The 71,236-nt window shown below is 36.3% G+C and overlaps 1 protein-coding gene across 1 annotated transcript; it reads left to right on the plus strand.

Annotated features, from left to right (window-relative positions):
* The first annotated feature begins 13,691 nt into the window (after window positions 1-13,691).
* Window positions 13,692-41,447, plus strand: LOC131162991 (uncharacterized). The gene is made up of 7 exons (XM_058119651.1): window positions 13,692-14,024; window positions 14,131-14,191; window positions 14,294-14,388; window positions 14,478-14,511; window positions 40,046-40,100; window positions 40,220-40,262; window positions 41,152-41,447. Exons 1-7 carry the CDS (start codon window positions 13,719-13,721, stop codon window positions 41,221-41,223), a joined length of 666 nt encoding a protein of 221 aa, XP_057975634.1. The 5' UTR covers window positions 13,692-13,718; the 3' UTR covers window positions 41,224-41,447.
* Window positions 41,448-71,236: the final 29,789 nt, after the last annotated feature.

Raw genomic sequence — 71,236 nt, forward strand, 5'->3', positions numbered from 1 at the left:
TGTTAGAATATAGCTATATATTGTTTTTATTTCTACAAATGTAAGTTAATTTTTTTAAAAATAGCACTTAGTTTAATTATTTATTATTTATTCTTTAATAATTCAACAAATATTTATTAAAAATGAAAAAGAAATACAAATATCTTTAGAAAAAATAGAGAAAAGATTAGCAAACTGAAATGGAAAGGATTTACCAAAATAGGATCCAAAAGAAATTTGGAAGATGTCTAGAACAGAAGGTCAAGTCATTAAGCAAAAAGGTGCCCTAAAAGTAGAAGAAGAATACTTAGTCAAAATTGTTAACAAGTCAGTATCATTAGTTACGAATGAAGCCAGACAGCAAAAGATACTTTTAAGTTTAGAAGACCTAGAAACCTTTAGAACTAAGTACGATAGAATTCATATTGGAATGGTCTAGATAGGATTATTTCCATTAACTAGAGCAGGACTTAACAAACCAGTCTGTGTCTTACTTAGAGACGTCAAACATCATGAGTTTAATGATTCCTTATTAGGAATGTTGGAATCAAACATAACAGAAGGTCCGATTTATTTTAAATGTTATCCAAACATTAGGGCAAATCTTCATGATGAATCAATATATAAATTATTAACATTAGATGTCCAAACAAAGAATTATAACATGGATTCAAGATCTTCAAATTTAGAAATGGTTTATAGAGTCTATTATAAAGTAACAACTTCAACAGTTTTCCCAAATGCAATTAAACAAAGTCCAAAAGGTGAAACACTCTTATTACAAGCTAATAATGAAAGAACGTCGTTAGTATCTCAACCAAAGAAACTTCTTTGGCATGAGATTCAAACTGGGGGAGAACGGGAGTTTGATAATCTTAATGAAAATATAGATGAAAAAACTCAAAGTATTAAAAGGACAATTTCTACATGTATTAGCCAAGATCAATATGGAAATGTTAAGACAAATTTTCAAACACCTCTATTAACAAGAAGTAGGAGTATAGGACAATCTTCAAAGTCAAGTATACTAGAAGACTTAGGAAGAAAAAGTATTTCAAGTGTTTATACAAGACCAAATAATTATTATAGATTAAAAGGGGTTGATTTTGAACTAGAAGTTCCTCAAGGATATCATGAAGAAGTTACTTCAAGGATTTAATGGATCATTAAGATCATGGTGGGATAATTATCTTACTCAAAATGAAAAAGTAGAAATTTATACAGCAACTAAAATTATAGAAGACAATGGACAACAAATTCAAACCAGTGATGTTGTTGCAGCATTACTTTGGACAATATTAAAAGCTTACGTAGGAGAACCAAACGAAATAATTGAAAAAAATAGTGTCATACTTGTCAATCTTACTTGTCCAAAATTATTAGACTTTTCTTGGTACAATGATATCTTTTTAGCAAAAGTTTTAAGTAGACCAGATGGAAGAAGTGGATTTTGGAAAGAAAAATTTATAGGAGGATTACCAAAATTGTTTACTTAGAGAGTTCGAGAAAGAATTAAAGATACGTTAGGAATGGATTATGAAAGAATTACTTATGCTCAACTTACAAGTGTTATTAATCATGAAGGTCTTAGACTATGTAATGAATTAAAAATACAATCTCAAATGAAGAATGAATTCAAGAGAAATAAGGGAGAATTAGGAGATTTTTGTACTCAATATGGGTATGAGAAAATCCAAGCCCCTTCAAAAGGACATAAGCATCATAAAAAATATTATAGAAAATTAGCCAAAAGAAACCATAAGAATTATGATAACGAGTACTACAAGAAAAAGAAAAGAAATTATTCAAAACCTACAAAACATTATAAAGGAATTTTACTCATTCTTGGTTTATCCATTTTGATCAAAAAATTATCAAAAATTCTCCTCGTTGGTTTTTTACCTGGTTCAACTTCTTTGGACCAGACCCTGAAATCTTCCCAGAAGCCATTCAAAAGGATTTTGAATTATTTCAAAAGAATTTTAAGTTCTCATCCGGTTATTCAAAAGATTCTTCAAGTCTATTGTTTTTCTACTCAATCTTCATGATTATGTGGATTTCTTGTTGGGACTATATTGTAGTTCCTCCAGAAGAAAGTTCATATCTTTATTTCAAAACTTTACGAAGAATTTTCAAGGTCAGATGGTGGGACAAATTCACCATGCTAGAAGGAAAAGTTTACCGCCTGGTTAGCTCAGTCTCTTACTCCTGAAGCCCTATTATCAAAAGACAAGCAGAAGAAGGCTTACGAATAAGATGATACTATGTCAATAGTATCATCATCATCAAGAAAGTCAAAGTCTTTTGCAAAAAAGAAATTACTCAAGATAATTGCTCAAATGGAATCAGACGACTTTGATTCATCTGATGACCAGGTATCTCCCAAGGCCGTTGATTTCAATTGCCTCGGATCAGACATTGATGCTTGGTATAGGTTTATTGAAAAGGATCAAGAGGAAGTTTCCTCGAAGAAGACTATTAGAAAATGACTTCTCGCTAGAATTATCAAAAGCAGACAAGACTACTTTATTCATTTGTCAAAAGAAGCGGCCACTTTATCAAAATTTTACTCCATCCATCCCTTTATTCAAAAGAGTTTGAAGACTTTTGCGCCTGCACACTATTTGGTGCCAGGATTGTATTTTTTTGAGTCTCTTAAGTAAAGGTGGTGGGTCTCCACACAAATGCAACCATCCATGTACTGTCACCTTTTCTTAAAGTCTTTTGTTTTTTTTGTGTCGGCTCGTCCGTTTGGAAAGATTTCCGTGTTGATTTAGTAGACAATGGGGCCCAAAGAGTACCCGCACTATCTCACCTCGGATTTCAAAGTGTTTGAAGTTCGAGCCCTTGAGTCTATAAATAAGGAGTTCAGTTTCATTTGGAACTCGCACCAATTTGGGAATTCTTTAGTAAGAATCTAAGACGTCTTAAGCTCCACCCAAATATCTCTTCTCCCTTTCCTCTTCTATCCTTCGTCCTTAGGAATTTATGTCATGTAAATAAAGGTTATCTAGAAGTTTTATCAAGTAAGCTTTTAGTTTCTCAAGAATTCAATTATTATTTATTTCAAGTACTTTATAAGTATGTTCTGCAGTTGCGTCCCAATGACGATCCTCTGCATCAGAAATCTTTGTTTATGAATTATACAAATTGTTCTAGATCAATATTGGGTTGTCTAAGCCTTGGCCCGGCCAGTTCTTCAGACATAATAGCGCTTTCCCATCCTACGGAAATATTAGTCATCCCAAAGATCAGAACAATATTATTTAATTAATGATTTATTTGCTTGAATGATTTATAAATTGCTTTATATTATCTTCTGAATTAAACGATAATTAAACGATCAGGGGACAACAAATTTGAGTTCATTTTTGTTAGAATATAGCTATTTATTGTTTTTATTTTTACAAATGTAAGTTAATTTTTTTAAAAATAGCACTTAGTTTAATTATTTATTATTTTCTTCTTTAATAATTCAACAAGTATTTATTAAAAATGAAAAAAAAACATTACCTGTAATTTAAATGGAAAAAACATTACCTATAGTGAAAAAACATTATCTATATCAAATTTGATAAAAATATTAATTGAAAGTTTATTTAGTTATAGTATTTTTAACCCTAGTCACATTGCACTGAACGAATGTTTCTTTTGTAAATAAGATTTGTAGTTTGGAATAAATAAGAGTTACCTTTTTGTTCTTTTCATTATTAGCCTGAACTTTACAAAGGATAACTAGCAGTAGCATGTTCTTTATTCCATAATCCTGGATCGCGAAAGTTTCAACCTGTAATTAAAATGGAAAAAACATTACCTATTGTGAAAAAACATTATCTATATCAAATTTAATAAAAATATTAATTGAAAGTTTATTTAGTTATAGTATTTTTAACCCTAGTCACATTGCACTGAATTAATGTTTCTTTTATAAATAAGATTTGTGGTTTGGAATAAATAAGAGTTACTTTTTTTTTTCTTTTCATTATTAGCTTGAACTTCACAAAGGATAACTAGCAGTAGCATGTTCTTTATTCCATAATCCTTCTTTCCTCCTTCACAAGATTTGGATTGCGAAAGTTTCAACCTGTAATCATTATAATGTTCCTCAAAGATCACTATGAATTCAACTTAAAAATATTGTTAGTTTAATTTGTTTAATGACACCAAAATCCAAATTGTTGGTTAAATTATGATTTTTTATAAGATAAATTTTTCTTAAATGAATTAAAATCATCCTTATTTGAAAGTATAATTTGTTGTTTAGAAAATGGCTATAAACAAAGGTTGTGACAGTGTTTATAACAATATAAATGGTAAAAAATCATATGATAGTATTCTAAAAGGTGAAAGGAAACTACAAATAAATATTGAAAAAATGGTCAACATAATAAAGGAGAAAATTATAGGTCAAGGTGTAAATCTTTTAGACAATTTTATTTTTCAAATAGCAGTACTAAACTTGACTTGATTAAATTTATCTCGTTAGTAAAATGTATCAGAGCCAGTTTTATTCATTGATCTTTTCAAAAGTTTTCTTTACTTGTATGTTTTGATTCTCGCTAAGCGTTGGTAAGGCAGTGAAAATCCGTTGGTCAGCCCGCTGTTGCCAGGAGTGCGTTTAGGGTGGTCCCGGTGCCGTTCCCGATTAGGAAAACTTAAAACATTCAAACTTTTGAAAACTTAGAAAAGAAGATGGATAAACTAGTTCAAAGTATCATGAACAAAGGAAAATTCTTGAAAGAATATAAGAATGAACGAATTGAGACAAGCAAAAGAACTGATAAAAAAGAATTACAAATATCACTTGGCAAAATTGAAAGACGGTTATCAAATTGGAATGGTAAAAGCCTGCCAAGTCAAGATTCAAATAAAATTTGGAAAATGACTAAACATGAAAGCCAAATTATCAAACATAAAGGATCCCTTGAGAAAAAAGAAGAATATTTTGTTAAAATAATTAACAAATCCATTTCATTAACAACCTGTGAAGCAAGACAACAAAAGAGACTTTTTAGTCTTGAAGATTTAGAATCTCTTAGGTCAAAATATGATAGACTTCATATTGGAATGGTCCAAGTAGGACTATTTCCATTAACCAGAGCAGGACTTAACAAACCAGTTTGTGTTATCCTTCGAGATGCCAGGCATCATGAATTCAATGACTCCCTTTTAGGGATGTTAGAATCAAATATTGCTGAAGGTCCAATTTATTTTGAATGTTATCAAAATATTAGGGCAAATCTTAATGATGAATCATTATACAAATTATTAACATTAGACATTCAAACTAAAGGATATAATATGGATTCAAGAAGTTCAAATCTTGAACTTATTTATCAAATTTATTACAAAGCAACAACTTCAACAATATTACCAAACTCACTTCAAACAAGTGAAAAAGGAGAAACTCTTATGTTACAAGCCAATTATAATAGAAAATCCTTTGCCTCTCATCCCAAGAAACTTCTTTGGAATGAGATTCAGGCTGGGGGAGAATGGGAATTTACAAATTTAAACGAAACAGATTACCAAATTACTCCTTAAATACAAAAAACAGTTGCCACAAAAATTATTCAAGATAATGAAGGTAATGTAAAAATTAACTTTCAACCCTTACTCACAAGAAGTCAGAGTCTAGGACAAACTTCTAGACAACCAATTGATTTAGGAAGAAAAAGTATTTCAAGTCTTTATACTTACGTTGAACCAAGTCAAACAAACTTTAAACTTAAAGGAGTTGACTTTGGACCAGAAATACCTCAAGGTTATTATCAAGAAATTCCTGAGTTAAATTCTCCAACAGAATCACAAATTTTAACAGAAGAACAAAGAGAAAATCTTTACGAAGAAAGAAAAAATGTTATGGTTATTAATAAAAAAGAATTTATTCCAAATATGGGAAAAATTGAGAAAGATTACAATCATGAACTTAATGCAAAAAATAGAAAATTATTCCTTAAAAAATATAATAAAGAAGAAAGAGAACAAATTAGAGAAGAATGGTTTAAAAGGATGAATCAAATAAAAGTAGAAATCCCTTTCTTCAAATTTGTCAAAGAAAGACAGACAATTAATGTTATTCAAAATCCAATAAAAAATTGGAAAACTACTGATAATTACTTTGTCAAAGCTGTTCATCCACCAGAAAACTCAATCAAATTTAATTATAAAGGAAACGAAATCTTAGCCTCACCTTACAAAGAATCAAAAGGTAAAGGAGAAATTGATCAAATAATTAGTCAAAATAATTATACAAATCAGATGCTTAAATCAATAGCTTCTCAAACAACAAGAATTGAAGAACAGTTAGAAAACCTTACTGAGATAAAAACTTGCAGTACTTACGAAAAAGGAAAATCAAGTAAATCAAAAGAAAAAATAGAAGAACCAATTGAATTTAACATACTTGATCATAATCTTAAGAATTTTAACTTTGACAAACAAAACGAATTGCTTATTAAAAGAATTGACGAATTAGTTAGCCAAACTTCAAACCTAAAAATTAATACAATAACCAAAGAAGATGCTATTAATGCTTTAGAGTCAAATTTTACGGAAGAAACCTTTGACATAAATAAAATCAAAGATTGGAGAAGTCAAAGTCAAAGAACCTATTATAAAAGGCCTACACCACCAAGTCTTTTATCAGAAGAATCAAATGACTTACTTCCTCAAAGAAATTTTCAAGGAAATGAAATTCATGAATGGAGAATTGATGGTCTTACTGAACATCAACTTCATTCCTTTTTACATCAAATGGCCATGGCAGCAACTGCCTACAAACTACATTCACATAAAGTTTCAGAGGAACAGATTGTTTCTCTTCTTACTCATGGATTCACCGGAACACTTAAAGAATGGTGGGATCACTATCTTACTCCTTTTGAAAAAAGACAAATTTACGAATCAAAGAAAGTTAAAGAAGAAAACGGAATCGCTACACAAGAAAGTGATGCCGTTGCAGCTTTAATTTGGTCAATCTTTAGACAATTCATAGGAGAACAAAGTAGTCAACATGAGAAGAATAGTGTTATTCTTCTTAACCTTACTTGTCCAAAATTATCAGACTTTCAATGGTACAAAGATACATTTATTGCTAAAGTCATGGGGAGACCAGATGGGAGATCTGGTTTTTGGAAAGAAAAATTTATAAGTGGGTTACCAAAACTTTTTGCTCAAAGAGTTAGGGATCGTGTTAAAGAAACATTAGGTACAAATTATGAATCAATCACTTATGGCCAAATTGTTTGCACAATTAATCATGAAGGTCTTAAGTTATGCAATGAACTTAAAATACAATCTCAGATGAAATCTGAATTCAAAAGGAACAAAGGTGAACTAGGAGATTTTTGTGCCCAATACGGGTACGAAAAGATTCAAGCACCTTCAAGAAAACATTTAAAAAAGAATTATAAAAAATATAAACCTTCAAAAAAATATTACAAAAATTACGACAAAAAATATTATAAAAGGAAAAAGAAGAGAACTGAAGAAAATGCAAAAGTTCAAAAGAAGGATAAACCTAAAAAATTTAAGAATCAAAAAACATGCTTCAAATGTGGTAAAAAGGGACATTATGCAAGAGACTGCAGAGTTAAGCAAGAAATAAAAGAACTTAACATAGGAAAGAAATTAAAAAGACAAATGCTAAATCTAATTATCAATAGTAGTTCAGAAGATTCAGAAACCACTTATTCAAGTTCATCTGAAAAAGAATTTATTAATGAAATAAATTCAAGTTCTGAATTATCATCTAATACTTCTTCAGAAGAATCTTGTCAAGAAGATTTAGGATTTTGTTCATGTAATAGATGTTCAAAATCTGTTAATGTTATTTTAAAAACAAATGAAATTATTCTAGAAATGATTGAACATATTCAAGAACCAGAAATTAAGAATAAATACTTACAAAAATTAAAAAGAAATTTAGAAAAAGATAAACTTCCCAAAATTAGTGAAGGTTATAATTTAGAAGAAATAATTAACAAATTTAAAACTAAAGAATTACCAAAAGAAAATTTAACCATACAAGATTTACAAAGAGAGGTAAATCAAACTAAAGAAGAAATTAAAAAGTTAAAAGAACAAGGTGAAGAATTTAAACAAGAAATGTTTATTTTAAATTCAAAACTTGAAAAAATTAACAATAAAGGAAAAGAGAAGATCATTTTAGAAAATGAAGATGATTTTCAAATTAATCAAGGATTTCTTAATTATTTATCAAAGGTTAACATTCACAAATGGTATTCTAACGTTAAAATTGTAATTAACAAAGATTTTATTCTTAAAGGTTGTGCCCTACTTGACACAGGTGCAGATCTTAACTGCATTCAAGAAGGTCTTATTCCTACTTGTTATTTTGAAAAAACAAAAGTTCAATTATTCAGTGCAACAAACTCTACGCTCAAAATACAATACAAAATTTCTAATGCTCATATTTGTAAAGATAACATTTGTCTCAAAACTACCTTTGTACTTGTTAAAAATATGCAACAAGAAATTATTCTTGGAACCCCTTTCTTCACAATGATTTATCCTTTTACGGTTAATGAAAAGGGAATTCTTACTTCCATTTGTAATCAAGAAATTACGTTTGAATTTATTGATAAAATGCATGAAAAAGAAATCAATACTCTCAAAGAATTAGGAACAAGTAAAATTAATCTTATTCAAAATAAACAAAAACATATTAAATCATTATCTAGAGAAATTTATCATAAAAGGATTGAAGAACAAATTCAAGCTCCAGAGGTCAAAAGGCAAATAAGTTTATTACAAGAAAAACTTGAAAAAGAAGTTTGTTCAGATTTACCAAATGCCTTTTGGAATAGAAAAAATCATTCTGTCAAATTACCTTATGCAAAAGATTTTAATGACGATAAAATACCTACAAAAGCTAGACCAATTCAAATGAATAAAGAATTACTTGAGTATTGTAAGAAAGAAATACAAGAATTACTTAACAAAAAACTTATTAGAAGAAGTAAATCTCCTTGGAGTTGCGCAGCCTTCTATGTTCAGAATCAAGCTGAAATAGAGAGGGGTGCTCCAAGACTTGTTATCAATTACAAACCCTTAAACAAAGCCTTACAATGAATTAGGTATCCTATACCTAATAAAAGAGATTTACTCAACAGACTTAATACTGCTGTTATTTATTCAAAGTTTGACATGAAATCGGGATTTTGGCAAATACAAATTGCTGAAGAAGATAAGTATAAGACTGCATTCACAGTACCATTCGGACACTACGAATGGAATGTAATGCCATTCGGTCTTAAAAATGCTCCTTCAGAGTTCCAAAATATTATGAATGAAATTTTTAACAAATATACAAATTTTACTATTGTATACATTGACGACGTCCTTGTATACTCAGAGTCAATTAGTCAACACTTCAAACATCTTAACATATTTTATAATATTATTAAGAAAAATGGTTTAGTTGTCTCTAAACCAAAGATTAAATTATTCCAAACCAATATTAGGTTTCTTGGACATCAAATTTACCAAAATAAAATTACTCCTATTCAAAGATCATTGGAATTTGCTGAAAGATTTCCAAATGAAATTACTAATAAGAATCAATTAGAAAGATTTTTAGGATGTCTCAATTACATCTCAGACTTTATTCCAAATCTTAGAATTCTAATTAAACCTTTATTTAAAAGACTTAAGAAAAATCCCCCAAATTGGAATGAAGAATGTACTCAAATTGTTATTAAAGTCAAAACCCTTGTCAAAAATTTACCATGTCTTAGTCTTCCAGACCCAGAAGCATTTATGATCGTAGAGACAGATGCCTCTAACGAAGGATTTGGAGGTATACTTAAGCAAAGAATTAATTCAAAAGAAACTTTGGTGAGATTTCATTCAGGAGCCTGGTCAAGTCCTCAAGTAAATTACTCCACAATTAAAAAGGAAATGCTCTCAATTGTTTTATGTATTCAAAAGTTTCAAGATGATCTTATCAATAATGAATTTTTACTACGAATTGATTATGCCAGTGCAAAAAATATTATTGAAAAAGATGTTAAAAATCTTGTTTCAAAACAAATTTTTGCAAGATGGCAAGCCATCCTCTCAGTTTTTGACTTCAAAATTGATTTTATTAAAGGGAATGCAAATTCAATTCCAGATTTTTTAACAAGAGAATTTTTACAGGGTAATTATGGCAAGAAGGCAAGTTGCTAGTGACTTTTATTCAAAAGCCTCTTCTTCAAAAGCCTCAGACATTGCTTTAACAAATAGATTCTCCCCACTGGAGAGTCTCCCAAAACCTTCAAACCCAAGCTTCAAAGATGTTATTGAGGGAAAAGCTACTTCTCGATCATCCACTTCATCAAAAGGTCCTCCAAAAGGATATTTTACCAAAAATATTTATGAAGATTTATTTCCGGTTGAACCTGAGTGGGATGCCGTTCAACCTTTTGAAGTTATCAAAAAATGTTTCTTCAGAGGATGTCATTTTGACACTCCTGATATTATCAAAGATAGAAGATTTTACGAATTAATCCTTATTGAAACTAACTCTGTTATCATTGATCATACTTATGATCTTCAAGAACCTCAAAAAATAAATTTTTCAAAAATCAAAATTTTGAAGGTCATTACTCCAGGAGTTTGGGGACAATATCCTCGAGCGTCAAAAGAATTTAAAGGAGTCTTTATTCCTCAAACTTATGACTATCGAGATTATCAAAATGCCTGGTACTATGTTTTTTATATCAGAAATTTTACTCACTCTTGGTTTGTGCATTTTGACCAAAAAATTATCAAAACCTTCCCAAAATGGTTTTTAACCTGGTTCTCTTATTTTGGTGCCGAAGCTGGTATTTTCCCAAAAGAAATTAAAAATGATTTTGATTTATTCAGAAAAAATTTTAAGCTTCCTCTTCACTATTCAAAGGGTCGCTGTGAAGAAGCTGCCAGCCTTATGTTCTTCTGCTCATTATTCATGATCACTTGGATCTTTTGCTGGGACTATGTTATTGTCTCTCCAGAAGATAGTTCATTCGGGCATTCAAGAACTTTACGAAGAATTTTTAAAATTCGTTGGTGGGACAAATTTATTATGCCTAAAGGAAAGGTTCGCGCCTGGCTTTCAAAATCTTCAAGCCCAGAACCAGTTACTCAAAGTCAGAAAAAGAAGATTATCATTGATGAAGAAGATGATACTATGTCAACAGTATCACTTTCTTCAAGAAAGTCAAAGTCTTCAGCGAAAGCAAAGTTACTCAAGATTATTGCCCAGCTTGCATCTGACGAGTCCGGATCCGAACCCGACTCACCTCAGGCTCCGAACTTCAATTTGCTTGGATCCGACATTGAATCTTGGTACAAGTTCATGAACGATCCAGATGAAGACTGTTCCAAATAATTATCAAGATTTTTTGAAAGACAGGCCATCCTGTCACCCTTATTGAGATGCTTATCAAATCAGTTTTCGTCTTGGCATGCGTGGCAGAACAGTCAGTCTGCCATTTTACCATTGTAAATTATGAGTGAGGAGTGTTTTTACACATGTCCACCTTTCGGCCAGGGTTGTATTTATTTTACGATATTTTATTTAAAGGTGGTGGGCCTCCCACACAAATGCAGCCGTCCATGTGCTGTCACCTTTATTTAAAATTTTCGTCGTCTTGTGTCGGCTCGACAGTCTGTAAGGTTTCCGCGTGACTTTTGAGTGGTCGATGGGGCCCAATGAGCACCCGCACTCATTTCCCCGAATTCCAAATTGTGTGAAGTCCGAGCCTGTCTTTCTATAAATAAGCGGTTCAGCCTAGGTTGTTCCTCGCACCAAGTTGAGGGTTTAATTTCTCTTAGAGAAAGCCTGAGTCTTCGAGCTCCACTCAACTTCTCTCTTCTCCCATCCCTCTCTTTCTGTAAGTCCTTCTTAACAATAATTAATAAAGTCTGTGTTACTTAAAATTATTCAATTTTTTTTCAAATAAGTATGCTCTGCACTTGCGACTTTGACCGATCTTGTGCATCAGAAAAATTGTTGCTTTAAATTTACTTTTATTCTCAAGATTGCTCCAAGGTTTTTGGATCGGATATTCGTGTTTGATTCCAAAGTAATAGCAGGTTCGCAAGAACTCGTTAGTCATCCTTGAAATCTGAGAAGAACTGCTTTCAAATTTATCATACTATTTATGATGCTTATGTCCTTTTGCTTGTCAATCGTTTAAACTTTCCTTGTTTTAAGAGTGATCTGGGCGTACGTGGTATCAGAGCCAGTTTTATTCATTGATCTTTTCAAAAGTTTTCTTTACTTGTATGTTTTGATTTTCGCTAAGCGTTGGTAAGGCAGTGAAAATCCGTAGGTCAGCCCGTTGTTGCCAGGAGTGCGTTTAGGGTGGTCCTGGTGCCGTTCCCGATTAGGAAAACTTAAAACATTCAAACTTTTGAAAACTTAGAAAAGAAGATGGATAAACTAGTTCAAAGTATCATGAAATTATAGGTCAAGGTGTAAATCTTTTAGACAATTTTATTTTTCAAATAGCAGTACTAAACTTGACTTGATTAAATTTATCTGTTTGAAAACCTTGTGACTTAGATCGAAAAGTTACATTGGGTTCCTTAATAAACTAAATATATAGGATACTCAATATGACTATGACATATCCAGCCGGGGTTTCGTTGAACCTAATAAACTTGAATTTTTGTATTTGGCCTTTTTGGTAGCACTGATTATGGTTTGGTTTCTAGTTTATTGAACCAAGACCCTCGAACTACTAGTTGAATTGAAGTTTCAATTCTATCAGTTAACGAATGTAAATTCTGTCACCCCTTTTGAAGTATAAGGGGTGAAAGTGTCGTATTAAAAAGTTTAGAGAGCATATGTAATAGATGATATAATTTAGGGGGTGCAAGTATATATATATATATATATATATATATATATTTCAATATTTTTATAATGTTATAGACATGTAATTTTAAAAATTCAAACATCAAAATTCAAGCATTAATAAGAAGTCATATAAGTTTATAAATTTTATATTAACATATAACACAAGCTTAAAAGCATCCACCCATTAATTGAATATAAATGAAATGTATAATTCAATTTTTAACTATTGAAAAACAACATAGAAGTAGTGAATTCAACCTCTCAACTATCAAAAAATAAGATCCGATTTAGTTATTAAATATTGTGTAACATGTACTTTCATATATTTATAATATATTATTCTAAGTGATTAATTGATGGTATTAAATGGGTCATACGTTAACCAAAAGAATTGAAAATTCTAGCTCATAATCTGAATGAAACCCAACAAAAAAATTGATTAATCAATTTTCGAGTTTGGTTTAGTTTAATCTTTCAAATTTCATTTAATTTTCATATTTGTTTATTTATCTTAATTAGAAGGACACAACAACATAAACTAAGACAAGAAACTTGTCTTGAGAGCAACACATAGTTTGGCTATGAAAACAACTTTTTAAAAGGAGAAAAAAATTATCATATTGATATTGGAATTTGAGAGAAAAAATGTTTCATCTACATAATAAAATGAGGTTGGAAAAGAATTAAATAAAGTTTTAAGTTGAAAAAAAAAGGAAATGATGTGATAAATTCGATCATATAAGTAACATTTTATTTTATAAATATAATAAATAATAAATTACTGTCGTACATTAAAAATGTCTACTTTCTAAGTGATTTTTTTTTTTTATACTTACTAAAATTCACTTAAAATGATGTTTTCTTCTAAAGCATTTTTAAGAACATGGCACCCAAAAGAACAAAAAAAATCTTTATACAAGCAGGCGAACCGCGGACCGCGGCACTGATCCGCGCGACAGGGCGGTTCGTGCATTGGGAGCTCATATTGGACTGCAGCCATCCAATGCAGACTTCAGTAATATTCGCCGCAAAGCCGCTCTCGGCTCCGATTTGCATCAAATCGCTGCAAAATCCGGCGACCTTCTACAATCCCTCTTCCTCCTCCACTCCCATGGCTGCTCCTAAATGGGCTCAGAAGACTGTATCTCTCCCTCCCCATACCCGAGGCTGTCATCTCGTCACCCCTAAGGTACCCATCTTTCTTTCTCCTCGTTTCCTCTTCTCCTTCTTCCTCTTCTTCGTTCTAAAAATCATTAAAATATTTATTTTATGACCGTTCGATGTTTGCGAATCAGATATTGAAGGAAATCGGGCAAGATTTGTCGGGATTCAAATGCGGTCTTGCTCATTTTTTCCGTAAGCAATTTGAGCCCCTATTGTAATTTCTGGAAACTCCTCCGTGTTCCGCGTTGGATTGTATTTTATCTGACTTTTATTTTAATCTTCAAAACGTTCCAGTGCAGCACACGAGTGCTTCTCTGACCATAAATGAGAATTACGACTCGGATGTACGGGACGATACGGAGACGTTCCTCAACAGGGTAGTTCCAGAGGTAACTTTGTCCCCTTAATTAATTTTTATCTTTTGCAGCGATCCCACTACTTCAAAAAAAGGCTTCACTTGGTGCCCGTATGTTTGTAGGGAAGGTCTGCACCTTGGAAGCATACACTGGAAGGTTAGCATATATTTGTTTCAATTAAAGCGATGATTTAATCTCAGATCCAATGCCTCTGATTTTTTCTTTTAACACTTTAAAACCATCCTCTGGGAGAACTTATTAGCTTATGCTGCCTAACACGGTCACATTTAGATTGTGGGCGGTTTTTAGTTAATAGCCACCCACAACTTTAAAATATGATTGCCAGTCTAAAAAATGATGAGCTTATACAGTATAACCGAATACTATCTCCGTGTATGGTGAATATTGTTACGCTGCATTTGGGAGAATAAATTTTGGGTCTTGGATGGATTTGGGTGGATTTGGATAAAATTTAATATAATTTTGAATACATCTTGGCCAAATCCATGCTATCCAAATTCAAGGCTGTCCCAGACATTTTTTAGCATTATTTACTTTCTAGTTCTTGTATGTGGGTGTGTGGGAATGGGAATGAGTACTTAGTTATTCTTCCAACAAATAGTTTGGGTTCAAGTTTATTAGTGTACTTCACTCCAACATTTTGTCATTGAGTTTCATCTAATGAGATCTATATTTGGGATCTATTGCTGCCCTTTTATGCAATAATGTCCTAATTATGATGGTAATAGCAGACCAGTAGCCCCAGGCAAGGTTTACCTACAAATTTTTAAGTGTTACAATAGAAATAGTTGTTATTGGAGCTGTAAGTACTGTGACTGCTCACTGCTGGCACCAGGCTCATAAAGGCCAGTATTGTTATTATAGTCATTAACTCCCTGTGCCAGGATTGGGGAATTTGTGCACCTGCTGCTTTCCTTGGATCTGCTAGCTGTTTCTCACATTTGTCCTTTAGAACTGAACCCTAATTCTCCATTACGTATGACAAGTACAGTAGGCAACTATCATACTATTGTAAGTTAATAGAACTGAGATTGAAATGATGCGTTGGCGACACAAGGGCTGTATGATTCATTGAGTTATCATAAGTGGAAAAAGCTTGCTTCAACCTGTTATCTAATAAATGCATCCATTTATAAAGTCAGGGTTTGTAGCAAGTATAACTCTAGAGTTACATCGGTTATTTGAGTAGCAAATACCATGAAAAAAATTATAACTGATTGAAGAAGTCATTCATAGCTGCATAGTGTATACTTTTTATCTTTTAAATGCACAAACAAAATCCTTGAGATAATCATATGATTACTATTCTGATTGATTAGATACCACTCCTTGTTGACATTAGCACTGCATGAGCCCAAGGATAAGCTCTAATGCCATTGTTGTACACAGCAAGTGGCAAGCACTAATGTAAGGGCACATTAGAGTGTAAACACCATCCCCATATAAGGTTTTGCATCTGATAGATCATGCAAATCCCCACTTGCCATGAGTGTGGTACACATAAGTAAGGAATAGGTCGAACATATTACTTCAAGGCCCATCTCACCCCTCAAAAAGAGGCGTATGGCAAGGGGGGAGAAAAATTGCTAATAACCTCTTCAATTCGGGCAGGCAACACTGGTGCCAAGAGAATTGTATGAGCCACCAAATTTGCATACCTGCAAACCCCCAAACTTGCACAAATGAACAACCAATCACCCACCATCATGTACCAACTGCACTACAAACTCATGAAATGTACCACAACTTAAGAGGCAACAAAGGCAAACAAATAATATTTAAATGTTAAACAAAAAATTGTTAGAATAGCTTAAATAATTTATTGAATCACGCAATAAATTGAGAAATCCTTGTTAGAGATGATACATCTCTTGCATTGGGTCCTTTGACATTCCTCCCCCAAGATATATCTTCGGCACCACGAGTCACTTGTATGGAGAAGAGGTAGAAGATGAATGAATGTTTTGTTTGCATTATGCATTTGCGTTTAACAAGATATAAGTTTACAAGGGGTGTTGTTAGCTAATTCCTTCAGTGCAAGGGATTATTATGATTAGTTCGTCATGCAGTTAGTGAAACTCTCTAGCATCATCCCAATATCTAACAATTAAGACATGAATAATAGATAGGAAAATATTCCTAAAAATTGTAGTGTCAAAGTTTAATAGAAATTAACACTTACATCACTGTAGGTGTTGCTAGGGGAATTGAGAGGGTCATGAGAGATTTCCTTTGCTTTGGTGTTAGTGAGAAGAAGGATCATTTGGTTAGTTTGAAGGTTCTGTGTAGGACTAAGGAGGGGGGAGGGGTTGGATCTTGGTTATTTGGTGTCTAAAAATATCGCTTTTTTGGATAAATGATTATGGTGGTTTCCTTTAGAGGAAAATTTCCTTTGGCATGAAGTTATTGAAAGCAAATTTGGCAGGAATGGGTGGATTTAAAGATGGGGATAAGGGACTCCTTTGAGAGTTCTTGGAGTTGTATTTCACAACTTTACTTTCTTTTTATCTTGTTTACTAAATTTGCTATTGGCAATGGGTTCATATTTGTTTTTTGGGAAGATATTTGGGTGATTGACTAGGATTTGTTCACTTCTTTCCCTTGTTTTATTACATATCACTTTACAATGGGGTTATCTCCTTCTTCTTGATCATTAATGGGGAAAACTTTTCGTAAGATTCCAATTTCGTCAGTCTCTTAATGAGGTGGATGAACTCTCTGCCTTTGTTAGGTTTGCTCAAGGTTTATGTCTTTCCAATTGGAAGAATACTTGGTTGTGGTCTATTCATTCCTTGGTTGAGTTTCTTTTAAGTCTTTTTTTTTTTTTTTAAATCATTTGATTTGGATAAATGTGTGGTTTGGAGCTTTATGGTTGTATTTGGAAGGCCAAAGTTCCCTCGACAATTGAAGCTGTTATTTGGTTGGTTGTTTAATAGAATTAACACCAACAATATGCTGTAAAGCAAGAGGCCTTCAAAGGCTTTATCTCCGGATATGTGTTCTCTTTGTTTTAATAGTTCAAAATCTGTTTCTCATCTCCTTCTGCACTGCAATTTTTTGTGGACAGTTTGGAATAAGCTTTTGGCATGTTTGGAGAGATTTGGGCGTGTCCTCATTTGGTGGAGGATATGTTGGCTACTTCCTTTCGGGGGTTTGGTAGGAGTGGAGATTGTTTAGAGTTGTGGAAGTGTGGGGGGTTTTTGCCATTTTGTGGGGTATTTAGTTGGAGAGGAATTCTTGTGTATTTATGGGGAATAAGATGTCTGCATCTTTGCTTGGGATAGAATTCAGTATTTGTCTTCACTTTGGGCTCTTGCAGATGTGTGTTTTAAGGGGATGTGTGATGTAGGACAAATATTAGAATTTATATATATAGATAGAAGGAGAGGAGGAGGAGGAGGAGGAGGAAGCTGCAGGAGAGAGAGAGAGAGAGAGGGAGAGAGAAAGAGAGAGAGAGAGAGGGAAACTGCAATTTGATTCAGACAATAACTGTACATTCACTAACATGTCCAGCCCTTAAACCACTAATACAACTAACATATATTTTACAAATATGATCCAACTAAACACATAGCAAATACTAAATGAAGTCTCTAAAAAATACAAAGAGGTCCTCCATACACATCTTTCCTTCTAAATCTTCTTAAACCTACACCTAAGATATGTGCCTAATCAGCGGCCTAAGGGGTAGAGGTGGTCCTTCATCATTCCCCTCAACTGAAAGGAGCTTTGCTCCACAAAGTGGGAGTATAAATATGACTCTAGCAAGTTAGGAGCTCTGTCACGAACATCATCATTGGCAAGCCATGTAGCATCTTACTCCGGGTGACCTCTCCATTGAACCAAGTAGCGATGAAAACCACCATGGGGAGACATCAAGAACTCATTGTCCAAAATAGACTCCAATATTCCTTGTGGTCTAGAAATATAGGGAGGCTGAGAAGCTTTTGAACCTGTATGGGCATCAAATGGCAAACCAAGTGCCTCAGTAAGGTGTCAAAATTGGACTAATGGTCATATGAGTAGGTAAATCAGGTAAATATGCATTAGGTCCAAGTTTCTTAAGGATGATTGAAAGGGCCAATGGCACGACCATGTAACTTTTTAAATGAATTTCTAGGGTAGTTCTTAGGTCTTTTAGGAACCATGACACTATCACTTGTGAAAACTAAGTTGTAGTCCCAAGAGGGGGGGTGAATTGGGTTTATAAAATTCTTTTAAGTCTTTTTATAAATTCAGAATCTTTTGTATACTTAACAAACACACAAGAATGCTTTGATTTTAAATGCTCAATTAAATCAACCACAATCCACACTCAATCTCAACACAAACCAAATACCTTTAATATTAACAATCAATCAACCACACGATACTTAACCAATCGTGAGAGCTGCAACACTTCCTTGATTTAGCATTTGCAAAAACTCAGCTTAGAGTTTTAAATAAAGCCCTGAATGAATGAATATTGATGCCCTTCTTTTAACCAAGATTTCTGCAAACGATTAATCAACGTACTCCCTTTAAGGTTTTCGCAAAAGATTAATCAACGTACTCTCTTAAATTAAAAATTTTCCTAGTCTCAAATTTTCAGCTACTTGCACTTGGAAACACAATTTATATTTGCTGAAACATTAAATAGAAAGGGTAGAGAGTGAGACCGAGTTTTTTACGAGGTTTGACCTATACCCAGCCTACGCCTTCGCCTTAGGCAAGACCACCTAAGGATTCCACTAGAACGTTCCTTTGCAGGGGGAACAAACCGTTTACAATCCCTCCTTTAGGGTGGAGTCCCCTTTCCAAGCGATACCTCACGCTCGGTACAACGATCCAATAACCTGAATCGTCAAAGAAACAAGGAAACGAGAAAGATTTCTTTTGTACAAGAGATGCTCTCAGATAGAGCTGGTTAGTACAGATAAAACTCAGCTAATATACTTCAAAACAAATATCAAAGAAATTGAATTGAAGCTCAAGAATTATTTCACCGGAATTCTTCTCTTGATGTGAATCAGCAACTCAGAGGTTTGAGCTCAGAGAAGATTGATCAGAAACTCAGAATATTTCAGCAATTCTCAGTATGAATGTGTGAGCAAGAGAGCTTTGAGAGAGAAAGAGCAATATGGCTTGAAAGCAGATTTTCAATTTCTTGGTATTGATTTGATTTGATAAATCATGTATTTATAGGCTCAAAAAGTGTTTAATTTGTGTTGCCCAAGTTACTTAGAGTGTTTCCCAAGATTATACAAACTTAAAAAAAAAAAAAAACGTGACAAAAATGTAGAAACTGAGATTACTTTGAAAAAAATAAGGAGGCAAGAAAGATGCAAAAAGGGCCATTAGTGAAGCTAAATATAGATCATTTAATAGTTTGTATGATAGATTAGGTACAAAAGAAGGGGAAAGATGTATTTAAACTTGCTAAAGCTAGAGAAAGGAAGAGCAAGGACTTAGGAAATGTAAAATGTATAAAAAGTGAGGATGATATTGTCTTGGTTAAGGACAAAGATATTAAAGAAAGATGGCGAAGTTACTTTAATAAGTTGTTTAACGAAAACCAAATAGAAGACTTAAACTTAGAATTGTCAAATGAGGAAAAGACTAAAAATATAAGATTTATTCGCAAAATTAGATTTAACGAAGTTAAGTTTGCACTAAAACAGATGAAAAATGGGAAAGCTATGGGACCAGATAACATCCAATTGAAGTTTGGAAATGCTTGGGTGATAACGGAATTATATGGTTAACTAATTTATTTAATACAATTGTAAAAATTAAGAAAATGTCAGATGAATGGAGGAAAAGTACTTTAATACCTATATAAAAAAATAAAGGAGATATTCAAAATTGTAATAACTATCATGGAATTAAACTTATAAGTCATACGATGAAACTATGGGAAAGGGTAGTTGAACAAAGATTAAGGTTAGAAACGAAGATTTCAGAAAATCAATTTGGCTTTATGCCTGGAAGATCTAACATAGAAGCTATTTATCTTTTAAGAAGATTAATGGAATAGTTTAGGGAAAAGAAGAGGGACTTGCATATGATATTTATTGACCTTGAAAAACATATGATAGGATACTAAGGGAAGTTCTATGGTGGGTTTTAGAAAAAAATGGTGTATGTTGTAGGTATACCGATGTCATTAAGGATATGTACGATGGAGTAATGACTAGTGTAAGAACTATAGATGGAGAAACTAGAGAATTTGCAATTACCATAGATGTACATCAAGGATTTGCTTTGAGTCCTTATCTTTTTGCTTTAGTGATGGATCAATTGGCTAAGAATATTCAAAAGGAGGTTCCATGGTGTATGTTGTTTGCAGATGATATTGTATTAATTGACGAAACTAGGGACGGAGTAGAGGTTGAGTTAGAATTATGGAGAGAATCTTTGGAATCTAGAGGCTTTAGGATAAGTAGAAATAAAATAGAATATATGAAATGTAATTTTAGTAATGATAGGAGGAATATTGGAGACAAAGTTAAATTTGATGCTGAAGAAATAAATAGCACTTGTAGATTTCGATACCTTGGATCTATTATGCAAGCTGAAGGAGAAATTGAAGATGATGTAATGTATAAAGTTAAAGCAGCTTGGGTAAAATGGAGAAGTGCTTCAAGTGTGCTATGTGAGCGTAGAATATCCTTAAAATTGAAAGGGAAGTTTTATAGAACAGTTATAAGACCAGCTATGCTATATGGATCAGAATGTTGGGCGACGAAGAAACATAATATCCAAAAAGTAGAAGTTGCTGAGATAAGAATGCTTAGATGGATGAGTGGTATAACATTGAAAGATAAATTAAGGAATGAACATATTCGTGGTAAGTTAGGTGTAGCTCCTATAGAAGATAAGATAAGGGAGGGACGACTCAAATGGTATGGACACTTGCAACATAGGCCTTATAGTGCACCTGTCAGGAAGAGTAACTTAGTTATTGTGGGGGGTAGTATAAGGGGTAAGGGTAGACCTAAAATAACTTGGGAGGAGATAGTGAGTAAGGATTTAATATCCTTGAGTCTATCAAAAGAAATGGTCCATGATCGCATAAATTGGCGGAAAATGATTCATATAACCGACCCCACTTAGTGGGTCTGAGGCTTGGTTTTGTTGTTGTTGTTTAAAAATTATAGCCGTTAACAATGGTTAGGCGCCTGAGGCTTCGGGGTTAGTCGCCTGAACCTTCTGAACACAGTGTATATTTTCAACTTGAAACAGGGTTAGGCGCCTGAGGTTGCAAGGGGCAGGCGCCTGGGCCTACACTGCCTGTTCAGAATTTTTGCAGAAAAAATCTTCTGGCGCCTGAGGTCAAAAGTTCAGTTGCTTGAACAGTTATAAAATCTGTTTTTTTAGTTTAGTTTCAAAAACTCTTAGCCATCTTGCTTTGTTACTTTAAAAAGTTTTTTCTGGCCTTTTCAAAATAAGGTCTCTAAGTCCATATCAACCCTTAATGAGCTTCAAAGCATTTCAAAATGATATCTATGGTGAAGTACTTACATAAGTCATCCTAAAGTCTTAAACAATCTAAGCTTGAAGTCTTTATATATGTCTTTGCTTTGAATCCTCTTAGACTTGAGCTTGAGTCATCTTTAAGCTTCCACATGTTTTGAACATCTTGGTCCTCTTGAGCTTTCTTTTGATCATTATGTTGATGGAATATGGCTTTCTGGTATGTGTGATCTTGAACTCTTTGATCCTTTTGAACTTTGTCATGTAGGGTTGCCTGAAATATCATCACTTAAACAAAACATGTTAAATTAACCTTTATTTGTTATCATCAAAATAAGATTCGAAAGCTATGTTAGGCCAACAATCTCCCCCTTTTTGATGATAACAAATAAGGAGCAAAGATGAAAAAACCTTGATAAGGCTCCCCTTTACAATAAGCATGCCTTTTAACAAATATGAAAAAATGATGATTTCAAATATGAGTAAGTTCAAAACTCAATAAGTCACAATCAATTATATTGCATTATAGCTCATGTCAACATATATGCTTATGATCTCATTCTTCTTATGTTCTCATTTTTCTCATTATGCTTATTTTTGCTTTTACTCCCCCATGCTTTAAGTCATGTCAAGATTATGTGTTTTGCATATTTAGCATGCTCTCATGTTCTCGTGGTTGCTCTCTAAGATACTCTCTTCTCATGTTTGCTCTCCAAAATATCTTTCCCCCTTTGACATCAATCAAAAAGTAATGAGGAGCATAGGCACAAAGAGTCTTAGCACATAAAGAGCATAGTCATATTGCACAAAGTCATAAGCAATAGAGTTACAAGCCAAAGTAAAAGAAAAGAACAAGCAAACAAAAACCACAAAGACTAAGCCAATACATAGATATGAGTTTAACAAATCAAGCATCATCATCATCATCATCATCATCAGCTTCAGCTTCCTCTTCATCACCTTCCTCACTTTCTTCCTCAGATTCTTCATTAAATGAAGCATCACTCCGAGGGGCAGAATTGGTATCCATAAGATCAATACTACGAGATGAGCTAGCCCTATACTGCTCTATGCGAGTTAAGCACTGATCAAGTGACGAACAAGTAGTATGGAGTGAGGACACATTCTCTTGAAGGGATTGAAGACCTGATCGCATATCTTTGCTGAAAGTAGAGAATTCATGATGGAAGGGGATAAACCAAGCAGGTGTGTCAGCTACTGCTGCTGGCCTTTGAGGTCGTCCTCCTTTCAAAAACCAACCCTGATCATGCTTTTCATATCCCATTTGCTTGAGGGTTGTGGAAGTGAAAATGTCATACCTTGAACGTTTGATGAACAGTTCAGTGGGGGTAGTAACGTTGAGTTGAGCAAAGATAAGGTTCAGAACACGACCATACGGAAGAGTGACACGAGTAGCTTCCAATTTAGCCCACATCCATTTCAAAATTAGGCTAGAGAGATCAAGTTTCTTCCCTTTTAGCAGACACCATAACACAAAACAATCTACGTAAGAGAGGTGATCATATGAATCAGCCTTTGGTAGGATGTTGTTTGTGATGATTTTCTGAAGTATTTGGGCTTGAAGATTTAGCTGCTTGTACATAGGAGGATGGCCAAAATAAACAGGTTCCTCTACCCTAATTAGTGGCAAAAATTCTTCCGGTGTGAAACCTTGCTCTAGAATCCATGTTTGAGTAAAAGCAAGACATTCAAATTCACCCGGGGTGATATGCAAAATAGGAGCCAAGATTTGTGGAGTTAAGACGATCTTCTTTCCTCTAACCTCAGTGGTTAGGACATTTTCTTCATGGATCATATTTGCATAAAAAAATTTTACTAAGTTGGGATACAATCCTTTGGCTTGATAAACTACAAAATTCTTCCAGCCAATATTCCTAAACATAGGTAGGATTTCCAGAAATTCTGAATCAAAGAAGGTTGTATCTATGACCTTACCAAAAATTGGGTCTGTAGAACGGAGATGAGATCGATATCGAAGCTTCGATTGAGGAGTGACAAGCCATTTTTTGATGTTATTATCATCTCGCCCAGAAGAAGATCCTCGATTTGCCGTAGTTTTGGTGCGAGACATCTTTTATTTTTGGAGGATGAGACAAATAAGCCAAGTGAAACCTTGGAATCCGTGGGAAAAGGTGTAGGAGAGTGATTGGGAGGATTTGATTCAAGGGATTTTGAGTTAGGAGTCGAGGGAAATCAAAGGTAGGAGCCTCGGGTGAGTGATGGAGCAGGGTTCAATAGCCTGGAGTCTGAAGAGTTAGGGTTTTCACGTTTAAAAATTTATAGAACCCACGAGTTCAGGTACTTGAATATTTGATTTTAGTTGCCTGGAGATTTATGAATGAAATTCTCAGCAGGCAGTAGCACCTTAGTTGCTTGAGCCTCCAAAATACACAGCTCAATCGCCAAACCCCCTTACTCTTTTAAATTTCTCCTTTTACTCAACATGAAATCTTCCTAAATCACTTCCCTACTATGAAACAACCCAAGTTCTCTTCTAATTGATATAAATCTTTCTTCGGGAAGAGGTTTTGTCAAGATATTCGCCTATTGGTCATTTGTATTTATAAATTCAAGTAGTATATCTTCTTTTTGAACGTGATTTTTTAGAAAGTGGTGTCTTATGTCAATGTGTTTAGTTCTTGAGTGTGATATTGGATTTTTGGAGATGTTTATTGCACTTGTGTTATCACACTTAATTGGTATGGCTGAATATTCTAGATTATAGCCCCTTAATTGTTGTTTCATGTACAAGGTTTGTGCACAACAACTCCCAACTGCTACATACTCAGCTTCAGTTGTGGATAAGGCTACGGAGTTTTGTTTCTTAGAAAACCAAGATACTAGGGATCGTTTTAGAAAGTGACAAGTCCCGCTTGTACTTTTTCTATCAATCTTACACCCTGCATAATCGGCATCCGAATAACTAATCATTTTGAATCCGGTGTCCTTAGGATACCAAAATCCTAAATCAATTATACCTATTAAGTACCTTAGGATTCTTTTCACAACTATTTGATGTGATTCTTTAGGTGCTGATTGAAACCGTGCACACATGCATATACTAAACATTATATCCGGCCTACTAGCTGTTAGGTATAACAAACTTCCTATCATACCTTTATAATATTTCATATCTACTGGTTTCCCTTTTTCATCTTTATTGAGGCTTATGGAAGTACTCATGGGGGTACCTATTGACTTACTACTTTCCATGTCGAATTTCTTAAGCATATCTTTTATGTATTTGGATTGATTTATAAAAGTTCCATTCTTTGCTTGTTTGATTTGTAATCCTAGGAAGTAGTTCAATTCTCCCATCATGCTCATTTCAAATTCCTCTTGCATACATTTAGCAAATTCCTTACATAGATTATCATTAGTTGCGCCAAATATGATATCATCTACATAAATTTGGATTATAAGCATGTCATCTTTCTTAGTTTTTGATAAATAAGGTACTATCAACATTTCCTCTAGAAAACCCCTTTTCTAGTAAGAATCCACTAAGTCTTTCATGCCAAGCCCTAGGGGCTTGTTTCAAACCATATAAAGCCTTAGTTAACTTGTACACATAATCAAGTTTCTGAATGTCCTCAAAGCCTTGTGTTTGTGCTACATATACCCCTTCATTTATAAAGCCATTTAAAAAGGCACTCTTTGCATCCATTTGATACAATTTGAATTCCTTATGAGATCCATAAGCTAAAAACATTCTTATTGCTTCCATTCTAGCTACGGGAGCAAATCTCTCATCATAGTCTATTCCTTTTTCTTGGTTGTATCCTTGAGCTACAAGTCTAGCATTATTTTTTACCACAATTCCATTTTTATCTTTTTTATTTCTAAATACCCACTTAGTTCCAATGATTGAGTGGTTACCCGGTTTGGCAACTAATTTCCATACTTTATTTCCTTCAAATTGATTTAATTCTTCTTGCATGACCATTATCCATGAGTCATCTCTTAGAGCTTCTTCAAAATTCTTTGGTTCATCTTGAGATAAAAAAGCATAATGATTACATAGATTTTTCAAAGAAGATCTTGGAGTTATACCTCGTGATGGTTCTCTTGTTATTTGATCTTTCGGATGATTTCTTACATATTTCCATTCTTTGGGTAATTCAGTATTTTCAACAAAATCATTATTTGATTTTACTTCATTTTCTTCTTCTTTTGCTTCTACTATGTCTAATTCTTCTGGTTTTTGAGTAGTTTGAACTTCTTTACCTTTTATTGATTTATTGAATGGATTTTCTTCATCAAATGTTACATGAATTGATTCCAAGATTGTAAGAGTTCTTTTTTTGTATATTCTAAAAGCTTTGCTCTTCAATGCATACCCTAAGAATATACCGTCATTAGCTTTTGCATCAAATTTACCTAAATCATCTTTATCATTTTATACAAAACATTTGCATCCAAAAACATGGAAATAAGAAATGTTAGACCTTCTACCTTTCCAAAGTTCATAGGGAGTTTTATTTAAACTTGATCTTATTGAAACTCTATTTATCACATAGCATGCGACATTTACCGCTTTAGTTCAAAAGTATTTTGGTAGATTATGTTAATTTAGCATCGTTCTTGCCATTTCTTGAAGAGTTCTATTCTTTTTTTCAACAACTCCATTTTGTTATGGAGTTCTAGGTGCTGAAAAATTATGATTAATTCCATATTCATTGCAAAATTTTTCAACATTTTTGTTGTTGAATTCTCTTCCTTGATCACTCCTTATATTTGAAACATTATATCCTTTTTCATTTTGAAGTTTCTTGCATAAATTTATTAACATGTTACAAGCTTCATCCTTGGAGGCTAAAAATAATACCCAAGTAAACCTAAAGTAGTCATCAACTATGACAAAGGCATATTGCTTACCTCCTATGCTTTGAGTTCTAGTAGGACCAAACAAATCTAAATGAATAAGTTTTAAGGGTCTACTAGTAGGGATATGTTTCTTCTTTTGAAAACTTGTTTTAATTTGCTTTCCAATTTGGCAAGCATAAAAATTTTTATCTTTTATGAATTTTGTATTTGGTAAACCTTTGACTAACTTCTTTCTAGATAAGTTTGATAATAGATCCGTGTTTGCATGTCCTAGTCTTCTATGCCAAAGCTAACTGGCTTCATTCATGGCAGCTAAGCATGTTACATCTTGAGAGATTAAGTTTTCAAGGTTTATACAATATGCATTATTTGCTCTATAAGCTGTGAATAGAATTTCATGTTTTCTTGGATTTTGAACTATGCACTTATCTAGCTTAAAGATTATGTCAAACCCTTTGTCACTAAGTTGACTTATGCTTAAAAGGTTATGCTTTAATCCATCAACTAACAAAACATCATCAATTGTAAGTGAGGGTTCTTTACCAACTTCACCAATTCTGACGATTTTACCTTTAGCGTTGTCACCGAAGGTTACATACCCTCCATCTTTTTGAGCTAGGGTGGTGAACTTTGTTCTATCCCCGGTCATATGTCTTGAACACCCGCTGTCCAAGTACCATTTTTCCTTTGATGGAGTGGTCCTAAAGCATACCTACAAGGAAGGATTCTAGGTGTTACTTTTGGAACCTAAACCTTCTTAATTCTTTTTAAGTTATATCTAATTTTGGTGTTCCCTTTTCATTCATTTTTGATTTTGACATACTTCTTTTTAAGTGGACAATTAAACTTTATGTGTCCCTTATTCCTACACAAGTAGCAAGTAGTGTTTTCATGTATATTTTTAGAAGATGTACTTGCACAGTATTTTGCTTCTTTTACAAAGTATCCCCTAAATAAGTTTTTCTTTTTTTTGTTTTCAATTCCATTGTAACCAATTCCTTCTTTGTTACTATTCATCCTTTGTTGTCCAATCATCTTTTCAAAGTTCCCTTTTCCTCTAGTAAAGTTGTAAATGATTTTATCTTTATCTGCAATTTTACTTTAAGATCACTTATTTCTAGGTCTTTCTTGCTTTCACCATTTACTTGTAATTTTACTAACTCTTTAGACGTGTTATTAATTTTTTTCATTAGATCTTTAATATGAGATTCTTTTTCTTTTTCGGCTGTTTTAGAACTTTCTAGTTGATTCTTAAGATTTTTATTTTGTTCTTTCAAGACTATGTTCCTTTTAGACACTTTAATGAACCTATTATGTGAGGTGAATAATTCAGCTTGGATTTCCTTGTATGAAGGCATACTTTCACATGAATCATTACAAGACTCTCCACTAGATTCTTTTGATGAACTATAATAAGAGTTTACCTCAGCATTGTGTACCATAAAGCACGTGTTGGCAACTTCTTGTTCACTTGATTCATCCTTCGATTTGTTTGAGCTTGTATCGTCCCATGTAGCTTTCATTGCCTTCTTTTTCTTCTTATTGTCTTTCTTCAGTCGTGGACAATTAGGTTTAATGTGTCCGACCATCGTACAGTTATAACATGTAGGTGGTTCATTCTTAGTTTCCTTTGTGTTTGTTTCTCCTTTGTTAGTTTTTGATCCTTTAAACTTTCGAGGGAATTTCCTATTCTTTCTGAAAAAATTTCCAACTCTTTTAGTAATAAAGGCTAGTTCTTCATCATCTAATTCGTTGTCCTCATCTTCATCACTAGAACTTTCTTTGCCAGCCTTAAGGGCTATTAATTTCTTATTTTTATTATTGTTTTTTGAAATTCTTTCATTCATCGCTCATATGTGAGAAGGGATCCGATTAACTCATCAAGGGAGGTATTTTTCAGGTTTCTTCCTTCCGTGATTACTGTGGCCTTAGGTTCCCATATTGGAGGAAGTCCTCTAAGGATTTTTCGAATCATTTCATATGTTGAATAATTTTTCCCTAAAGTATTTAAGGAATTTATTATGTGAGTGAACCTAGTATACATGCTAGTGATAGTTTTATCAGGATTCATCTTAAAAGCTTCATACTCACTAGTGAGCATGTCGATTCTACTATCTCTAACATCTATAGTTCCTTCATAGGTTACTTCTAACTTGTCCCAAATTTCTTTGGCTGACTTACATGCCATGACCTTATTAAACTCATTTACGTCTAAGGCACAATACATTGCGTTCATGACACTTGAATTTACTTGCATCATTTTATAGTCATTATCAGTCAAGTCTCGTTCTTCTTTAGAAACTTCTTTACCATCTACTAATTTAGTAGGAATGTAGTCACCATGTGTGACAACTTTCTATGCTTTCCAATCCATAGTTTGAATATATATTCTCATTCTTTGTTTTAAAAAAGTATAATTTAAACCACAGAAAATAGGCAGTCTAGTTGAGGATTGACCTTCAGTAAAAGGGGCTACACCTAGGTGTGCCATTTAGACCTTTATATAGCTTCTAATTAAGATTTGCTATAACTTATCTCTGATACCAATTGAAAACTTTGGTGTAGTGCCAAGAGGGGGGATGAATTGAGTTTATAAAATTCTTGCAAGTCTTTTTACAAATTCACAACCTTTTGTATACTTAACAAACACACAAGAATGTTTTGATTTTAAATGCTCAATTAAATCAACCACAATCCACACTCAATATCAACACAAGCCAAATACCTTTAATATTAACAATCAATCAACCACACGATACTTAACCAATTGTGAGAGCTGCAACACTTCCTTGATTTTGCGTTTGCAAAAACTCAGCTTAGAGTTTTAAATAAAGCCTTGAATGAATGAATATTGATGCACTCCTTTTAACCAAGATTTCCGCAAACGATTAATCAACGTACTCCCTTTAAGGTTTCCGCAAAAGATTAATCAACGTACTCTCTTAAATTAAAAGTTTTCCCAGTCCCAAATTTTCAACTACCTGCACTTGGAAACACAATTTATATATGCTGAAAAATTAAATAGAAAGGGTAGAGAGTGAGACCGAGTTTTTTACGAGGTTCGGCTTATACCCAGCCTACTCTTAGGCAAGACCACCTAAGGATTCCACTAGAACGTTCCTTTGCAGGGGGAACAAACCGTTTACAATCCCTCCCTAAGGGTGGAACCCCCTCTCCAAGCGATACCCCACGCTCGGTACAACAATCCAATAACCTGACCCATCAAAGAAACAAGGAAACAAGAAAGATTTCTTTTGTACAAGAGATGCTCTCAGATAGAGCAGGTTAGTACAAATAAAGCTTAGCTAATATACTTCAAAACAAATATCAAAGAAATTGAATTGAAGCTCAAGAATTATTTCACCAAAATTCTTCTCTTGATATGAATCAGCAACTCAGAGGTTTGAGCTCAGAGAAGATTGATTAGAAACTTAGAATATTTCAGCAATTCTCAGTATGAATGTGTGAGCAAGAGAGCTTTGAGAGAGAGAGCAATATGGCTTGAAAGCAGATTTTCAATTTCTTGGTATTGATTTGATTTGATAAATCATGTATTTATAGGTTCAAAAAGTGTTTAATTCGTGTTGTCCAAGTTATTTGGAGTGTTTCCCAAGTTTATACGAAGTTTGGGGCACAAGCAATATAAATTTGAATTTTAAAACTTTTAAAAATTATAGCCGTTTACAGTGGTCAAGTGCCTGAGGCTTCAGTGTCAGTCGCTTGAACCTTCTGTACACAGTGTATATTTTGAACTCAAAACAGGGTCAGGCGCCTGAGGTTGCAAGGGTCAGGCGCTTGGGCCTACATTGCCTATTCAGAATTTCTTCAGAAAAAATTTTCAGGCGCCTGAGGTCAAAAGTTCAGTCGCATGAACAGTTATTAAATCTGTTTTTTCAGTTCAGTTTCAAAAACTCTTAGCCATCTTGCTTTGTTACTTTAAAAAGTTTTTTTTCTGAGGTTTTCAAAATAAGGTCTCTAAGTCCATATCAACCCCTAATGAGCTTCAAAGCATTACAAAATGATATCTATAATGAAGTACTTACATAAGTCATCCTAAAGTCTTAAACACTCTAAGCTTGAAGTCTTTATATATGTCTTTGCTTCGAATCCTCTTAGACTCGAGCTTGAGTCATCTTTAAGCTTCCACATGTTTTGAACATCTTGGTCCTCTTGAGCTTTCTTTTGACCACTATGTTGATGGAATATGGCTTTATGGTTCGTGTGATCTTGAACTTTCATTTCTTTGATCCTTTTGAACTTTGTCATATAAGGTTTCCTGAAATATCATTACTTAAACAAAACATGTTAAATTAACCTTTTTTTGTTATCATCAAAACAAGATTCAAAAGCCATGTTAGGCCAACAACTTGCATTAAACCCTTTAGCTGTACAATGTACATCTGCAGCAAGTTTATAATCCATATAACTTATAGCAAGTTTTCGCTTAACCTCAGTATGCAGCTCATGAATGTCATGGACAAAGGACTCAGTAGGCTATAAAATACGGGTATTTTGGTTTCAAAGGAACAAGATCAATGGGTGCACGGGGTTTGTAACCGAATACACACTCAATGGACTCTTACCTGTGGACCTATTCACAGAATTATTATAAGCAAACTCAACAGTAGGTAGCACCAAGTTCTAATTTCCCTGTTTTTCTTCCGCATCACACCCAAGTAGGTCACCAAGACTACGATTCACAACCTTAGTTTGGGGGTGGCAAGTAGAAGAAAACAAGAAGTAAGTCCCACACATTTTCCAAAGTGTCTTCCAAAAGTACTTGGAGAACTTGATATCCCTATTAGACACTATTGAGGTTGGAAACCCATGCAATTTGACAACCTCTCTAAAGAAAAATTTAGCTGCATGAGATGCATCAGAAGTTGTATTACATGGAGCAAGATGCGCCATCTTGGAAAATCTGTCAACAACAGCAAATATGGAATCATCTCCTTGGGCTGTTTTTGGGGAGTCCAAGAACAAAATCCATACATAGGTCTCTCCAAGCTATGTGTGGCAATGGTAGAGGCGTATAAAGGCCAATGTTGTGTCTCTTAGCTTTGGTTAATTGACAAGTGTGAAACTAAGGCACTATCCTAGCAACATTCTTCTTTATGGAAGGCCAATAAAACCTATCCTCAACTAAGGCAATGATTTTATCCCTCCCCAGGTGACTAGCTAACCCTTCGGCATGCAATTCCCAAACTACAGACTAAAGAACAAAAGAGAAAAAAACCATCCCGAATTAGCACTCCAACATATAATGCCAATCATGCCGAATATCAGAAAAGCTCATCCCCTTAAAAATCCCTTGTCCCACACACTAAAGAGAAGCTAAATAATGTATCTTTTCCCAAACCACCACCTGAGCCGTCTTCTTCCCTAGAAAAATGCTCGAGTTACGCTCCATCCACAATCCCTAAAAAACTGCAAAAAAAACACATTTCCAAAGCCTTGCCCTTTCCTTTTTCCTATCAAATCCAGAAAAAATCACTGCCAAAAAATCTTCCACTATTGTAGAACTCACCCAACATTTGCCAAAAATGCCAAATAGCTTATTCCATACACTCCAAGCATAGTCACAATGAATGAACAAATGCGATGATGATTCTAAATCATTAAAGCAGATAATAGATATGTACGGGGATATAGCCTTCAAAGGTCTTCTAACCTGCAGCAAGTTATTGGTAATAATTCTATCAAGTACAACCAACTAGATAAAAGCCTTAATTTTAAAGGGGACTTTGGCTTTCCAAATGGAACTATAGAGCGGAAAAGAAAAACTCGTCCTATCCAAAAAATCACAAAAATATTTACGCAAATAAATCCCTGAAGGATCCAGAGAACAAGACCGCCTATTCTCCTTTAAGAAAAACGACAATTATGTAATAAGACTAGCAAAGAGGATAACTCTCCCATCTCCCTATCATTTAACAATCTACGGAAGTGGAAACCCCAGAAGGCAATGGATCACTCGAATCAACAATATAAGAAGATGGACTCATCCTGCCCTGAGCTTAGGCGAAAAAGGCATGGAAAAGAGGCAGACAAAACTACGTTCCCCAGCCAAGAATCTCTCCAAAATCATATATTACTACCTCTACCTTCCAAGAATTTACTATGGGGAATGAAGAGGGAATAACTCCGAGAGATAGCTTTCCACGGACTCTTCGAGGAACATCTAAATCTCAAATTTGTATCCCATCCATTCTCATCTAATCCCTACTCACTCTCCCAGTCATCAAAAGGGCGTCTCTAGGCCACAAGACTCCTCGTTTTGCAAAGGTAGGGGGAGGGCCATCAATGTGTACACAACCTTACCCTTGTTTTTATGTAGGGAGGTTGTTTCCTGAGACTCAAACCTATGACCAACCTGTCAAAAAGGAGCAACCGTACCATTGATCCAAGGCTCGCCCTCACTCTCCTATTCATCATTAAAAAAAAACCTATCCAGCCAACTAGCCCTCTCCCCCTAACCGACTTGAAAACATAGAATTCTCCAGTGGAATATCTCTTAGTCCACAACACATGGGAGGTAAGGTGTAGGTAAGGGAGGTAAAAGAGTTAAATTTTGAAGATCATTAGTTGGAATGTGAAGGGATTGTGGGACTTTAGGAAGAGGGGTCTGATTAGGGAAGTATTGACTAGATACTTTCGATATGTGCTTATTTATGAAATTATGCTTGATAGTTGAAAAAGCATCAAATGTAGGAATAGATTGAATAGGAATGGAAGGATAGCTTCTTTTGACCAAAAGGTTTTCAAATCCTCCAAAGGAACTCGTATCACATCATCATCCAGCCTCCCCTAAACAAAAAAGGATCACCTATCAACTGAAATTAAATTTTGCTCAAAAATAGGGAAAGTGGGCAAAGATCCCTTGGTAGTCAGATCATGTACTTAGAATGGTTATCACCCACTTGTGCATCTTCAGAGATAATTTTAGGACAACTTTATTTAGCTTGCTTCTGTTTTGGCAAAAGGGCATCTCCCATAAGCACATGGTTGTTAGAATCCATGTCAAAAACACACCTTGGTATGTACGACAAAGTATCCTCCCCTTCAGAATCATAATCTATGGACAAACCTGTATTAGAATCATACATACTGCCCAAATCATATTTCGAGTCAAGAGATGAAACATCTTATGATTCGGCATCAGCCAGAGGCCTCTACACATTCTTTTGATCAGACAACAATGTTGAGAAAGCATGACTAATGGAGATGTTTCAGGTTTGGAAAGATCTACCCTGCGATTTTGGACACTATACCTCCCAGAGATCAATGACCCTTTCATTGGAGCATTTCTAAGCACGTTGGCAGAGGACATGCTGATGAGAGCCTTTGAAAGACACTCACCTTTTCACCATGCTCATTGAACTATTGGACGTTCATAGGACACAATTGGAACATCACAAGCTAGGATTTTGGTGATCTGGTCGCCAACTGATTTATCCTTGGCCATGGTCAAGTCCAGCGCACGGAAGAAGAATCGCTAACTGGAAACTTGCTCTTCCTCGAGCATATGAACTTGCTGAATCCTCCCTCCTTCATTAGCCTTCTCTAAACTCAAGAATCTACCCCGTGCATTCGACAATAGTTCAAGACTATTGGAACTCTGGCAGTGCTGGGAACAAAACCCCTAAGACCCACCTCAAAACCTCGACTTTCAAACCACAAGACGCACATCTTCCTTATAACCCATAGGAACTCATCCTTCTTCAACAGGATGAACGATGCATGTCCTTGGGAATTTTGATTTATGAAAAGTCAATAAATCAAGACGATCCAAGTTAAATACCATCAGTTCAACCTTAAATGTAAAATGATCACCCATAAAGCTTTGAAGTTCTTGACGAAAAGTCAATTTCCATAAAAGAATGGTGTTATTTTTAATAGTAAATTTGGATAGTTGAATTTATTTCATCATAGGATTTAATAAAAACTATTCGAAAATTCTTACACAACAACAACAACAACAACCAAGACTAATTCCCACTGGGTGGGATTGGCTACATGAATCCTTGAGATTGTTGAATCCTTACTATCTCATTCCAAATTGTTCTAGGTCAACCTCTACCCTGCCATTGACATTAGCTAGCTTAGTCCCTCTGTGCATTATTTGGCCTACGTTGCATGTGCCCAAGCCATCTCGCCCGTCCCTTATCTTATCTTCTACAAGTATTATGCCTATATTACCACAGATGTCTTCATTCCTTAATTTATCTTTTAGAGTCTATTTTATTTTGACGTTTAGCATTATTATTAATAATTAGAGTTTGGTTTGTAATAAGTGTAAGTAAGGGTATTATGGTCATTCCTATTGTACTCACATATATTATAAATAGAGAGAGCGACCTATTATTGAGTTTAGGTCTTCCATTTTACCCAATTATTCAACATGGTATCGAAGCTAGTTACCAAGAGGTCTTGGGTTCTAGTCTTGTTGCTTGCGTTTACTGTGTGGCATTTAAAAAAAGTTATTATTTTCCCTATCATGGATGCTATTTATTGTGTGTTTATCTCTCCACGTGTTGTCGGGCTGCACGTGTGGGGGAGTGTTTGAAGCTTGATACACATTCTTTGAGTCTACACCATACTACTCCGATTCCTTGAGTTTTATTGACCTTAATAAGTCTCTTCCTCTGCCTTGCCTTCCAGATCCAAACCTAGTAATCTATGCTCAATCCTCCTACATCTTCATCCATTTTGAGTCCTCGTTGCTTGGATCATCCCAATTTGCAAGTATACACACTTCAACTCAAGACGGGGAATTGCCTCCTCCAACTTCTACTACTGTGCCTCTAGTTCCCTCATCGAATGATTTTATTTCTCATGATGTTGATCCTCCTATAGCTGTTCGAAAAGGTAAACACACTTGTACCCAACATCCGGTATCTAATTTTGTTTGTTATGATTTCTTGTCACCCTCTTATTACTGTTTTGTTAGTACTCTGTCTTCCGTTGCTCTTCCAAAGTATACTTCTGAAGCCCTATCCCATTCTGGGTGGAGGACAACAATGGTTAAAGAGATGAATGCACTACATGATAATGATACTTGGGATTTGGTACCTCATCCTCTTGATAAGTTTGTGGTTGGTTGTCGTAGGGTGTATGTGAAAGTCAATCTTGATGGTCCTGTGGCTCCTTTGAAGGACTACCTTGTTGCTAAGGGGTATACTCTGGTGTATGGTTTGGATTATTTAAACACATTCCCTCCAGTCGCTAAACCTGCCTTAATACATTTGTTCATTTCTTTAGTCACCACTTGCATTGGCCTCTACATCAATTAGATGTAAAAAATTCTTTCCTACATGGTGATCTTCATGAGGAGGTATATATGGAGTAGCCACCTGGGTTTGTTGCTCAGGGAAAGTCAGACTTAGTATCTCGACTTAATAGATCATTGTATGGATTAAAACAATCTCCAAGGGCATGGTTTGGCCGTTTTAGTGCTATAGTACTTGAGTTTGGCCTTCTTCGGTGTGTAGTAGATCACTCTGTTTTTTATTGTCATACTCCATCTGGCGGGATTTTGCTCATTGTGTATATGGATAACATTGTGATCACCGGTGATGATGATCGAGGCATCCAAGACCTAAAGCTTTTCCTACAAAGTAAGTTTCAGACCAAGGATTTGGAACCATTGAAGTACTTCTTGGGTATAGAAGTATCGAGATTTCGTACAAGAACTGTATTGTCACCGAGAAAGTATGTTCTTGATCTTTTAGGTGAGATAGGACTGTTGGGATCCAAACTTGTTGATACACCCATGGATCCCAATAGTAAGTTAGTGTCAGACATGGGTGATTTGTTGCTTACCCATGTTCGTATAGGAGACTTGTTGGAAAGTAGAATTATCTCACAGTCACCTGACCAAATATATCCTTCGCAATAGGTATTGTGAGTCAGTTTTTCGTTTTCTCGAGAACAAGTCACTAGGATGCAATAATTTACATTTTGAGATATCTCAAAGATGCACCAGGGAGAGGTCTCTTATATCAGGATCGGGTTCACACTCATATTCAGGGTTATATGGATGCAGATTGGGCCAAGTCACCTTCCAACTAAAGATCCACAATTGGGGATTGTATCTTTGTCTGTGGTAGTTTGGTGTCTTGGATCTTGGAAAAGTAAGAAATAAACTGTGGTGGCCAAGTCGAATGCTGAGTTAGCATACAGGGCTATGGCGCACACTACATGTGAACTTGTTTGGCTGAAGAACATGTTGAAAGAGCTAGATTTTTCACATTCTTAGCCTATGGAGTTGATGTGTGATAATCGAGTTGTTATTCATATTGCCTCCAACGCTGTTTCGAAGTTGATTGCCATTTTATTTAAGAGAAACATGTATGGAAGCTCATTACAACCACTCATGTGAAATCTGAGTTTCAGCTTGCTAATTTGTTCAACAAAGCCTTGGGAGGTGCTCGTTTGAAATTCATTTGTAGAGCATATGATATATATGCTCCAGCTTGAGAGGGAGTGTTAATGGATATTTAGTCATTTAGCATTATTATTAAATGTTAGAGTTTGGTTTGTAATAAGTGTTAGTTATTAAGAGTATTATGGTCATTCCTATTGTGCTTGACATATATTAGAAATAGGGGGAGAGACCTATCATTGAGTTTAGGTCTTCCATTTTACCCAATTATTCAACAGTCATGCTGCTCATCCACTTTAGCATTCTCATATGGGCAACTTTCATTTTTTGGATTTGTTGTTTCTTAGTTGGCAACAACCAATGAATGGTACTCAAAATTTAAATATTCAACATAAATCTAATCATCTAATGTAATGCTGTCTAAAACGATTAATTTCAATAAATCTATTATAATAATATTTTCATAGTAAATGTCATAATTCCAATTGTATAACCCAAAAAAATTTGTTACGCAAAATCTGCTTTTCGGACTACAGTGTTGCATGATTAAGAAGCCTAACATGACGTCCTTCACATAAACTTCATCATATTGTTTTCCCCTTATTATTTCTATTAATGTTGAGTTGATACTTCTCAAACACATCAAATAGCAGTCTTTAATTTTCCATTTCCCCAATCTCAATGCCCCTCCTGGGAAGCATTTTCATCTGTAAGAGGTGATGATTCAGAGTTCTGCATGCTAATGGAAAGTAGCTTCCTTAGTTGAATTTATTAATCAATATTTTTAGGTTTCGTATTTACAATTTTTTTATAAAAAAAAAATTAGATAAAGAGAAGATATGTTAAGAAAGAAAGAGAATACAAACTAAGAGGACAATCCTCAATAAAGAAGACTAAAACAGGGGGAAAAAAAAGCCCAAAACAAAACTTCCTGCCAACCAAAACACCTAACAAAATGCTGCCTAAAAAAACCTCCTTTCAATCCCCTTCCATCATATTTAATAGAGCATTGCAAATTATCCATTTCTCATTGCCCCTTCTTAACCTCCTTTATCCCTTTCCCTCTGGATCAGCTAGCCGCAGACCTTTTGTATCTAGCAGATGTTGAAAGCAGGATACAGGGACAGGCAAAATACTGGCCTCATTCTGTTTAACAGTGTCTCTTTCTCACCTATTCCACCTTTCTCCAAACTGGAAAATTCGCTCTAAATCATCCATGGAGTTGGAGACTGAAAAGACAAAACTCTCTCTAAATCATCCATCAGAGATGAAGACTTAAATAGATCAAAGAACCTTATCCAAACCTGAGTTGTTCATGGACCTCATCTGTAAGTAGCCCATCGTCATAATCAAATTCACCATTCAGCTCATCATCCCCATCTGATACAATCATACATCACCCATTTCTTCTCAGTAGGATTTTCCTCACTAACCTTCTTTTTTTACATCGATTTTTGAACCATTTGAAAGCTCCTTGGTGTAAAAACTGCCTTCTCTATGTCTTTTCAAAAACTTAACTGCATTCATATCTACCTTGATTTGCCTCTTAATTAAGGAGTTGCTTTTTTCCATATTCTTCTGCCTTCATAATTGCTGAATTTTCGGCAGTGCAAGGTTTTGCCATCCCATCCATCTCCACCTTGTCGTTAGTACTCGCATCATGTTGATTCCCGGCCTAATCGGCTAGGGATCTCTCTGGTAAGCTCATCAGTATTCAAGTCATCCCTTCCCCTCTTCTCTTGGCCCACTGGAATAAACTCATGCTGCCCACTTGCACTAACCACTCCTGCTGGAGTGGATGTGCTGCAAAGCTGTTTCTCCACCACCTTCTCACTTTGTCTAAGACCATACCTCCTGCACCCATCCGTTTCAAAACCTTGCACGGTATGAACCTCTCCTACACTTCCATTCTGCTGAGATAACTGCTGGGTTTGATTTTTATTCAACTGCATCTCCTCACTTTTATGTTGGGCCCCTAGGTGGGCCTGTGAAGAGGCAGTCCCTTTGTGGCCCGAAAAAGCCCCTTGTATAGTAGAGAACCTAAAAACCCCCTGAAAAAGCCCTTTGATTTCAGAATCCCTAGCCGAACTCATTCAAAGCTCACTCCACCCTTGGCTGCACACACGATTGCCCCCTACTCACAAACTCTAGTTTCACAGCTTCACCCAAAGCCTCGTGGACACCAGCCATTGCTGCTCCAACACTCACTGATTGGGAACTTCCTCAGTTCCCGTATTGCCATTGACACTTTGTCGTGTCGGAAATACCAGAATGAACCTCCTTCCAACTCCAGTGATCATGAATCCCTGAAGGTTGAGCCACAACTTTGTCACTTTGCTCATCTTCTCCGATACTACAATTGTTTGCAACTCCTGCAAAAACCTTTGCCAACCTTCCAATCCATGCCTCCTCCAGGGATGAAGATTGAATAACCCTCGCGGATTGTAGATCCTGCTCCAGAAAAAAACCATGCTGATTTGATTTAATCACCACCTAAATATTATCTTGCTTAACTTCTTGTAACAAGTGACCTGCTCCAATCTTGTTAAAAACAAGGGCAGATACTGGAATACCCCACCGTGCAGCTGATGACGTAATCTTTATCTACCTGCTGCGATTCGCAGATTTCTCGTTATGTTGAGCAAAACCCCCTATGCCAACCTTCTTCAGTTGCAGATTGAAAGTTTTTCCTTCAATCTGCATCGATTTGTAGAACTCTTCCATCCTAGTTTTGAACAAATCCATCAAAGCAATCCACAAAACCTAGAGTAGAGAACAAGAATGAGAGCAAATGTACTAGCACAAGTCATTCCCAAATGCAGAAATGAATCATCCATTTCAGCTCAAAACAAACCTAGGAAAGGAACTCCTGAGGAAATCGATATATAATGGGCATGAAGTTATAGTTCAACTTTTCATTTTTAAAGAACGTTAAATTTGCTCTAGTGATGCTGTTTGATTGTGAAAATGCTACTTTTGCAGGCCCAGATGACATGCCAGCTCACATAAAGTCATCAATGTTTGGCTGCTCGCTCACGTGTGGATTTTCATATATTCTTAAAACTATTTATTCATTTTAAAACGTAAAAATTATTATTTTATTTTTTATAGCTTTGTTATTGAAAATGCTATCTACTTGCCTTCATGTTAATGCAGAATTCCAATCACAAATGGGCAGCTCAACATGGGAACTTGGCAGGTAAATCAGACCAAAGTTAATGTATGACGTCTGAATTTATTTGATGTTCATAAAAGTTTTACTGGGTTATATATCATGAATTCAATCCATATTTAAAAATATCAATGCTTCTCTTACTAACCAAGCATGCTCCAAGTACAATTTTTTAATTGAATGATGCTTAGGATCCATAATATTTTAGCTTGGTGATAAAAACTAGAGGTAAAAAAAGATAAGAGTTATGCATCAATGACAGATGAGTTGTTTTAGGACTTGTGGTTTGGCTTGTAGCATCTAAGAAAACAGTGTGTAGCCTACATAAAAATTATTAACAGCGAACATGCTTAGAGAACATTTCTTTGCCTGGAATCGGAATGAAGGAAAGCATTTGGTGCATGCTAGGAACCAAAATAGTTTATAGTGGTCCCATGCCTTTGACCGGAATCAAGTTCCTTTGGCAAAGTGAAGTGGTAATCAAACTGAGGGATGGTGGGGCTTCAATTAATTTTACAAGAACACCCTTTTTCTCTCATATGTAACCTTCTACCCAAATGCTCCTCTCTCATTCGCACCTAGGGTCAAGTTGATTTTTCTTCTTCACTCATGCATACTTTTAGTATTCATGTTAGATTACTTCAATTGAGTTTAGCTATTGTCAAAATGAAATCATTGGCTCAACAAATGGCTTTCTCCCAAAAGTCTAAAATACAGCATTTGGATTATCTCCATTGTGGATCATTTTGCACTCAGGATTTTCTTTTGTTAATGGTTTAACAATATGTTGGAAATATTTATGGTATCTTGCGATTGCATATATTAATGTTTGAACATTAATTAAAGAGGAGCTGGTTTACTGCCTGCCTTATCATCTAATTCTTTTTTTCTTCTTCTTTCTTGTTCTATGGTTTAGGGGATTTGGCTGTGTGAGCACCGTGACTCAGCTACTTCTCGCAAAGTTGTGGTTACTATTAATGGCATATAAGTTGCTAAAGGCAGACATGTCTTTTGCTTTTGTTTGTATGCGATACTACAGCAGACTTGGGGATCAATATCTGCTTCACCTGATTGTGCATGCACTTAATATTCTGATCTTCAATTGCCGTATTGCTTTGTTACTGTAGAGGAGATATGTATTTAAGACGTTCACGATTGTGAATAATATTGTAAAAACATTATGGGAAATGCAACTTTATTAGCTCCACAAAATTTTTTTAAAAATAGACTATATAGAAACAATGTGCCAGTACAAAAATAATGTACATGGAAAAACAAATATATTGTGTGCAACATAAGCATAATGTTAGATTTATGAAGCACCGAATATCAATGTATCTGGGAGAATCCATTTCAATATTATTATTATTATTATTATTTTTTCTCCAGTATAAATGTTTCTTGTTAGTAGCAGAAAAGTGATGTTTGAGAATGAAGCTTGGCGGTTGTTGGATTAGGCATCAGCCTAACATGAGTCAGAACTCTCAGCTTCTCGAAGTTGTGAATGTTGCCCCCATTTAGATCAAACACCTGAATCATGGCCTTGGAATACTCTACCATTGCAAGCTAACCCAATCTAATGCCCCAAAGTAGGCGGTTCCATCCCTTCTGCTACATCCCAAATGCCTATCAATCTCGTTGGTCCTCGCCTCATTCTTTCCCCTACTCATAGTGGTTGTCGTCTCCATCATCATCAACTTCTCAAAACCTCCAATCTCAAGTGTTTCCATTCCTGTTCAACTGCTTTACAACTGCCTTTGCATCCCTCAGGCCTTGGGGACAAGTCCCCACCTCTCACTCCTCTCATTCCCCCACCCCCCTACTTTTTGTTGCCAATATATGTGGTCACCATCCCGTCAAAGAACTAGAGTATGCGCTTCTATTGGACGTGAGCCCTGGAGATGATGAGGATGAGCAGCATCATCCAATATGACTCTGATTGGAAGAAGATAAATTTCCAGTGTTGTATTTCCAGGGTAGAGTCTGAAGACATGCACGGTTTGATTAAATTGAATTGGGCAGTTAGGATGTCCATGCTTTAATTGAATTGAATTGGGCAACCAAGCTTTTGTGGGTGAATTATGTTGGAACATTATTTAGGTGACAGTTGGCTAGCTTGCGTAGAAGTGGCTGCCATGTGAAAGCAAGGTAGATAAGATGGCAGAGGCAAAGCTGAGCGTACTTGCAAACGCAAACACATGCACACAAATGTATATAGGGAGGGCTGCGATGATTGTGATCGATGACTCGAGCGAACATGATTTAGTTTTGACTCTCCCAATATCGGCTAGCAAATGAATTTTGGCAGACATGCGAGAGGGCGCGGAGTCTACTCCAACATCTGTGATGCATGCATGTACATCTTACTAGGGATAAAGCAGTCTTACATTTCCTCAAGATTTTGAAAATAACTAGTAGGAAGGACACGTGCTATGCACGTGCTCGACATATCATACCCAATCAAAGACGGTGAAGAATATGTCATGTTTAAGTAAAGTCAATTTAATTACATTTGTATCAAAACAATAAATTTAGTAACCAGAAAAAAAAAAAAAAAAAAAAAAAAAACCTAAAGCAAGAACATAAAATGTAGTAAGGAATGGTACATGGCACGTATACCCCGCTTATAACAATTTATTGAGAGAAAAAAGAATGTTGGATTTTTTAATCTGTGCTTTGTTTTGAAGCACCACTACCACTTCTACATCTGCACTTTCATGTAGCATGCATTTAGCATTTTAAGGCATTCACCAAACAAGCTGAAGGCACTTACTTTTTGGGTTCGAATTGCAATCTGCCAACTACTATAATTAAAGCCACAAAAATTGAATCCATTAAGAATTTAAAATCCAATGATCTACAATTTTAGAAGTTAAAATTATCAAAGACTCATCTTCACTTAAGGTAATCATACTAAAATTGGTCATTCCATTTCATTTTAGAAGTACTAAGTAAATGAGGTACCAAATAGCAATTTTTTTATGTTCGTAGAGGCAAAGGTATAATCCTGAATCATAATAATAATAATAATAAAAGAAAATAATTGTTCAAGAGGAAATATCAGTGCTATTTTTTAACAAAATAGCACAAGCTTTTGCATGAATAACTATTTCAATAAATTATTATATGCTTATACAATTTTTATTATATTAATAAAAATGAACAATTTGCGAACCAAATATAAACTTAATACTTACCCCCCATTGGATATGTAATATCTCTTTTTTATCATTAAAACAATCTTTTCACATTGTATTGCCGGCTTCACCTAGTTTTTTGTCCTTCATGCATTGAGATTTAGATATATGACATTAAAACATGGAAAGATATTAACTTCCTTATTTTAAATGCAAACTATAAAACATACAATCCATTCCAAATTGAAAATGTGATATTCATTTTAGAATTGTAAAATATTAATCACACAATGCCAATTTTTTTTTTGTCAAAAAAATAATAGTAATAATAAAAGTCACTCATATTGGCTGAAATATCTAAATAATAGAACAAAAGCCCATAAAGGACAAGTAAAAATAGGCCCATTTCTGTTTATTTCACTCTTGTTGAAGTATGTTTACCACCCTCCCTTGCGGGTCGCTTGTATACTTTGCTCGTTTCGCTCAATTAGCTCCAAAGAATGGGAAATTTGGAGAGGTGCAGCTAAAAAACCAAGGAAAGGTGGCCTTACTCCTTTCCTTGATCAGGAATGGTGGTCCTCGATCGGATGCTGGTATCCAATCTCGCTGTTGAGATGTCCAGTAGATTTCTGGGCCGTGACGAATGGCTGACCACCTTTTACATTAGAAGAGAAAAAGACCTCTTGGCTTTTGTTCTTGTGCTCCCTCTCTCTTTTTCAGGTAGGATGATGGGCCTGGAACTTTGGGAGGGCAGTAGGAAGTAGCCTTTTATTCAAGCAGGGCTTTCCCAATAGCCAGAAGCTCGATTTTTTTGTTCGTCCTTCTTTTCTTTTACTTGGAATTTCTATTGATTGACTTTCTTTAACCTAGGAGCCAACCTAGCTAAGGCAATATCCCAAAGTAGGGGTTGCTGATTGTGTAGATAGAAGCTATTTCCTCTTGTGGGAAAGTGACTTCAACTCATTTTTGTGGGCTTAGGTGGAGATCCATGCAATGGTATTTCATTAATAGCAAGAGAAGCATTTGATGGTGAGGGCGCTAAGGAAAGAGCAAAAGGATGAAGAAAAGCCCAAAGTCTCTTGAGCCTTCCACAATAAAAATGGGTGGAGCAAACCCCTCCAGATCCACCAGTTCAACTTGTGAGCATTGTCACAATCCAAGGTATTATTCTGAAGATTTTGTGAACCTAAGTGAAGCAGGAGAGCTTGAGTGCTTTGATGAAGCTACAGTCATTACAAGAAAATAGAACCTATGAGTTGGTATAGATACCAACTATAGGCACAGTTCTTAACCCAAATATAAAGTCAAATTGGTCATCAAAGGATTCAGTCAAAAGAAAGGTATAGATTTTGACGAGACATTTTTACTTGTTGTAAAATTGCCTCCTCTCAAAGTTGTTCTTGGTATAGTTGCAATGTAACGACCTGAATAATAATATTATTTGAATAATAAAGAGAAAGAAAATTTTTCAGGGGCCTCGTCGACGAACACAGGGGATTCGTCGACGAAGGCATAAGAGGATATTGTCGACGAAGACCAGATTTCGTTGACGAGAAAATACGGAGAGAAGAATTTTGGGCTACTCTGAATTTCGTCGACGAAGGGTAAGGTTCGTCTACAAATATCGTTAAGGACTCGTCGACGAGATGACGTGGCTCGTCGACGAATCTCGTAATATAAATAGCCCTAAAATCATTTTAATCACAGAAAATTAGCTGCAGACCCTCTCCTCTCTCTCTCTCTCTCTCTCTCTCTCTCTCTCTCTCTCTCTCTCTCTCTCTCTCTCTCTCTCCTACAACCTCTCCCTCTTCACTCTTCGATTTTGGCCCCGTCAGTCGTCGAATCGACGATCTAAGGCCACCACGACGCTCCTGGCAGAGTTCTCTTCAAATCTGCTGGAGCAGATCGTTGGTGAAACGAAATTGGAATTCATCCCAAATCTAGGGTAAGACCTTTTATTCATTTTTTGGCTTTCTGGCAGTTATAGGAAATGATGTAGGTCAAGAAATTATTGATATTATGTTCTAGAAAATGTTGTTTTCAGGGTGTTGAGTAGAAAGCCCAGCGGGTGTTAGGCCAGTATACCCTAGGGGCTTTCCAATAGTCAGGTAAGGGAAATATGCTATGCTAGGAAATTTTAAAATGATTTTTTAGTATAAAATGTATATTTTTACCAGTTTATTATCCACAACAAGAAATTATACAAATTACTAATTATGAATATTATGTATTAAAGTACTGTGTGGCTTGAGAATATGAAAATAGTACGAAAGTATGTTTTACAGTTTTCAGTACCATGATTATACTAATTTTAGTAACATGATTATACGAATTTCAGTACCATGATTATACGAATTTCAGCACTATGATTATACGAATTTCAGTATTATGATTATACGAATTTCAGTACCATGATTATACGAATTTCAGTATTATGATTATATAGTTCTCAGTACCATGACGTACAGATTACAGTTCAGTTAAGAGATACAGATGATACAATTACAGTTCATTACAGTTTATTTCATTGTCATGGTTAATATAGCTTGTCATGGTTAATACAGCTATTTCAGAATCATGGTAAATAAGATAGTTGTATATATATAGATATATTATATAGTATCAGACCCTGTTGGGCTATACAGTTACACAGCACGGTATTGTAGCTACAGATATTTCAGTTATGAGTGCAACCACCTATTTAGATAATATGTGGTAGTAGGTCGATCGTATAGTACCCTAGACGTGGACAGGCTCCTCATCAAATATGGGTTGAGGAGGGCGGTTCAGACCGAGGGAGTATAATGATTTAATCTGGTCGGCCAGCCAGTGTAGATCCTGCCTACGGGCCGCACAACCCTATCATGAGGGGTTAAATCATGACACACAGTTATCCACAAGGAAAATTACAGTTATTACTATGATTATACAGTTTTACAGAAACAAAAAAAATATATATATGTATATTAGCAGTGTTTTAAGTAGAAACCTAAAGTACAGAAATGTTAAACAACAGGTAAAAGATAAAGATTTATGTTACTGGTATTGTACTTTACATATTCAGTGATACATGACTGTATAGTGATAGATTTTCACAGTATTGTAACTCATTTGCCACACACTAGTAATAGCATATTTCATCTTACTGAGCGTAGGCTCATCCTAATTAATTTAACATTTTTCAGGTGATCCAGGTAGGCGAGCATACCAGACTTGCAGATAGAAGGGCCACAGTTCTACCCTGTCAGTAGAGAGTGAGTATATTTTTGGGAGTATTTTTGTATAGCCCACACCAGTTGAGGATATTAGGGAACAATCATATATGTATATTTTGGGAAACTTGTTAGCACTCTAGTATTGTATATAATTATATATGGTTATGTTTATTTGATTTCTGCTTCTTGCTGCTTAGGTTGATGGATGAGTTTAATCCAGTATGGTATTAGAGCATTTCAATTATTATAGTATAAAAAAAAACCATTTAAATAGCAAGTCGTTACAATTTGGTATCAAAGCCTAAGTTGCTAGACTCTATAGACTTTAAAGTGCAGAAAAAGCAATACCAGAGTATAGGAAAAGGATTTGAGGTTTGTTTAGTTGTCTGGATACAAGATTTTCATGGTGGTTTCTGTGTTTTTTCTAGGGTGACGATTTCAGGAAAACCATAGTAAACTATTGTCGGGTCGTGTGTCTAGGTGACAGAACTGAATATTGAGTTAAGGTTAGGGAAGGTAATTAATTTTGAATTGATACAAGATAGGTCCGTATAGGAGATAAAGTGCTTAAGTGTGTTTCTTGTTTCAGGATGGACCCAGGAAGTAGCAGCACGAATGCTGGGGAGGATAGGCCAGGACCTTTCAGCATAGGTGGAGGAGATACAGATGCTGTACTGTGTAGCGTCACTTAGTAGGTGATGGCTGAGATGGCCAGGAGCTCGGGGGAGCGTGGCTGTTCGATTGAGCAGTTTACGCGGATGAAGTCCCCATTCTTCGCTGGATGAAATGACTCGATTGTAGCTGAGAATTGGTCCAGGACATTGAAGAGACGTTGGTTGTGCTTCCTTGTACGGATGAGCAAAAGGTAGTATTTGCAGCATTTAAGTTGACATGGGAGGTGAAGCGTTGGTGGAGATCAGCGCGACTAATAGAGGAGCAGAGGCCGGTTCTAGTACTAGTGATGTGGGACCTATTCAAGAAGCAGTTCTTCGAGCGGTATTTCCCTGTTATCGTTCGGAGTGCAAAGGCAGCGGAGTTTATGCATCTGGTACAGGGGCAGATGATTGTATCCTAGTACGCCACTCGGTTTATCTAGTTGTCGCGTTTTGCTCTACATCTGGCACCTGATGAAGAGAAAAAGGCAAGGAAGTTTGAAGAGGGATTGAGGCCGAACTTGTTTGAGCTGGTGATTGGTTTTAGGGCTCAGACATTCACAGAGGTTGTAGATAGAGCTGCGATTATTGAGAGTGGTATTCAGAGGGGTGTAGTAGCTCAGAGTCAGAGGAAGAGGCCTGCACCTCAGGGTTTTCAGGTTGGCTCCAGTAGGGGTCTATGGAGAGGAGGTCGCGATAGGGGAGTTTAGAGGCAGATGGCAGGACCTCGAGGGAATCAGGGTACGCCTACTTACCTAGTGTGTCTGACGTGCAGAAGACATCATTTGGGGGAGTTCCGGGTAGGCAGAGGGGTATGTTATCGCTGCGGAAGACCCAGTCACGCGATACACGAATGTCCAGGTCAACCGGATCAGGTCCCAGCTCCCAGGCCCTATCAGGGAGAACATCTGGTAGCTCGAGGAGGATATCAGGCACCTCGTGGTGGCCAGCAAAGGAATGTGGCCCCAGTGCAAGTGTACGCTCTGACGCCGGGTGATGCAGAGGCTGCTACGGATGTGGTGACAAATACATTTATTGTTTTATCACATCCAGTTATCATTCTTTTTGAATTGGGTGCTACTCATTCATTCATTTCTGCATCTTATGTTAAATTATCTGAGAGTGAGACCCAGTCATTAGATATAGTGTTGTCAGTAGCTACACCATCAGGATTAGTGATGAGATGTCAGAAGGTACTTATAGGTTATCCGATAGAAATTCAGGGGAAAGCGTTACCAGCCGATTTAATTGTATTTGATATGTGTGGGTTTGATATAATATTGGGTATGGACTGGTTGGCTGCCAATCACACCAGTATTTACTGTCATTAGAAAGAAGTAATTTTCAGACCCCCTAGAGAGCAGGAATTCAAATTCGTTGGTTCGTGGGTGCGTGCTCCATCACAGCTGGTGTCAGCCATGTAGGCGAGTGGATTACTCTTGGATGGAGGTCAAGGGTTTATAGCATTTGTGAAAAAATTATCTGAAAACGAATTGAAGATTGACAGCACCCCAGTTGTACGAGAATTTCTAGATATTTTTCCAGAGGAGTTACCTGGATTACCGCCTATGCGCGAGGTGGATTTTCCTATAGACTTACCTCTAGGGACCGCGGCTATTTCTAAGGTTTCCTATAATATGGCTCCAGCTGAATTGGGGGAATTAAAGGATCAATTGTAGGATTTGTTGAATAAGGGATTTATACGACCCAGTGTATCACCGTGGGGAGCTCCAGTATTATTTGTAAAGAAGAAAGACGAGTCCATGAGGATGTGTATTGATTATAAGGAGCTAAACAAGGTTACAATTAAGAATAAATATCCTCTACCCCGTATAGATGATTTGTTTGATCAGCTCCAGGGTACATGGGTATATTCCAAGATCGACCTTAGATCTGGGTATCATCAAATGAGAGTAAAAGTAGAGGACGTCGTGAAGACAGCTTTTAGGACCAGGTATGGGCACTACGAGTTCCTCGTTATGTCGTTTGGTCTGACGAATGCCCCAGCTATGTTCATGGACTTGATGAATAGAGTTTTCCACCAGTACCTAGATTAGTTTGTAGTAGTTTTCATTGATGATATACTGGTGTACTCGAGGAGTTTTGAGAATCATGAGGTACATTTGAGGCAGGTGCTGCAGATACTCAGAGAGGAGAAGCTTTACGCTAAGTCTAGTAAGTGTGAGTTCTGGCTTGAGAAAGTTGCATTCTTAGGCCATGTGATCTCAGGAGACGGTATAGTAGTAGATCCTAGCAAGATTGACGTGGTGGTGAATTGGGCCAGGCCGAAGAATGTACAGGAAGTTAGGAGTTTCTTAGGACTGGTAGGTTATTATAAACGATTCGTTGAGGGGTTTTTAGCTTTATCAGGACCTCTCACGCGTTTGACTAGGAAGAATGCTAGATTTCTGTGGGATGAAGAATGTGAGCAGAGCTTTCAGGAATTAAAGCAGTGGCTCGTCGCTGCACCAGTTCTGACGATTCCATCAGGAGGTGATGATTATGTTATCTACAGTGACGCGTCATTGAAAGGGCTCAGTTGTGTACTGATGCAGCATGGTAGGGTGGTGGCATATGCGTCTAGACAGTTGAAAGAATATGAAAAGAACTACCCTACTCACGATCTAGAATTGGCTGCGGTTGTACATGCACTAAAGATCTGGAGACATTCCTTATATGCTGAGAGGTGTGAGATATTCTCTGATCATAAGTGCCTAAAGTTCTTCTTTACACAGAAAGAGTTGAATATGCGCCAGAGGAGATGGTTAGAATTCATTAAGGACTACGACTGCACCATCAGTTACCACCCAGGTAAAGCAAATGTGGTAGCTGATGCACTAAGTCGTAAATCAAGAGACACAGCACAGCTAGCCGCAGTTGTTCAGCACCCAATTCAGATGGACTTGGAAAGACTCGGAGTGGAGTTAGTGGAAGATAATCCTCAGGCGCTTATTGCCAGCTTAGTGATATAGCATGTACTGTATGAAAGAATTAAAGCTGCTCAGAGAGATGATCCAGAGTTAGTGGAGGTGCTTGCCAGGATACAGGATGGTCAGGGAGAGGAATTCAGTATTTCTGACGATGGGGCTCTGAGATTTCGCACCAGATTGTGTGTGCCTGCAAATGATAGCATCAAGAGGACGATTCTAGAGGAGGCACACTGATTTCTATACACTGTTCATCTTGGCAGTACGAAAATGTATAGGGATCTGCGAGAGTATTTCTAGTGGAGTGGCATGAAAAGGGAAATAGCAGAGTTTGTGCAGCAAAGTTTGACGTGCCAGCAGGTTAAGGCTGAGCACCAGAGACCAGCTGGTCAGTTGCAACCACTTTTCATTCCTAAATAGAAGTGGGACCACGTATCCATGGATTTTGTTATTGGGCTGTCGCCAGTGCCACACGGTCAGAATGCCATTTGGGTGGTTGTTGATAGATTAACGAAGATAGCACACTTTCTGTCCATAAAAGTCAGCTACCTTATGAACCGATTAGCAGAGATATATATATATATATCAGAGATTTTTCGACCCCATGGAGTGCCAGTATCCATAGTCTCGGATCGTGATCCACGTTTCACATCACCGTTTTGGAGGAGTTTGACGAGGCATTGGGCACTCAGCTAGCATTTAACACCATTTTCCACCATCAGACCGATGGTCATACTGAGAGAACAATCCAGGTATTAGAAGATATGCTTCGTGCCTGTGTGCTAGACTTTGGTGGTAGCTGGATTCAGTTCTTGCCGCTAGTTGAATTTACTTATAGTAACAGTTATCAAACTAGCATCGGCATAGCACCCTATGAGGCATTGTATGGTAGGAGACGTCGATCTCCTCTTTTCTGGGATGAAGTAGGTGAAAGGCGAGTTTTGGGTCCAAAGATAATTCAGCAAGCGTGTGATAAAGTCTAACTTATTCGAGATAGGATCAGTGCAGCACAGAGTCAGCAGAAAAGCTATGCAGATACTTGCCACCAAGAATTGGAATTTGAAGTGGGTGAGCATGTTTTTCTGAAAATAGCACCATTGAAGGGGATCGTGAGGTTTGGGAAGAAGGGCAAGTTGAGCCCTAGGTTTATTGGTCCATTTAAGATACTTGAGAAGATTGGGTCAGTAGCCTATCGGCTGGTTTTACCACCATCTCTATCCAGGATTCATGACGTGTTTCATGTTTCTATGTTAAAAAAATATGTCCTCGATCCTTCCCATATCATCAGGTATGCAGGCTTGGAACTCAGGGGTGATCTAGCATATGAGGAAGCTCCAGTTCAAATCTTAGACAGAAAAGATCAGGGATTGCGTAACAGGAAGATACCACTAGTAAAAGTTCTATGGAGAAACCACGCGATTGAAGAATCCTCGTGGGAGCTTGAAGGTGAAATCAGATGAAAATATCCCCATTTGTTCGATGAATTATAGTACTAATGTATATGCTAAGATGGTAATTTTATTTTGCTGAGTCTAGTGTATTTGTAATGTAGAGTATAGGATAGGTAGTATTTTGGTTTTGGGAGAATTTTATTTTATGGTTGTAATCTCCTAGAACTACCCATGCAACCACGGTATTCCTCCGCCATAAGTGAGGGAAGGTAATAAAATAAGCAGACTATTTTCTTTTAAGAGATGATGAGTTACGTGAAGAACAAATTTCAAGGACAAAATTTTATAAGGAAGGGAGAATGTAACGACCTGAATAATAATATTATTTGAATAATAAAGAGGAAAAGAATTTTTCAGGGGCCTTGTTGATGAACACAGGGGATTCGTCGACGAAGGCATAAGAGGACCTCATCGATGAAGACAAGATTTCGTCGATGAGAAAATACTAAGAGAAGAATTTTGGGCTACTCTGAATTTCCTCGATGAAGGGTAAGGTTCGTCGACGAATTTCCTTAAGGATTCGTCGACAAGATGACGTGGCTCGTCGACGAATCGTGCATTATAAATAGCCCTAAAATCATTTTAATCACAAAAAATTAGCCGTAGACCCTCTCTCTCTCTCTCTCTTACAGCCTCTCCCTCTTCTCTCTCCAATTATGGCCCCGTCAGTCGCCGGATCGACGATCTGAGGCCACCACGACGCTCCTGGCGGAGTTCTCTTCAAGTTTGCTGGAGCAGATCGTTGGTGAAACGAAGTTAGAATTCATCCCAAATCAAGGGTAAGGCCTTTTATACAGTTTTTGACTTTCTGGAAATTGTAGGAAATGATGTAGGCCAAGAAATATTGATATTATGTTCTGGTAAATGTTTTTTTCAGGGTTTTGGGTAGGAAGCCTTGCGGGATTTAGGCCAGTATACCATAGGGGCTTTCTAGTAGTCAGGTAAGGGAAATATGCTATGCTAGGAAATTTTAAAATGATTTTTTAGTATAAAATGTATATTTTTACCAGTTTATTATTCACAGCAGGACATTATACAGATTATTAGTTATGAATATTATGTATTAAAGTATTGTGTGGCTTGAGAATATGAAAATAGTACGAAAGTATGTTTTACAGTTTTCAGTACCATGATTATACGAATTTCAGTACCATGATTATACAAATTTCAGCACCATGATTATACGAATTTCAATACTATGATTACATGGATTTCAGTACCATGATTATACAAATTTTAGTATTATGATTATATAGTTCTTAGTACCATGACGTACAAATTACAGTTCAGTTCAGTTCAGAGATACAGATGATACAATTACAGTTCATTACAGTTTATTTCATTTTCATGATTAATACACCTATTTCAGAATCATGGTAAATCAGATAGTTGTATATATATAGATATATTATATAGTATCAGACCTTGTTGGACCATATAGTTACAGAGCACGGTACCGTAGCTACAGATATTTCAGTTATGAGTGCAACCACCTATTTAGATAATACGTGGTAGTAGGTCGATCGTATAGTGCCCTAGACGTGGACAAGCTCCCCATCAGATATGGGTTGAGGAGGGTAGATCAGACCGAGGGAGTATAGTTATTTTACCTGGTCGTCCAGCCAGTGTAGATCCTGCCTACGGGCCACACAACCCTGTCATAAGGGGTTAAATCATGACACACAGTTATCCACAGGGAAATTTACAGTTATTACTATGATTATACAGTTTTACAGAAACAGAATATATATATATATATATATATATGTATATTAGCAGTGTTTTGAGTAGAACCCTAAAGTACAGAAATGTTAAACAATAGGTAAAAGATGAAGATTTATATTACTGGTATTGCATTTTACATATTCAGTGATACATGACTGTATAGTGATAGATTTTCACAGTATTGTAACTCATTTGTCACCCACTAGTAATAGCATATTTCGTCTTACTGAGCATAGGCTCATCCTAATTAATTTAACATTTTTTAGGTGATCTAAGTAGGCGAGCAAACCAAGCTCGCTGATAGAGGGGCCACAGTTATGCCCTGTCAGTAGAGAGTGAGTATATTTTTGGGAGTATTTTTGTATAGCCCTCACCAGTTGAGGATATTGGGGAACAGTCATATATGTATATTTTGGGAAACTTGTTAGCACTCTGGTATTGTATATAATTATATATGGTTATGTTTATTTGATTTATGCTTCTTGCTGCTTAGGTTGATGGATGTGTTTAATCCAGTATGGTATCAGAGCATTTCAAATATTATAGTATAAAAAAAAAACCATTTAAATAGCATGTCGTTACATGCAAGTTTGAACTTGGAGATTGAACAACCTGACATAAAAACTACTTTTCTTCACGGTGACTCGGAGAAGGAAATTTTCAAGAAGAAATCAGAAGGTTTCAAAGTAAAACGTAAGGAGAACCTTGTTGCAGACTAAATAAACGCCTTTATAGCCCCAAGCAAGCCTTGAGACAATGGTACAAGAAATTTGAATCCTTAATGGTAGAGAATGGGTACAATAAGACTGCTTTTTGTCACTGTGTGTTCGTTTTTATGACATTTTAATTATTGGACATGATACTAAAAGAATAACTCACTTAAAGGAAAAATTAGGTAATTCCTTTGCAATGAAGGACTTAGGGCCCGCAAAGCATATTCTTTGCATGAAAATATCTTGAGACAAAGAAAAAAAAAGAAAAAGAAATTATGCCTCTCACAAGAAAAATACGTTGAAAAGGTGTTGGAGCGATTCAATATAAGTAATGCCAAGACAGTAAGTTCTCCACTTGCAGTTCACTTCAAGCTGAGTTCAAAACAGTCTCCTATGACTTCAGGTGAAAAAAATACTACATGAAGAAAGTTCCTTATGCATCAATAGTAGGCAACCTAATGAATGGTATGATTTGCACAAGACCAGACATTGCACATGCAGTTGGAGTGTTAAGCTAGCTTCTGTAAAATCCAGGAAAGCAGTATTATGAAGAAGTAAAATGAATTCTTTGGTATCTCAAGGGCACGTCTAACTTTTGTTTATGTTTTGGGAACTGCAAGGCAGAGTTAGTTGGCTATAAAAATGCTAACGTGGTCGATGATCCAAATTCTAGAAAATCCATGTCTAGATATCTAATAAACTTTGCTAGAGGTGCAGTATCTTGCCAACCTAAATTACAGAAATGTGTTGCTTTGTCAACTAGAGAAGAAGAATATATTGCCATCACTGAAGCATCAAAGTAACTGCTGTGGATGAAGAAATTTATGAAGGAGCTGGGACTTAAGTAGAAGAAATATAAATTACACTGTGACAGTCAAAGTGCAATTCATCCTAGTAAAAATTCAACATTTCAATCTAGGTGCAAGCATATTGAGATAAGATATCATTGGATTTGAGATGTATTAGAGATGAATTTTTTGGCACCTTGAAAAGATCCACACTAACGAAAATGGAGCAGACATTATGACAAAGACTTTACCTCAGAGAAAGTTTCAATTTTGCAGAGGGGCAACAAGTCTGTCGAACCTCTCCTTATGAGTCAAGAGGGGGAAAATTGTTGGGTTCTTTCTCAAATGGAGGGGACATATCCATTTGTGAGCAACAATTAAAAAATAAAAGAAAAGGGAAGCATGTGAACATCATCACACCCAACCGACTAAACATCTAACAAAATTATAGCTAGCATCTAAAATACTTAATGCATACGGAAAGGATTGGCAATAAGATTAGCTAGAATAGAAGCAAGATTAGTTCGGGAAGAAGGGGATATTTGCATTTAAAAAGAGGAGAGGTATGCTGGAGATAGCAAAGAAGTGAGCGTTATAAAGAGTGAGCACAATTGAGTGTGTCCATACTCTTTAAATACATAAGTGGGAAGGTAGTAGCCGCTATTCATCATCCAATCAACAGTCAAACGGTATTCGATCGGCTTGATTTTTCATTATATTGTAGATAATATTGTGTGCTATTACTTTAATGGTTTTGATCGTTATGTATTTCTCTCTATTTGTGTAGATCTCGTGAGATCCTTCTTGTACCCTTAACTTGTTGCATTTTCACCACTTGGGTAAAAGTGGTAGATTGAGTTGTTATACCCTTTAATACACAGTGGATTTTGCCTGAACCAAAGCTCCCATGGTTTTTCACATAAAAATTTGGTGTTTTCTTTAAACTTATGTAACGACCCCAAAAGTAATATGCATGGAAATGTAAAATAAAAATAAAAATAAATAATAATAATAATAATAATAATATCATTAATTAATTAATTAATTAATATTATTAATTAAATAATATAATATATATTATATGTAAAGTAAAAATTATATATATATATATATGTAAATTAAAGTTTCCTGAGGATTCAAGAAACTTGAAATTGAAGCTCAGAGAGCTTCTTTGCGCTCTCTCTGTCTCTCTCTCTCTCCTCCACTCGCCTTCCCCCTCTCTCTCCTCATTTTATCGACGAATACTTGGCCGATTGAAGAATGAAAAATATCTCTCGGTTCCTCGTCCACCAACACTTTAACCGGAGTGGATTCGTGATTAGGGTGTCATAGGCACCACTTCTTGGGTAATGTAAACTCTTACTCTCTCTTTTATTTTTCTCAAATCTTTAGCCAAATTGACGATCTGACACCACCACGGGGTCCTAACTCCGATCCTCGTCATTTTAATCGGAGCAGATTTTTAATTTGAGTTTCTTAGACACCACTCCAAGGCTAGGGTAGGATAGCGGAATTATATTCATTAATTATTTTTTTTAAAGTTTAATTAGCTATTGGGAGTGTGTGGGCCTACGAAATATTAAAATAATTATTATTCTGGGAGTTGAATTGATTAATTTGGGGGAAATGTGATTTCAAGGTTTTGAGTTCCGAGCGTCGTGGGTGTGAATTTAGGGTTTTAGGTAAGCTTCTCAGTAAGCAGGTAAGGGGAATAAATTATAACAGTTATTTTTGAAATTACTGATTGAATAAATATGTGAAAATGAGAATATGATATTTTTCCTAAGATTGTTATGATATGAATATTAAATAAAATTTTGTGGCATATGATTTATATTGTAAATGTGTTGAAACTGGGTTATATGAAGAAGCTCCAGTACAAATTTTAGATAGAAAAGAACAAGAATTGTGGAGCAAGAAAATACCATTAGTAAAAGTTCTATGGAGAAACCATGCGATTGAGGAGGTTTCATGGGAGCTTTAAGATGAAATCAGACAGAAATATCCCCACTTGTCTAATGAATTATAATATTGATGTATATGCTAGGATGGTAATTTTATTTTGTTGAGTCCAGTGTAAATGTAATGTAAAGCATAGGTTAGGTAGTAATCTGGTTTTGGGGGAAATTTTCTTTTATGGTTGTAATCTCCCAGGACTACCCATGTAACCACGGTATTCCTCCGCCATAAGTGAGGGCAAGTAATAAAATAAGTAGACCATTTACCTTTGAGGAGGAAGGATCATATGAATAAGTGAATTTCGAGGACAAAATTTTATAAGGAGGGGAGAATGTAGTGACCGAAGAATAATAATATTTAAATAATAAAAAGGGAGAGAAATGGAAAATAGTAATAGAAGGAGGCGGAGCGTTCGTCGACGACATTGCATTTTGAATAGGACAACCCAGGGGATTTTCTCATGGCCTCGTCGACGAACACAGGGGATTCGTCGACGAAGGTACAAGAGGGTCTCGTCGACGAGGGCAAGTTTCGTCAACGAGAAGATACCGAGGGAGGATTTTTGGAAGTCTGAAATTCGTCGACGAGGGTGTAGGTTCGTCGACGAACTTTCTACAAGACTCGTCGACGAGCCACGTCACCTCGTCGACGAGTCCCGCAGTATAAATAGCCCTAAACTGATTTTAATCGCAGAAATTTGGCCGCAGTCTCTCTCTCTCTCTCTCTCTCTCTCCTTTCCCCTACGGTTCCTTCCTCTTCTTTCTTCAATTTTAGCTCCGGCAGTCACCGGATCGACGATCTGAGGCCACCACGACGCTCTTGACGGAATTCAGAAAGAAGGGGAAACTAAGTCCTCGGTATATCGGGCCTTGCGAGATACTAGAAAGGATAAGTTCGGTAGCTTATTGGGTGGCCTTGCCCCCAACATTATCCGGAGTCCATGACGTGTTCCACGTGTCAGTACTGAGGAAGTACATGTCAGATCCATCACACATGCTGAGTTACGAACCTCTAGAGATCAGTAATGTTTTATCGTATGAGGAGGTACTAGTACAGATATAAGATCGAAAAGTTTAGCAGTTATGGACTAAGGAAATACCGCTAGTGAATGTATTGTGGTGGAACCATGTAGTGGAAGAAGCTTCATAGGAGTTAGAAACTGAGATACGTCAGAAGTATCCTCGGTTGTTCAGAGACGGATACGCTAGTCAGGTAAGTGGATGTATGTATGCTAGTATGTTTAGTAAGTAAATATGATCTTCGGAAGAGTTTTGTATGTATATTGTAAGCTCTCGAAGATTTATGTTGTAACCACGGTATTCCTCCACCATAAGTGAGGGTAGGTAATAAATTCGGGGCGGAGCTACTTTATTGGTTAGTGAATTTCGGGGACGAAATTCTTATAAGGAGGGGAGATTGTAGGGACCCGAAACTAGAAAATAAATAAAGAAAAAAGAAGGGAAATTAAAAAGGATAAAACAGCAGAGCTCATCGATGAGGCTCCATTTCTCATCGATGAAGTCTCTTAAGTTGCTCGGCGACGAGACGCAAAGACCCACCCATGAGGAGATATCGTGGGATTTTTAGAGATTCTAAAATCTCAAGCTCATCGACAAGGTCACTTACTCGGCCACGAGCGACCTTCTTCGGCTAGCCGACGAGGCTGGCTGGGTCAACCTAGTTATAAATAGAATATCATTTTCTTCTTTACTAAGTTATTCCATTTTCTTTTTGTCTCTCTCTCTAACATGAACCAACACTCTCTCTTTCTAAGATTTTGTGTTGTCTGTTGCCAAAATCAACAATCCGACCTCACTACATGGATTAGGAGGAGAATCTCTACAATTATAGTGGATTAGATTTTCGGTCGGAGGATTTTTAGGTTTTTCCCTAAAATCGAGTTAAGGATCTGATTTCATTTCTGATTTGGTATTTATGTAGTGGTTGAGATTATAGTGAAGTATTGTTATTTGGTTTTTAGGTTTTGGGGATCCCGTGTCGTTATTTTGGATTGATCCGTTCGTATTTTTATTTTTGGGATTAAGGTAAGGGGAATTGTTTACATCAGTACTTTTAGAAAACTGTACCGCTAGAAAGATGACTTATGCATTTATGTACATTTTGACTGCTTGTCTGCAAAATTTTACCGGGTATAAATGTTGTTTCTTACGGTTTTACGGTTTTACGATTTTTGGCAAAAATAGGGTTTTGGCATATGAACTCCAAATTTTTACAAAACTACTTTAACTGTTTTAAAACTAAAGTAGGAACTGCTTATCACCCATGTTTGCGGTCTAAATGGTATTTTTCGAATTATACACTGACTAAAGCAGTTTTTGACAAAACAAACGTGACGTATGATATGAATTGGAACATACTGAACTGTTATTTTGTGAATGAATTGTGAAAACTGAAATTCTATTCTGTTATCTAAAAACGTGGAAAACAGGTGTCGATTAATCACCGAGCTTTAAAATGTAAAAAAGGTGAACCGAGAGCGTTTGTGCCGGTTAACATCACTGACTGACAAAAAGAAAAATGCACGAAAGATTGCATGATTACAGTTGTGAAAATACTGGAACTGCACAGGTTGTTATGTTTTATTGTAAATTATATATATGATTGATTGGGACCACATCTTGTTACTAAAGGAGTTGAAAGATACTCCAAGTTATTTGAGGCTTTAAATAGCTAGAGATGTGGTTCTGTTGCTGACTGAGGTACAGTGCAACCACACATGTGAATTAGTGTGGGTATCGAGATAGTCGGCTTGCAGGAGTGTATGGGGCTACTGGTGAAATAATAGACCAGGTGAGGCAGCCGTACTATATCTGTGATGCTTGATAGTGCCTGCACGAATAGGGCTCTATTAGAGTTATTAGTGCACAATCTGTGCCAAGGGGTAATTAGGCATATTACTGAAAGTTCCAAAGCTGGTCATTGTCCTAAATTTTCATATACATGATTTAAAAACTGAAATGGGCAAAGTCACAGGGTTGAGTACCATGTGGAGGGAATCGTACAGTGTATGAGCCTGTACCCTACCCTACCCTAACCTCGGGGACTCTCACTTGTAATGATTTCGTATTATGTTTATATATCTTTGATAGTACTGTACTATGTATGTAATAATGTGCAACTGTTTTTAAATGGAATAAAGTCATGTAGTCACGTGTTGTTGTAATATCTTCCACCTTACTTAGAAGTGTCTCACCCCAATCTTACAACCTCTGTTTCAAGTCCTACAGAATGTCGGTCCTAGTTTTTCTAGAGGGACTTTGGCGCGTATAGTCTTGTTAGTAGACGTAAGTTTTTTGTATTAGTAGTGGGTTGTTAGCGTGGTAGAATGTAAGAGGATGTAATATGTTTATGTTTTGGAATTTATATACTGAAAAATATAGATAGAACTCTGGTATATATCTAATAGAACCCCGAATGGGAATGTTTATGTTTTCCGCTGTGCATGATTATAGATATGTTTGAGTTACACCCATTTGCCCCTGTTTAGGGCGGGTTGTTTATATATGCTTATCAGATACAGGTATAAGAGAGTATGTGTAGTAGCACTCTGGGTTGGTATAAAGTACCGGGGCGTTACAGCACCTTGGTCCACTGGCAGGCATCCCTGCTCCCTTGAATTCCGTGCTATCTCAGTCATGACCTGTTGGGCGACACTGCGCAGGACTGTGTTAGAATCGTTACCGCTCTTACAAGAGGGCCCCACATCGTCACCCCCAGCATGAGCATTACTATTTCATGGGTCCATCTGCAAAATAGAATAGAAACAATTTTAGAATCCTATCATTATGACACGTCTAATGCGTTTATCTATATAAGAACCAAAATACACCCTCCTATACCAATCATCTTTACATCCTCATTCTTAATTTAAGATTCAGTCTTACCACTAAGAAACAAGAACCGGCGATAGTTTACCATGGCTTTCCTGAAGTCATCACTCGAGGAAAATCACAGAAACCACCACGAAATTTTCTTCCTCCAAATAGTAAGACAAAACCCTAAATTATAGTCTTATTCCTCACCAAAATTCATTCCTATACTCTGGTATTATTATCCGTTGTACCCTATAGTCTGCAGAACCTAACAACCTAGGCTCTGATACCAAACTATAATGCCCTGTTTCTTTTTTTTTTTTTCAGTCAAATACTTCTGATACCATAATAATAATAATAAAGTCCACCCGGACCCAAAGTGGGGGTACTAGGGATACATCTATCCATAACCATATTTTATCTATGCAGCGAAAAACATAACCGAATTAAACATTAAGTATAATACCAGAGTACTACCGTCTCCCAAAAATATGCATATCAACCCCTAAAAATCATCAAATCCTTAGAGTCTATAAAAACATATACTGATGAGTCCCAAAATAAAAACATACCCTCATTAATAGAAATCTACTCCTCCTCTATCTTGGAGCTTGGTCCGCCTGACGTCCCAGACTTCCTGAAATGTTAAGATCTACGGGGTGAGACACGTCTCAGTAAGTGGGAATAAGTTATTATTAGTGTGTGGAAATAAGTTTTTGAGTATCACATCATTTTCATAAAAATATGAATTTAACTGAAGTATCATGGAAATCTGTTCTCAAATCTCTCTCTCTCTCTCTCTCTCTCTCTCTCTCTCTCTCTCTCTCTCTCTATATATATATATATATATATATATATATATATCTATAACCAAATATTTTTCTCAAAGATATAATCATGCTCAACGAATTTTCTTGTGTACAAAGTAACATATCTTTCAAAGTACAATCATATAAGTGTATCGCATTTGTGATGAGGAAACTCATTCATATCATCGTCATGTAATAACCCTACATGACCGGGTTGTGCGGTCCGAACACAGGACTTAACCCTGGTTGGCCTACTAGGTTAATTCAAAATACCTTGTCTATAGTACGATTGGCCCACCACAACCTGATCTGGACCTATGGGCGGTCAACAACCCTCCGTAGGATCAATCGACCTCCATCACCAACATGCTCGTCGAGCAATGTGGTGTACTAACTCAATCATTAGTAAAGGTATCGTGCTCTCATATCATTAACCAATCGGGTTCTCAATTCCATCACTCGTTATACATATATATATTTATTTCCAAAAATTTCCATTTCTCATAAATATGTTCAAGCTCATGAGTATCCATGTGTATGTATCACATCTCGTCTATAACTCATGGCTCATTTCCCACAAACATGCCCAAGCTAATGAGTATCCATGTGTATGTATCACATCTCGTTTGTAACTCATGGTTGTTCATCATAACTAATAAAAATATGTCTGTATAAAATCTCATACCATCATAACTGTGTAAAACATATCTATACATATCTCATATCAACATAACTATTTGCATCATATCTATTTATATCTCAACATAAACCCCATTCATCATATAAAATATTCACAGATTCATTTTTCAGTAATCACAATTATTTCTTATGCCACACGGGTTTTTAATAATATTTAACCATATAATAATTATCCAGTAAAACATCAGATATTTCCAAAATTACCATTTCATATATATATCTGACAAGTCAGAAAATTCACATGTAATATCTTCATATCATACTTCAATTTAATCAATTAAATTTCCCAAAATTTTGACATAGTTTATTCCCTTTACATGCTTATTGAGAGAATTCTCGCGAAGATTGTAAAACCCAAGCCTGCGGCGTTTCGAAGCTCAAAACCCTAAAATCACATTTCCCTAGTTGAATCAACTCAACCCCAGAATTACAATTATTTTAACATTTCCTAGGTCCACATACTCCCAATAACTAATTAAACTTTAAAAATAATTAACTAATATAATTTTATTATCCTTATCTTAACCTTGGAGTGGTACCTAGGAAACCCAAATTAAAAATCTGCTCCTATTAAAATGATGAGGATCAAAGTTACGACACCATGGTGGAGTCTGATCATTGATTTGACTGAAGATTTGAGAAAAATTGAGGAGAGAAAGAGAGTTTATCTTACCCCAGGAGTGGTGTCTATGACGCCCTAATCACTATTTCACTTCGGTTAAAATGTTGGTGACCGAGAATGGAACACAGTGGTATCCATTTTTAGATCAGTCGAGTATTTGTCGAGAAAATAAGGAGAGAGAGAGAGAGAGAGAAAGAGAGTGAGTGATGGCGTAGGGGAGGGGGTCTCTATAGTGCTGAAGGATCCTTCAGTTACATATATATATATATATATATATATATTAATATATTACATTATATTATATTATTTAATTAATAATAATTAAATAATTTTTTTAATTAATTAATTATCTTTTTTTTTTTTGGAACCACTACCATGAGGGAGTAAAGAAATTTTACTATATTTAACTACATGTGTTGTAGTCATCTAAATAATTTTTGAAATTTTTATTTTTTTTATAGCAACTAATGTATAAAATTAATTCAATTGATGGTATATATGAATCAATTTTTTCACCTCTCTTTTTCTTTGTTCCATTTGAAAATGAAGTTATTTGTCAATAAACAAATTTACTCCTTAATGGAATTTCCATGACTCAAATTTGTCTTTACGTACGCATTTGAAGGTCATACAACACAACTACAAATCTTACATACATGAATCTTTCAACATAAAACCTTGATGTCTCAAGTTGTTTCAAATTGATAAGGTCTATTTGGGAATGTGATTTGAAATTATATATTTGAATTTGGGGAATACAAACACAAATAGGTTGTTCGACTTTAGTGTTATAATGGTAAATTTTGAGTTTCATCAAATTTGTTGTGCATTTGAACCTGCCAAAAATATATGGATTTGAATTACTCCTAAACTTATGAATTTCAAGCCCAAATGCATCATAAATTATAATTCCTTACACTTTCGACCCTCCATCCACAAATCGAAGACAAGCGTCATCATCACATTCCTCCACCATAAAGTTCACCCCAAACGATATCCTTCAATTCACACTCTCCCTTTGCAAAACTAGATCAATGACCCACAACAAACACCCTTACTCACATCCCCATTGCACTTTATGAGCTAAAGAGGTGTTGAAAGGTGCCACTGATATTGTTCTTGTTAATTGTTATATTCATGGTCGCTAAATCCCTAATAAATGCCTTGGTGAACACTTTGTAAATTAATGCAGGCATGGAACCAACATTTAAAGGGCAAATTTGTTTTATTTTTTTTGCATATTTTGAGCAATTTGTGCTATAAAAAAGGGTTGATTCGAATAAATTCGTGTTTTTTACCATACATTTAGTGACCATCAATTCTATGTGCGTCCATTGGCCTTTTTTTTTTTTTTCTTTTTTTCTTTTGAGACTTCAATTTTAGCGACTCAATCATTAGCTCTAAGTGAGCTTGTACCCTCAATTTATAGAACACCCTTCACGAATGATCTTTTGGTTACAAACGGAGGCAAGGAAATCAAGAACATATTGCAAATGCCTTTCCAATCGAATGAAATTAGGAATTAGCATATGTTCTTCACCATATTAGATCTCTCGGTTGATTGGATTGAAATAATGTCTACCATGAGTTCACCATTGGTGGTGGTGTGGATGAAAGGGCTATATGGATATTTATTTCAAAAAATTGAGGCAATTTTTTATTTCAAATTTAAATGCAAAAGTTTTTAAGGTATTTAAAGATATCTAAATACATGCACTTTCAATTCATGACCTTTAAATATTAGTTAAAAATGATTTTTTGAGTATATTTTTCAATTATAAGAATTTCAAATTCATAAATTTGAAACAGGCATATCAAAAGTAGGGATGGTAAAATGGGTTGCAATCCGATGAGTAACTCATGACCCATCCGTTTAAACCAGATTCTAACCTGTTTATAAATGGACCAACTTGAAACTAACCCATTTATAAACGGGTCAACCTAGGTTCGGTCGGGTCCTTGCTACCCGGCCAGCACCCAGTCATAGGCTTACAAGTTCAAATGACAATACCCCACACCCACACCACCATTCTTGGAGACAGAGTTGTTTGTCTTTGTCCCTTCAAAATTAAGCGAAAACCCCAAGCCTTTTCATTCACATTGCAAAAACGGGTTTCAAACCCCGCCATATTTGTCTTCTGCTCCTTGCATTTTGGCCTTGATCTTGTCGGAAAACGTCGCCCTCTGTCACCGCCCGACCGCCCCATGTCTTCTTAGCAGCAATGTCTGTGTTGATCGACTTCCAGATGCGTATGAACTCTCCGTCATCTTACTCCCTGTCCTTGCAAAAGCATAAGCTTGAATCTTACCCGTCATCTTTTTTCCATTCGATTAGCATTTCTGAAAAAAAAAAAAAAAAAAATGAGCTCGTCTGCTGCTGAATTTGTAAGGGACTGTAGTGCTGAGGGTGTTTTTTCCTCATCGGCATTTTCGTGATCGGGGAATGAGAAGTTGAATGTATTAGGGGCTCTGGGAAGGTCAAGGCAGAGGATTGTGAAGATGAAGAGACATTTGGGTTCTCAACAAACAAGAAGGGAGACCAGGTGTCACGAGCTAAGCTTGTTCAGGGCATTATGCTTGCCTGTGACCGCTTATCTTGTGTGCTTGGGATAGGTTTCCATCATGTAAATACTAGTATAGGGTTATTTTCTACTAGTAGAGTCTTTGTAGGCCAAATAAGGTAGTACAACTCCTCGTTCACGTTGATGTTTCCTAGTGTGAGGATGATAATTACATAAAAACATCTTTAGGGGAGGGTGAGTGTTCATCAGTCATTGTAAAACTCACTAGCTATTTTTAGCGTGTTAAGCTTACTTGCCTCCCTCGCTAAACACACCATGTCAACGGAGGCGTTGTTAATGAATTACATTTGTTTCAATGTTTACTGCTTACTTGCTGCGACTTTCATGAATTGATTACTGTTTCTACTGCTACTTGAATGCTAATGAAAGTGTTTCGTGGATGGATGTTGGTAAACGATAGGCTGGCTAGTTAAGCAAGAGTGCTTTAGCTAGCGCCGCATGGCCCTTCACATGAGTGCGAAAATAATCAGACCATGACATTTGGTATTAGAGCTAAGTTTGTGACACTTGGCTTCAAAGCCCAAGGTTGAGTTGCTACGTGAATTCAATTACCTTCGTTGTTGAATTTAGAAAGCTTTGGTGAGTGACCATGGCACCAAACAATGCTAAGAGGTTCAACGTGCTGGAAGGACAGGTTAAGACAACAATAAATATTGTGGCCACGGAGGTGGCCCAGATGAGAGAACTTGTTGATGAAGTGATGGGATCACAAAAACATCAATCAGGTTTGACAGGCGACATGTTAGAGGACTTTCACCATACAGTGGAAACTTTGCAGTCGCGGATGGCTGATCTGGATGCAAAGGTGAATCTGATGGTTCTTGCTATGGGGAACTCCAACACTCCGGGAGTTAGCAAGACCAAGGTGCCAGAACCCAGGACGTATGGGGGTGCCCGAGATGCCAAGGAGTTAGAGAACTTATTGCTTGATGTGGAGCAGTACTTTCGCACAGTGAGGATGGCCTCAGAATAGGCAAAGGAAAATACTGTGACCATGTACTTGGTTGGTGATGCTGAACTGTGGTAGCGTACCAAGTACCAAGAGATTGAAAATGGAAGCTATGTAATCAATAATTGTGCAGACTTGAAGAGAGAGCTCAAGGCCTAATTCTTTCTTGAGTAGCCCCCGTATCCACCATAGCGCAGGTACTCTTTCCATTTATCCTCAAGTCCACAAACATTAACCCTTTTGCTCATTTAACTTTCAGTGTCTTTGCCTACTTTTCCAATGCTTTCACTAGCCGCACTGAACCCACCTCGGGGCATGATCCTTTTCCTCCTCGCTTTCCACCCCTTTTCCCGAAGTAGAAGCTTGTTTCGCAGTTGGAAGCATGGAGACTCAACTTCTCCTTAGAGAAGGATATAGGACACATGAAAGCAGTTAACTATGTAGCCCAACCTACTCTGGGAGTAGCCAAGCAAGTGGCTATAAAGCTTGGACAATGGAAAGGTCATGCGAATTTCACAGTGGTGCCATTGGATGACTTTCCAGTCATTCTAGGATTGGAGCTCCTAAGGGGGACGAGGGCAGTGCTGATGCCTTCGGCTGGTTCCCTATATCTGATGGGAGGTCACTCATGCATGGTGCAAGTAGTTACGATGAAAGGAGACGATAGGAAGTCCCTTTCAGCCATACAAATCAATGAGGGATTGGGTCAGGGTGAGCAGACACCTCTAGCCATGGTGGTGGTAGACAAAGAAGTAGGCCAAGAGCTGGAGCCTATGACCATCCAAGCGGTGTTGGATGAGTACAAGGAGGTGTTGCCGGATAAACTGCCTCACAATTTGCCTTCACGACGGACTGTGGAGCATGAGATCGAGTTGTTATCAGGTCGTATCTAGAGGGGTATGGAGAAGGTAAGGATGATTCAAGAACGGAAGATCCCTACGACAGTGAAGGAGTTGCCTTCCTTTCTTGGCCTTACTAAATTTTGTGGGAAGTTCGTTGAGGGGTATTCTTGGAGAATGACTCCAATGATAGGACTACTTGGAAGGTATTATTGGCTGCACATGCGGGATGATGTGGTTGATTATACCAAAACTTGTCTCACTTGCCAACAAGACAAGGGGGAGTGGAAGAAGTATGGTACTTTCATGGCTGCACCTAAGTACTATTCGGAAAAGGAGACGACACAATTGTTCTTTGTAACTTTTGTGAAACATTGGGGTGTTCCCCAAGTTATTATTTGTGACCAAGACTTAATGTTCACTGACAACTTCTTGACAGAGTTTTTCAGGATATTCAGGTCACATTTTGACATCTCTTTGAGCTATCACCGATGGACAGACGGATAGATGAAGAGATTCAAAGAGCTACTAGCTAAGTACTTGTGCCATTGTGTCAACGACAACAAGAAGAATGGCATGCAACTACTTGATGTGACTCCATTCTGTGGCAACGCCTAAAGGCTCTCAACAACCAATAAGAGCTCTTTTGAGCTCGTTACAGGTCAATTGCCGCTGTTACCTCACACAGTGGGTGAGTCGTATAGACGAAAGAGTCCCAGGGCATACATCTTCACTAGAGAATGGAGACAGAATGCAGAGTTTGCCCGAGCCAATCTAGAGAAAGCTTTTAAGAAGATGAAGAAGTGGGCAAATTTGGGGAGAAGATCGCAGTTTCATATCAGCTACCACAAGTCATTCAACGCCAATACCAATAACCTGAGTAAAAGTCAGTCCAACAGAGCAGAGTTGAAGACAGTGCAACCTGACAGACATGACATTGAAGAGATCCTTGCAGACAGAAAGTTCATATCCTCAAGGAAGAAGCGGCAGAAGTTCCTAGTGAAGTGGAAGTGCCTTGATGACAAAGAAATCAGCTGGATTTCTGCGAAAAATTTGAAGTCGTTCGTGGACAAAGTTGAAGTGTACCTACCGCCAAAGTCTACGAGGACGTCGACCGCATAAGTGGGGGTGAATGTCATGAGCTAAGCTTGTTCAGGGCATTATGCTTGCCTATGACCACTTATCTCGTGTGCTTGGGATGAGTTTCCATCATGTAAAAACTAGTGTAGGGTTATTTTCTACTAGTAGAGTTTTTGTAGGTTAAATAAGGCAGTATGACTCCTTGGTCACTTTGATGTTTCCCAGTGTCAAGATGATAATTACATAAAAACCTCTTTAGAGAAGGGTGAGTGTCCATCAATCATTGTATAACTCACTAGCTATTGTCAACATGCTTAGCCTACTTGCCTCCCTCGTTAAACACACCATGTCAACGGAGGTGTTGCTAATGAATTACGTTTGCTTCAATGTTTACTGCTTACTTACCATGACTTTCATGAATTGATTACCATTTCCGCTACTACTTAAATGAATGCGTGCTTCATGGATGGGTGTTGGTAAAAGATAGGCTGGCTAGTTAAGCAAGAGTGCTTTAGCTAGCGCCGCATGGCCCTTGACAAGAGTGTGAAAATAGTTGGACAGTGTAGTGACTCGAAGAATAATAGTATTTTAATAATTAAGGAGGAGGAAAATGGAAAGAGGAACAAAAGGAGGCCGTAGACATCGCACTTTGGAGATAATAACAATTTCAAGAAATTTCTGGGCCTCGCCGACGAATACACGGGTTCGTCAACGAGAGTTCTTCAGGACCTCGTGGACAAGGTCCTATCTCGTCGACGAGAAAATACCGAGAGAAGAATTTATGCTACACTGAATTTCGTCGACGAAGGGTAAGGTTCATCGATGAAATTACTTAAAGACTCATCAACGAGATGACGTGGCTCGTCGACGAAGCCCACAGTATAAATAGCCCTAAACTGATTTTTAATTGCAAAAATTTGCCACAGTCTCTCTTTCTCTCTCTACCCCTATGGCTCCTCCCTCTTCTTCCTTCGATTTCGGCCTCGTCAGTCGCCTAATTGACGATCTGAGGTCACCACGACGTTCCTTGCGGAGTTCTCTTCAAGTCTACCGGAGCGGATCGTCGGTGGGACGAAGTTGGAATTCATCCCAAATCTAGGTTAAGGTCTTTTATTCGGAATTTGAGTTTCCAGTAGTTGTAATAAATGTAATAGACGTGGAAATAGCAATGTTTTGTTATGAGATTTATGGTTTTCAGGGTGTTGAGTGGAGAACCCTGCGGGTGTTGGACCCGTTGTAGTAGGGGATTTTTAGCAGGAAATCAAGTAAGGGAAATATGCTATGTTAGGCAATTTTACTATGTTTCAGTATAAGCTATACGTTTTTATCAGATGATTATTCAAGATAGAAATTTATCCTGATTATCATTTATGTATAATATGTTTAAAATTTTTGTGTGGCTTGAGAATATAGGTATAGTAAAGAAACATGTTTTACGGTATTTTCAGGATATGATTTACAAAATACATAGCTAGTGGTTATGTTTTATAGTAATTATAGTGCCATGATTATACAGTTTTTGGTACCATGACTTACAGATTACAGTTCAGTTTAGAAATACAGATGATACGATTACAGTTTATTACAATGTCATGATTAATACAGTTATTATAAAATCATGGTAAAACAGTTAGTTGTATATAGAAATATATTATATAGTATCAGACCTTGTTGGACCATATAGCAGAGCACGGTACCGTAGCTACATACAGTTTACAAAGTGCAACCACCTATTCAGATAATACGTGGTAGTAGGTCGATCGTATAGTGCCTTGAAGTGGACAGGCTCCCCAAGAGATATGGGTTGAGGAGGGCAGATCAGACCAAGGGAGTATAGTGGTTTACCCTGGTTGGCCACTCAGCGTAAATCCTGCCTATGGGCCGCACAACCTTATCATGAGGGGTTAAACATGACACACATTTATCCACAGGGAAGTTTTCAGTTATTATGTATATACAGATTTACAGAGATAAAGAATATACTTATGTACATTAGAAGTATTTTAAATAGTAATCTAAAATACTGATATGTTAAACAACATGGAAATGGTAGTGGTTTCTATTACATGTACTGTATTTATAGATCTAGTTATACATGATTTTATAATAACATATTCACATAATATTGTAACTCATCTGCCACACACTAGCAATAGCATATTTCATCTTATTGAGCGTTGGCTCATCCCAATTACTTTAACATTTTTCAGGTGATCCAGGTAGGTGAGCAAATCAAGCTCGCAGATAAAGAGGCCTCAATATTGCCCTGATATTAGAGTGAGTATTTTTGTATAGCCCTAGCCAGTTGAGGACATTTCCGAGGGACAATTATATATGTATTTTTTTGGGAAACAATTTAGCACTCTAGTATTGTATGTAATTATATATGGTTATGTTTATTTGATTTCCGCTTCTCGCTACTTAGGTGAATGGTTGGGTAAATCCAGTTTGGTATCAGAGCATTATAAATTTCATAGTATAAAAAAAAAAAACCAGTTAAATAGCAGGTCGTTATAATTTGGTATCAGAGCCTAGGTTACTAGGTTTTATAGACTTTAGAGTGCAGCGGAAGCAATACTAGAGTATAGGAAAGAATTTGAGGATTGTTTTGTGGTCTGGGTGGAGGATTATCGTGGTGGTTTCTGTGTTTTTCTTGGGGTGATGATTTCAGGAAAATCATAGTAAACTATTGTCGGGTCGTGTGTCTAGGTGACAGAACTGGATATTGGGTAAGGTCGGGGAAGGTAATTAATTTTGAATTGGTATAGGATAGGTCTGTATAGGAGATAAGTTGCTTAAATGTGTTTCCTGTTTCAGGATGGATCCAAGAAGCAGTGGCACGAATTTTGGGGAGGATAGGCTAGAACCTTCCAGCATAGGTGGAGGAGATACAGATGATGTACTGCGTAGCGTCACTCAGTAGGTGATGGCTGAGATGGCTAGGAGCTCTGGGAGCGTAGCTGTTCGATCGATTAGTTTATGCGTATGAAGCCCCCATCCTTTATTGGAAGGGATGACCC

Source organism: Malania oleifera, chromosome 8 (genome assembly GCF_029873635.1).
Source record: "Malania oleifera isolate guangnan ecotype guangnan chromosome 8, ASM2987363v1, whole genome shotgun sequence".
Classification (NCBI taxonomy): Eukaryota; Viridiplantae; Streptophyta; class Magnoliopsida; order Santalales; family Ximeniaceae; genus Malania; species Malania oleifera.

Bases quoted from the DNA above. Each gene is read 5' to 3' on its own strand.
- LOC131162991 (XM_058119651.1), top strand. From the start codon at position 13,719: ATGGCACCCAAAAGAACAAAAAAAATCTTTATACAAGCAGGCGAACCG. The intron at 14,389-14,477 runs GTAACTTTGTCC...GTATGTTTGTAG, and splicing joins TCAACAGGGTAGTTCCAGAG to GGAAGGTCTGCACCTTGGAA. The intron at 14,512-40,045 runs GTTAGCATATAT...CTACTTTTGCAG, and splicing joins TTGGAAGCATACACTGGAAG to GCCCAGATGACATGCCAGCT.